The 72,089-nt window shown below is 35.8% G+C and overlaps 1 pseudogene; it reads right to left on the bottom strand.

Annotated features, from left to right (window-relative positions):
- Positions 1 to 27,333: 27,333 nt before the first annotated feature.
- Positions 27,334 to 28,107, bottom strand: LOC149218614 (putative inactive receptor kinase At1g27190 pseudogene; annotated as a pseudogene).
- Between the last annotated feature and the right edge of the window lie 43,982 nt (positions 28,108 to 72,089).

The raw sequence follows: 72,089 nt of genomic DNA, 5'->3' as shown, positions 1-72,089 counted from the left end.
GCGCAGAGGAACCCTCTGCCGACAGTTTAAAACAAAGAAACATAGGTTTGCAACAGAGCCGCACCATAAACTTGGAAGGGGCACACCTGTCGTGAGGCCGGGAGCGCCATAGCCTCAAAGGAGGACCCCTGTAGCCGCATCGAACCAGAGCCGGAAGCTGCTGGATATACAAACCATAACAAGCAATTGTGAGTATCACCTCATAAGAAAACACATGCAATAATTTGGAAGCAAGAGACCAAAGCGAAAACGGAGCAAAGGAAGCACATCAGAAAAGAGCCGGTGGTCACTCACTGTTTCTTACCTCGGCAGTTTCGACAGAATATGTATGCTAAGCAGAGCAGATGCTCGGCGTCAGAATGCTCGCTCGACGGAGGTATGAGCATTGGCGCAAGAAGAACTTTCCATGGCACGCAGGCTAGAACCAGTGATGCAGAGAATGAACAGAAGTCGCCGAGCTGCGAGAAATAATGAGAACAGTCGAGAGCGCCGAGCTGCGAAAATAATGAGAATAATCGAGAAAAGTAAACATATACTTCATTACCTTGGGAGGACACCTGGAGGCGTCTCTGCCCTCGGATGCCATCCGGCCATCCTCGCCTTTGAATAAGGCGGCAAGGGTTAGCCGGAGACCTAAATGCAACCCATCTCCCTTCATGTGATCAGTCCAGCAGTATGAATGCTGCGTACATCCGTTGCTGCGGTGCATGCCGGTGGCCATTCTCGGGTTGCTAAATTGGCAATGCCGAGGAACATACGGAAGCTTGCCATAATGTTAATCAAACATACCAAATATTCAATCAACCATCCTTAGTCCTCGTCGGTCCTAAGGGTGCAAGTCATGAGAGCTCAATAATACATTAACCATAATAGCCGATAGCCAAAGATTGCACTATATACATGTATTCGCATTCATTACATAATCATGTGAGTAAACTATGTACTAATCCATGTGTAAAATAAGACAACGGTGTAAATATTCACTGCATAGCCATATGTGCGAATCATATATATATTCATGTCCATGCGTAACCATGTCAACGGCAATTACTTCGTATATAATGTTTGTATGATGTTATGTAATAATTTATATCTCCATGTGAAATCAAGTCTAGGGATGGAAGATGTATTTAGAGAGGCCATGACGCATACGTTTATGGATAAAAAAAAAAAAAAAATTATTTTAGACACAGGTATGTGACAAAAAATGTTAAAAACTTTATGAAATTTTTGCAAATAGAGTAATGAAGTGTATGAAAAGGTGAGCAATAATAAGTTTTCTCAAACTTCTTACTAATCATCTTTCTAATAGCCAATATGTTTCAAACATTTAATTTTTCATTTCATAAAGTCATTTTGAGAAGATAAAAGTTTTGAAAGATATATATATTATGATGAATTTGTTTTCATTTTGAATCATCCTCCAAGTTCATAAGAGGAAAACTTTCACAAAACTATAAAAAGCATAGTGGAAAAATCGCAAATATTGTTTTTTCATTTATAATAAAAACATATAAACTAATTATTAAAAAAATTGAGTAAATCAAAATAAAAAAGACACAATAACAAGAAAGTATATTATGATGAATGTGTCTTCATTTTGAATGATCATGACACAATAACAAGAAAGTATATTATGATGAATGTGTCTTCATTTTGAATCATCATGGAAGTTAATGAGAAGAAAATTTTCATAAAACTATAAAAATCATAGTGGAAAAATCTCAAATATTGTTTTTCACTTATAATAAAAACATTTAAACTGATTGTTAAAAAAGAAAAATAAAAAAAACACAATAAATCTCAAATATTATTTTTTACTTATAATAAAAACATTGTTAAAAAAGTTAAGTAAATTAAAATAAAAAAAAACACAATAACAAAAAAATATTATTTACAAAGAGTTATTAAACCCACTTTTATATATATATATATATATATATATATATATTAAAATATAAGTTGATAGTTTTACTATATTTAGGTTCATATAACTATCACTCTATTTTTTAGTTTACTTTTTTTTATAAATCTTATTAAAATTTTAAAGAATGAACCAGGTAATAGCTAAATATATTGGCATGGATGTTTAAAGAACCTTACAAGGATATGGTCAAATAAATTAACATAATTTCATGGTAGTAGCCATCACAAAAATTATATATCAACTATATGCAATTATTGCATTTTTTAATTTACAAATTTTTTTATGACATGAAACCTTTATTTATTATTATTATTTTTTTTAATAGAGCATATTTAACATGTATGATAGACCTACAACTTAAAAATAGTTATTCAATGTGATTGTATTTTCTTTAATATTTCATAATTGTTGTATTTTTTTTAATTTACACGAGTTACCATTATTTATGGGTTCCTTATGTGTTTTTTTAATAGGTTCAAATATTTAAAACATTTGATTCAAAATGGATTCATTATGGGTTGTGACTATATGCTAGAGTGTTGAAGGATAATTAAACAATTTGTAAGTAGTTATACTTTAATTTTTTCATTTGATTATAAATGCAACACCAAAAAAACAAAAATTATTAATGTTTATGTTTTGTCATGTTATAAAAAAATTACGATGAACCAGGTATAGAGTGGAGAGCTAATGATGTACTAAGAAATGGTATATATCATGGTTTCAAAAAAGTATAAGTATTGTTTATGAAATGTTTATTGCTATATGATGAATGCAAAAGTTAATCTAGTTAACAAAATATTCCAAATAATCCAAGTACAATGTTTCTTACAAGTGATAAAGAAATGAGGTATGTAAGCATCTTGATTATTGAATAGTACAACTGTATTAAAAATATTAATGTGCTTGATATAGCCAAAGGTTTCATAAATATAACAAAAAAAAATATTGCAACAAAAAAACTATTGCAACATGAATAATGTCTTACTAATGCACACATTTACCTGATTAACCATTTTGGATCTTCTTTAAAGAGGTCAATCTCAAATATTTCATCATTGACATGAGAGGAGTATCCACAACCTGTTTCTGTTTGGTTATTTACGGTAGTTGCCAAAGCCAAACTCTCTCTTTTTGGTTATTTAGGGTAGTTGCCAAATAATGCATTGTAGAGATAGCCAAGATCTCTATCCTTAGTAATTATTGACCTGAAGATCCTAATTTGGCCTTTTGGTTAAACATCCATATGTATTTGCACTCGTAACCCTTATGTTTGAAGTACAAGCCTACTTGAATGGTTGGAATTTATCCACACCCTACTTGAATATGCCAACTTTATTTTGGATTCAAGATTCTTGCAATTGATATACCTCTCTTGGGTTTCATTCAGATCCATTTACATTGTTCCACCAATTCAAACTCTAGCAAATATTTGCATCATTTTGTTTCTTATCACTCTCTGGAGAGGATCACAGTGACCTGTATCAAATGATTTTGGATAGATTATAAGAAGATCAAGTTGAAGCCAAAATATGCCTATTTTGAATTCAAGTATGTTGAAAATAGGTGCAACAATCACTATATATAATAAAATGAAATTAATGATTTTCATTTTCCAAAATAGCAAACATATCCCATTTCCATATTTGGTGCAATTTTCTATGTGGAGGGAAATCTAAAATCATATGATTGGAATCTTCATTTCTATATTGGGTGTAACTATCTCTTGATTGATTGGTATTTATAATGAAATTCATAAAAATGTACAACAATCACTATATATAGTAAATGATTCCAAATATATATGCGGAAGAAGGGTATAAATGTAAAATCATATGATTGAAATCTTCATTTCCGTATTGGGTTTAAGGATCTCTTCATTGATTTTCATTTATAATGAAATTTAAAAAAAAAATACAATAATGGTTTTCACTTTCCAAGATATCAAACATCTCATATTACTCTATAATAATTAATAGAATATTTATGCAATAAATTTATAAAATTATGATTATAATTAATAGAATATTCTTGCAATAAATTTATAGAAATATGATTACAACGTTCTAACCACTAAAATCCAAAACAATATTCATTGTACACCATAAAAGACCAATTTTAAATATTAAGAGACAATCTATGTTGGAAATCTTATAGAATCTCTTAATTTGACATAATGTAAGTGATTTCTCCTTATCTTCTAGTTTTGAATGGCATTTTGTTTACTCATTTTTATCTTCAATAATTTTTTATATGCAACAATTCTTAATGAATAGAATATTTATGCAATAATTTTATAAAATTATGATAACAATTAATAGAATATTCTTGCAATAAATTTATTGACTGACATTTATAATGAAATTAAGGAAATGTGCAACAATCACTATATATAATAAAATTAATGATTTTTATTTTCCACAATATCAAGCAATATACCCTTTCCATCTTGGGTGGAATTCTCTATGTGGAAGAAGGGTATAAATGTAAAATCATATTATTAGAATCATAATTTCCATATTGGGTGTAACTAGCTCTTGATTGATTGAAAAATATAATGAAATTCATAAAAAGGTACAACAATCGCTATATATAGTAAATGATTTCCACTTTCCAAAATATCAAATTACTATTTTTTATATGTTACGATTCTTCTTGAATTTATGCAATTTATGCCTTACGACAGTTTCTTTGCAACATATGATACAATTGCTACAATAGCTAGTTAGTAAATAGATGAATTAGTTACCTATACCATCTTTATTGTAGGTACACAATAATACATAAATGTAGAAATAAATTAAATCCTAAAAAACTATGTAAAATAAGTCATATCACAGAAACAATTTAATTTAACACTACAATTTATTTATCACCATTTTATAGAAAATAATGATAAATAATTTTATAATATTCATAGGTTATCAATGAGGATAATGAGAAAAACTAATGCAGATGTGTTAATTTTGTTGTAATCGATCATTAGTGCCGATAGTTTAGGTTGACTTGGTTAAATTAAATCAACTAACTTATGAATTTTTTAGATTGTCTAACCCGCCATCTTACCATTACTGTCAAATTTTAATTTGTTACTAAGATAGCATTTTGTGTCGTCTAGTAACCTATTACCAATTGAATCAAGCATTGACATACCAATTGAATCAAGCATTGGCATTAGTGGTTTAACACATGAGAGATTAGAGTGTGGTAGCATACGAAGGTATTGTCTATAATGAGAATAACGACTAGAGGCACACAAAGGTAGTGTGAACGATTGTGTGGACGTTCTATTAGTAAAACTTGAGAATCTTTTTAGTTCGACTAGTAGATTATAGAATGTACATTAACGATTTATTTTTCTATCTAGATGTTAATGGTATTCATTCATTATAATGAGAATTTTAAGCCTTTATCATATATATAACTTTCTTTTATCATGTATATAACTAATTAAAGATGAAAAAAATCCATGGCATTATAATTGTTGAAGTATGAATTATTATATTCATTCATTATTATGAGAATTTTAAGCCTTTATCATATATATAACTTTCTTTTATCATATATATAACTAATTAAAGATGAAAAAAATCCATGGCATTATACAAAAGTGAATAAATATTTTTTTATAATTATTGAAGTATGAATTATTAAATCTATGTAGAGAATTAACTTTCTTATCAAAATTATGAAAAATTGGGCATCCTAGTTTCCCATATTTGCCATGTTTCTAAATGATGATATTATTAGATTAAAATGTATTTCCTAAGCTCCTAATACTAGGAAATGAACCTAGAAAGGTCCTCAAGGGAAATGGGTACTATGATTACTCATAAAGTTACATACTAAACAAAATAGTCCTAAAACTACTAAAAAGAGTAGATATTTGTTAGGGTAGATATAGTGAAAACATACACTAGGAAAGTCATGGTCTATTTGGGTGGTATATTATAAAAGTTTTTTACTTGGATGTATGAAATTTATAAATTATTTTACAATTTCATAATGGGTCCATACTAAAACAACAAATTATGATGGTTTTACTATATTCCCTATAACTATGCAAACATAAATAAAGGAGAATCAGTCTTTTTTTGGTAAGAGAAAAAGACGAGACCTATAAAAGCACATGAAGATTATTTCTTTCTCAAGATATATGAAGAGGAGTAGGAAATTTCATCATTTAATAACACTTTTACATTTATGAAGATTGTACCTCCAGGCTCCAAGCATGATTATAAATTTAACCATCTTTATATTCTTCTAAATTTCTGATTATTATAATAGTTTCTCATGCTTTCTGAAACTCAATATCAATTTTCACCATAGCATCCCTAAGCATCATATTCCCATTCTTATACCTATATGATTTATAAGTCGTGATCACTAATACAACCATCAAAATAGTAAAAACATTCTTCAACTATTAAGTATAAAAGAAACTACCTTATTCTAAGAGATAAATTAATTTATATTCATGGATTTAAAGTTTTCTATATAAGCGAAAAAAATTAAATATATAAACAATTATGAATTTTAAAAATATTTAAAATTCTAAAGGGAAAAAAATTACGATAATTGTCAATTTTGAAAAGAAATCTCTTATATAAAAAAATCACAACTCCCAAATTAAATACATAAACAATTCTGACCTTTCAAAATGCGTACGATTCTAAAGAAAAGAAATTACGATAATTGTGAATTTTGAAAAGAAATATCTCTTGTATAAAAAAATCACAACTCCCTCCTCACTTTTCAGACGAGACTCCAATATCTTACTCCAAGTTTTTACCTTGCTAATAAAAGACAGCACATTACATTTTCACCCTATCACATCCAAAAGGTCCTATTATTCCCAGAGAACTCCTAAGTTTCAATAACTTCTACGAAAGGAGTAAAAATAAGAAATCCTTCCGATAAGATATTTTGTAGATCTGATAATTCGAATGTGAATTGAAACCCTAAGGAAGATAGAATTTTCTGAATTTTCACCGTAAGGAAGATAAATGTTTAACTGGGTTTTGGCCTAATCTAGACACCTATCTACAAAAACTTCATGAAATTTAAATAACATTTTAATGATAAAACATGATGTGCTTTTCATGATCACTCTCATCCGATGTGCTTTTCATGATCACTCTCATCCTTCTATAAAATGTAGATACAATTTTCTAAATAATAATTATTTAATATTCCTATTATTCATCCAATTTATATCTATTTTTCCCTCATTTCTTCTCCAAGGTATAACTCACATGCTTATGCGCATACATGTGAAATCCACCTTTTAATTAAATATATATATTTAAATAAGTGTGGGTTATACAATTAGTTAAAATGCTCCTATTGTACGTTTAAGTTTAATTTTATATATTTTCTTATTTTATAAAATAAAGAAAGGACAAATTTTATCATATTTATTTAAATGAGTGCACCTATATCAACATAATTATTCTATTTAATTACATAAATGTGGCTTTCAAGGGTTTATTTTGGGAAATGGAATCACAACCAATACCACGAGTAAGACCATAGTCACTCGATCCACGGTACAAAAAATGAAGAAACTAATATTTTATAGGTATTCTTTTTCACTCCAACTCATTTACATTTGGTGAGTGACTCATAATCTAGTAAGGGATATAGGCTTCATGCCTTTATTGTGCAACCCTCATTTTATTGCCATGGGTGTGATCAAAATACCATACAAACATGTGAGGACATATCCACTCAAATGTAGACTATGGAGGTAGTTGATAATAGGTGGGAAAATAATCCAACCTTCCTTATGGAACACATCTTAAATCCACATCATAAAATCACTACCTATATGTAGGCTTAATTGTTAAGGCTAACACTAGATCCTACACATCTAGGAGCACAACATTGGAGAACACTATCAAAATAATAAAGCCATGTTATATATATATATATATATATATATATATATATATATATATATCATGGAAAACATTTCGAGACATCCATCCATCCTATTGATCACATATTCAATCCATCTTCATTGAACTTCTTTTGGATTCCATGGACAATTAGGTCCTACCTATCATACGTAATAGATCGTCATACAACAAGCCAACGATGCATATCATGCAATAATGAATCAATTTCACATGTCAATATATTTCATAAAATTTCATTGATAAAGCTTCACATCAAGATCAATATAAATCAATATTGAAGGTTATGACACTTGTTACATAGAAATGAATCCCAATAGATTTCATCTTGTTTTTACAATGAAACAAAATATAACTTAGCATGTTTACAACTGATGTATAATCAACCCATCATATCGAAATGTTATTTCCTACAATAGCACCATAGTGGAGTGGAAATTACAACCGTGGCCACTACCTTGATGCAATAAGATTTTTATTGCACTAGTGCCATCTCAGTACAATATCGCCATGATTCTTGGCTGACAAATTGAATCTCTTTTGGTGAATTAATAATTTGCAAGCTTATATTTACATGAATCCATCCACAATATGTGTAAAAATCTAAAGTAAAATTATAATAGAAAATGATTAAATGCTTTATGATAACCAATTGAAATAAATAACATAAAGCCACAATTACTCCAATTGGAAAATAAAATGTATGAGCTATTGGATGTGTATTCCTAATATGATGTAGAGGTAAATATGAACAAAAAATTTATATTTTTATTTAGGTTATTATGATTCTAATAAATGGAAATAAATGAGGTTATTTGAGATAAACTAGCCTAGATCCATCTTAACATTGGATCTATCAAGCACAGAGGGGAATCAAATATCTCAAAGTGCAAACCTCTTTTTTGATTGCAAGACTTGAGGAAAGGTTTGCACCTCAAGATATCTGATCCCCTTCAGTGCTTCATATATCTAGGGTGAAGATGGATATAGGTTGGTTATATAATACTATATAATATCTATATTTGTACCTATGTGTATATTTCTTATTCCCTCTTTCTATCTCACGCACCGAAAATACACACTCTCTCTCCATATCTATCTATCTCTCTCTCCCTCCCTCTTCCTCTCCCTCTATCTCTCTTCCCCTTCTCTCCCTCTCTCTCTCCACTTATCTCTCTTTTCTCTCCTGCTCTCCTCTATCCCTTACTCTCTCTCCATATCTCTCTTATCACTCCCTCTCTCTCTCTACCTTTCTCTCTCAATGTCTTTCTTCTTCCCCCGCTCTCTCCCCTACAATTCCATCTCTCTCTCTCTCTCTCTCTCTCTCTCTCTCTCTCTCTCTCTCTCTCTCTCTCTCTCCCCCCTCGTTATTGATTCATATATCTATTTCTTACACTCTGTCCCTTTCTCTCCCACCTCCCTATGTCTCTCCCCCCATCACTGTCTCTCTCTCTCTTCCCTCCAACTCTATCATTGTCTCCCTCCCTCTCTCTTTCTCTCCGCTCACTTAACAACTGAAAGCTCATCCCATGATTTTATCTATTAAAACATGATTAAAACCACCCCCTCTTCTTATAAATAAGGTGTCACAACACTGAAAAAGGGTTTCAAAATCTAAAAGAAAGTCTATTATTTCTGTGAGAACTGTATCACTTAGTCACATAGATCTTGCAGAATATTACATCATTGGTGTTGATTCTTCCTCTGAAGTATTACAATGTGTTATTTCTTAGTTTCATTCATCTTGTATGTTTTCCTCTTTTCAATTCATGCAATAATATATACTTTGATATTTGAGACTTGTCTACAGATTCATCTGCATTAAAAGGTTAATTCATATGCCTGTGTGAGGGGTTGAAATCATATTTTCAAGCTATATTTCATGAAGCATATTACTCAACTTATTTTTTTTCCATTACATCTTCCTCTAACTCAGTAGTTATAGTAAATCTCATGGTTTCAGGCTCTATGTTTTATATATAGAGTTCTCGATGCTTTGAGCTTTATATCTTGAGTTGTCCTTTTGATTTGACCTCTCTCATTTATCTTATAAAGCTTATTAAAATTATAAATCTTTGAAGTGATCGTCCTCCACTATTTATGTTATATTTCTAGGAACTATGTCTGTGTAGAAAAGCTAAAACATATGGCTTGTATCTTTGGATGAAAGAACCAACTCTCTGATATATATATATATGTATAGAATATGGGTGATGTCTCCTCTTGCTTGAGAATCATTTGAGGCACAATCATTTAGATGTACCCATGCATTGGTCTTGTAAGCAATCCAAGGTTGTCTCTGGGAGCGACAACATAGTGTTAGACTTTGGTCTTGGGAATAACCCATGAGTTGTGGGTGAGCCTTAGAATATTTAAGCACCCAAAGCAATAAACAGAAAGAACGGCTCAACAAACATATTCCATTGCATAATCAACCATGATAAAATATGAACAACCATAATAACCATAGCCAATCATATTCTATCATAGTCAACTATGGTTAGATTTGGACAACCATGTTCATTTATAGTTAATTGTATGTTGACCATAGTAAATTCCTCAACCATAACTTGAATATATTTACCTATAGCCAACCATGGTCTGTTAATCATCTCCATGCACGTCAATTGTCAACTAGTCCAAGGTGACACAGTTGTTTCGATTGAGGTTGAGGGGTATATAGGTGCACAAGAAGTCAGAGTCTTAGTTTCACCTCTGGTGTTGCTCCACTACCAATAGGCCTAGACAGTACCCTGGTGGAGTCACATAGGAACAAGCATGGCTCCACTACCAGCAAGCCTGGTCAATACCCCGACAGAGCTACTTACATCACCTCCTTGTGCATGAAGCCTTTCTCTTCTTTCACCTTATTCATTTTTCATTTCGAATTTTTGACTTCTCATTTTTTCATTTTCCATTGTGCATAGCACTTATTCATTTCATGGGTGGAAGTGAGATCCCAACTTATTGAGAGCAGAAGAGGTTGTTCCAACAGAGAAGTAGTTTATGGTATCCATGGCGTGCCTGTTAAGGTTCCCCCCTTACCTTACTCTACTTGACTGAGCTGACAAGGGTTAGCCCAAAAACAATCGACTAGAGAAGGGGACACTAGTTAGAGTGCAAGCGTCGTGTTTACATGAAGGTTCACTTCAAATAGTACATATTTTCCTTCAACGTATCATGGACTAAAAGTAACAAGCTCATCATACAAGAGGCAATATGATAGATAACCAAGTATTGATAGTTGTACAAGCCCTCTTATACTTTACCCAACTCGTTTCAAGAGTCATAGATGGTTTCATGCAAAACTAACCTATGAATGGAACAAGTGAAAGAACTAACAATCAATAAAGAAAAGCAAGATCAGAAGAAAAAATGAAAGCGAAGCAAGTAAACAAACAAGAAAGCAAACAAACAGACAAACAAAGAACATAAGAAAACAAACATGCAAACAACAACTGAAAGCAAACACTATTCCTACTCCTACACTAATGGTACATGGGCCTGATCACATGAAGTGATACTTCCAATGCAACCAGTGGCGCATTGGCAGACCCATGTTGGTGAAGGCTTAGTTCGCGAGAAATCCAGTTGTGCGAACCAGCAAGAAAGAAAGATATAACAATGAAGACAACCACACTTCATGATTCAAGGTGCCCACAGGACATAAGCGAGTGCATGTGCATGTCGGGTAGTCCGCGAACCTATCATGGTGTTGTGTGACACTATGTGCAAATTTGAGGCATAACCACAATATTGACTGTGACATACAAGCAAACGAAATAAACAAAGATAACTTGCGTCGCGCACGAGTGCTCGCAATGTAAGACTCCACCAATGCATGAGAAATGGGATCATGTAGTTCAAGTGGAGGAAGTAAAATATGTGTTAGATTGATATTCAGTGCATACAAATGAGTGATGAGGAACCTTGAGTGTTTGAACAATTTCCTGATCAGAAGTGAAGCCAACCTCAGGACAGGGAGGGCCTGATATAACCATCAACTCGGGCTAAAGTGCCTCGACGGTTTGTGGGTTTTGACTTCATTGACAGATGGATCTTTGTAGGGAAGTGGCTTAGATGGATTAACAATGAGTGAATCAACATCATGATGAGATGATGAGGGTAAGAGATCACGACAACCAAGATCAGAAAATTCAGGATGTTGGTCGGCATCCTCATGATTTGATGAATCACATTGAGAGGTAGATGAGAAGGAAGGATGTTCACCCTCTACATTTCTAGATAGAGTAGATGAAGGATCAAGTGGATTTTCAATGAGTAACTTATCCTCTCCATTGTCGAATGATGGACTAACATTCGGTGAGTCCTGCAAGTGATCAATAATGGGTGCATCCGTGGATGAAGAGACACATGCAAAATCATGAATGGCAGGTTCACTAAAGAGGTTAGGAAAGAACGGAGGGGGCTCAGATAGAAGGGAGTCATCCTTCACTGAGGGTTGATGTTCAAGCTCCTACTCATACTCTTCATGAATGACAACGCATGTTGGTTGTGAAACACCGACTCCGTCAGTGGGTTGTTCCTCATTCACAAAAAGTGGAGAATCCGGAATGGATGAACACAAGACAACATCATCCAGAGGAACACCTCAGTGCGAAGACAGAGGTCAAAGAAAAGAATGCAGATGAAATCTCGAAGGAATCACAACCAAATCTGTGCTGAAATCAAGTGGAGTGATGTTGGGAGAGTGTGAAGGATGAACAGGTGTGTGAGCATGATCCTCAACATCACTGGGTAGTGGTGGAGCTTCTGAATGAGAGGGAGATAGACAGTTAATTGAGACAGTGCCTGCTCCCACATGAGATTGCATAGTTCCATCAATGAAGAATGTTGAGTGAGGCTTGATCTCAAGCTTCCTCTTGGGATGGGTAGATTTCTTAAGGAAATATTCAAACCGGTCCCAAAGATAAGCAAACTTCATCTGGCTCTTTGCAGCTTGAATCCGCAAGTCACTGAAGTGCTTCCGAAAATCAATAATGGATTCATGTAGAGCCCTCCGTTTCTGTAATAGTTTCCGATCAAGATATTCTGGATCAAAATGATAGAATGTGTCTTCAATGAGATCACAGAAGTGCTCAAATGAGTGCATGGTGTCAGCCAGTAGGCTAAGAACCCAACGAAATGGATATTCGGGAAGTGTTTATGCAAGCAATGAACCGACTTGTTTGTCAGAAAACTCATCTTCCTCATAAATCATGAAAATAAATTTATATCAGTGCTCAGGCCAAGCCACTTCGCCTTCACCATCATACATGTGAGTGGACAAGAGATTGAAAATCTTCCCTGAGATGTAGACATCTTTATGATTCGAAAAACACCTCGGGGGAAGAAGAGTGCAAGATTATATGAAAGATATGCAAAGGTTTAAAACTGGATAAGAGGACAAAACTTGTCATTCAGGCCCTCCTTCTAGCACCAGAAATGTTGACGGTGCTGGACCTGCCAACATGTCAAGGGGATCTCCCTGGTAAGAAGTCACAATTAGACCTCAAAATGTTTGATGTAGGAGTCCCAACAGTGGGTCGTAAGGTAATGCCTTGACTACGGTGTTGCACAGGGGCAAGTAGAATAACTATGTCAGCAAAAAGGGTGTGACTGATGTAGTGAGCCAAGGAAGGTGTATGACAGGTTCCAACACTTCGAAAGGGGAAGGAGGTGAAGGTGAGTTCTAGGTTGAAAGGGATTAGTCCCAACTCAGCTAGGAACACACAACACAAAGGACATGCATAGCTTCCGATGGAGCAGTCCACTCAAATGTGGCAGTCACATCATACAAGGTAAGATAACACGTACAACACTCGCAGATCAGTCTGAGACGAGTGTGACGGTTTTTACCACAAGGTTCATGTGAAAGGTTTGTCTGATGTCCAGTAGAGCAGTCGACACAGACAGTGACAACATTAACAACATATGCAACACATGAACAACAAGATTCATATAATTGCATGTGAATCAGTTCATACACAAGTAAGTAAGTTAAACATCACATATCATTAAAGCAATCAAGGAAGTACAACTACAATAACAACATATTGATGAAAATGTGTTGGCTCTTATTATATAAAGAAGTGTATGTCACAATCATACAATACATCCATGTAAACCTGCTAGCCCCAATAGCGGAACATTGCAGCCACATCTGCCTGCTCCTCCAAAGAGATGTACTAGCTCCATGCAATGGAGAAGCCAATGAGAATTACAATACTATCCAAGCCTTCTTCAAAATAGTCTTAGTAGAAGCTTGGATGACTAAAAAACCTGTACAATGAGTTATAAGGGACTATTTATAGCAAAGGGTGAGTTGACCTTTGACATTCCCCTTTTTGACAGTTCAACTACCCTCATGACTCTTCACCTACTCTATGACTGTTACATCCACTATTGACACTTGAGCTACACTTGGCATGACTTAACATTATAATGCACATGTACTCATGTGAGACAACATGACTTGAGTAAGCCTTGCAAGACATCAATGACACTTGGTCTACTGTGGTGAGACCAACTCTTTGACATGCTTGTGATGGTGAAGGTGGTGAGCTGATGCCAAGCTTGGTCATCCGCGATGGTGTGTATGCAGCTCATGGTGACATTTTGCTGAAGGGAACTCTTGCCTCTATTGCAACCAATGCATTGGTTCAGCCCCTTCATCCAACTCGTCTTCTAACATATGCATGGTATTCTTGGGTATGGTTGGTGGTTATGTGCATCAACTGGCTGAAGTACATGTTCAACTCCAGTTGGACATGCTTCTTTTATTCGCCTTCGTGAGTGTGCTGAATGGGTTGGGTTGCATGCATGCACACAATGACATGCATGTTGTTGAATCCCTTACATGCAATCAACAACCCTTCTCACCATGTTTGCTCCATGTTAGCTACTGGGATGGATCTTTAACTTGTACGAGCGCAGTTTCATCTGTGAGTGCATGTTGCGCCCACTGTTGTTCCTGATCTTGCTGCAACTCATTCGTTTGTATGTGCAGCTTCATGTTCTTCCTTGAGTTGCTACTTCGACACATGCAACTTCTTCTTCATTCCATTCTGCCTTCGTGCAATATACATCCACTCCGTCAGTTCATAGTCGGAGTCTCCAAGGTTTCTTTCATCATCAATAGACCTGCTTGAGCTTACAACCTTGTTCAGCCTTTGTGTTGTCAACAACCCTCCTCTTGCATTAGTTGCATTTGGTATGTTGCCTTCAGCTACTATTCATGATGATGCTCATTTTGATGCTGATGATGTCATAACTTGATGTCCTTGTCTATGAACAACTTGATGTCTTTGTGGATAGGCAAGTCTGTGGAGACTTGATCGACTGCATCCCCAAGTGTGCTCTGAATAGTTTTTTCATCTCTACTCTCTTGGGAACCATTGTACCTATACTGCTGAGAGGTATATGAACACCTGGGATACCTGGAGACATGGAAATACTCATGGCAAGAAATTTATCAGTCAAAAATGAAAATGAACATGAGAACTGACTTGTGACATACCTTAGTGCATGATCATCAATGTTACGTAATTTCGGCCGAGAGGTCAGGAGACCGACCGCCAAGACTACACAAGGCACAATCTAGGCTGCCAAGAGACTGACTGACTACTCGAACTGCGCAATGCATAGTCCATTCTGGTTGCTAACTATCGGGATTGCATAATAAGAAATTCCAACTGGGAAGCACTGCTAGTGTAGGGACAAATTTGTGTAATTTATTGGGCCAAGCAGCCATTGTCCTCTAGAAATGCACAAAACAATCTTGGAGGCTAGTGTTGGGTAGGACTTCACAAATCTGAAGAGGAAGGTGAGCCTTCCTTTCCCAGATTGTGCAATGTAGCCTTGGTGAAGGGAGAGCTCGGGCCAAGGTTGGCCCGACTCGTCGACAAGAAAGTTAAAGCAAGTAAGTCAGTGAATGCATGGAAAAACTAAGTGATAGACAAAGTGATTAACAATGCATCGAAAACATGAATGAAATATTCAGCAAACAGATCAACATGTATATGGGTGAGGCAGTTCGCGGGTTGGGTGAACGTCCGTGCAAAATAGTTTCATGCATGCAAGAGCAGTGAGATAGCAATGAAAATTGAAACAGAGCTAGGACAAGCTAGTATACATGTAAACAATAGGAAGCATTCAAAGAAATCAAGCAAACAATACTCCTACAAGTGAAAACACAAAAAGGGACATAAATGCCACACAAGGCATGGGAAGCGGGCTTACCCCAAAACAGTTGAGTTTAATGTGTCGACTGCTCCCTGATGTCATATGGGATGTCAGAGCTACAATATTGATGTGAGGAATGAGCTCTGAAGCATCTGGTTGATGATTTTTGATAACATCGAGGTTGTGACACGCATGCCACATATATAGGGGAATCGACACTTAGTGGGAGGTTTGAGAATTTCTCCTTGCATGTAACCTCCAATTGCCAAACATAGATCCCTAGAACAAGGGATGCCTGAGCATGCTAGCTTGGGAGAAGAAACCCATGCATGCAATTTTGTTTTTCTCAGTCTCGAAGGAAACTTGTCAACTTAGTTGCACATGCAAGAGACTGCTCAACTGCTAGAGAAAAATGTGCATTTCTGGCTAGGAGCTAGGTTGGTTGCCTAGGATATTTCCGCAACTTATGGGTAGAGCAGCTGAATGCTACCTAGATTTGCACAAATCCTAGACTGAAAAACCTACTACTAGGAAAATTTTTGTGAATCTTGCTGAGAGGGTTGGCTAGGAGGATTTCACAATTCTGGAGCCCAGCAGGCTGTCAGAGAGGATTGCGCAATTCCTGGAGGGAAGGTTGGTTTCCCTCCAGAAATGCACAATTTTCAAGGGGAAGCTGCTCAACCTACAACTGGAACAAGTCTGGGTGAGTAGCTTATGAGGAGAATGGATCAACTGTGATCGACAAGCTGCCTTTGTGCAAGAAAGAAACTGAAGCTTATGAACTTGATGAAGGAAGGCAAGCTGCTATGAAGGTTGGAAGGGAGGCTAAGGAAAAATTTTGGAGGGTGGTTGTAACCACTACAATACAAGGATTTTGAGTGGAATTTGGTACTCAAATACAATGGTTTCCCACACAGGTTAATCCCAGACAAGATAGAGTTCCTAGACATCTACTCTCTCAGCACAACGTACTGATATGCTATCAAGATCAAGTAGAAATTTAAACAGAAGAAGCGAGAGTTTGGATCTGTGAATATGAAGAAAGGAAAAGGCTTCCCCAAACCGTAGAACCAAGGAGAAAGCCAAGATGGTGTGACCTAAGACAACCCGTCGAAGCTGCAAGAAAAGAACAACACCATGAAGTCAAAGAAGGAAATTCCAAGTACAAGCAGTGAAATGATCAACATCGGGTGCCACACAAGTTTCAAGTGGGCAACAAAGTCTGGTTGCATCTACAAAAAGAACACCTTAGAAGAGCCCATCAGAAGCTCAGACCACTCCAATATAGTCCTTACACCATTACCAAGGTTATGAGAAACAATGCTTTGGAGCACAACATTCCCCCATTCCTTGGCTTGCACCGAGTGTTCAATGTGGACCGCCCTTGACCAAGCTTCCCACCATTACTAGACACATTAGAGATTGCAGAACAACTCACTAGGGACCAAGTTCAACAGAAGTTTCCTCGTCAACTCACTAGGGACCAAGTATGAGGTACTCAATGCAATGGAGACCATTGCTTCCTGGGGGCGGTGAATGATCCAGGTGGATTTTGGTGGCCACTCGCCTTTCCCACTTGGACCCCCACAACTATCTCTTTCATTTATTCAGTTTCCTTAATTGTAGCACAATTCACTATTTTTGGCAGTTTTTCGGGCCCAGAACTTTTGGAGCCGTTTTGAGGCCCTAAACAACGTTTTTTGGGGAAAACGAGGACCAAAATAGGTACTAAATCAATGTTGGCCACTCGAAAGTTGTATTCCTCGGATAGATCTTTCTAACGAGGTATTAAGTGCCTCAAATGGATATCGTAGCCAAAGTTACGACCCCAGGAAGTTTATGTACCAATTTACCCAAACAGGGCCCACAGTTTCACGCTTCATCTCCTAGGGTTAGGTTTTTGGATGTTTAGGATTCTTCATTGTTTCTAAACAATAAATAGGCCTTCGAGCCCCACTGTAACATAGTTCAGAGCCATCTAGCCGCCACATCTCTTCTCAGAGATAAGCTACCATAGCCCGATCTTGTCTTACTTCCATTCTGTTTGTAAGCATATTTCAATACTTGATATTAATGAACTGAAGTGTTATTTCTACTGCATCTTTGCATTTATGGTTATTCTCTAATTTGTTGTGTTCCTATTTAAATCCGGATCACTTGTTCTTTTGAAGTGTGCCTTTTCACTCAGTGTTTGAAGTGTGCTCAGGCTTGGGAGGGTGTAGTTCTCTCAACAATTGCTACTTCTTCATCTGGAATGTGCTTTTCACTAAGTGAGGCTGTAAAAGGCTAGGTCACTTTTCCTAGGAAGGAAAAATGTATGATGAGAGGGATGAGACCTTAGAAAAGACTTAGTGTATAAGTATGGTAGGAATAGATATGTCAATGAGGCTTATGAGTAAGTTTCACTCACCACCTATTAAGAGGGTTAATTCCTTTACAACTTGCACTGAGAAAGAAGGCCAAGAAGAGTTTCCAAAATTGTTAAGTGTGTGACCAACATAGTAGGAGAAATAAATGCATACTAACATGAGTCAAACATGGAAAACACATATAAATTCCATCGATACAAGCCAATGGAATGTACATGACTCATGAATGTCAATGACACCTTGAAATGATAGAAAAGCGACACTTATTTCTAAGTGCGACAGTTTGAACGACACATTACGACACTTAGAACACAAGTTATGATAAAAGGTGAAAACTATGACAACATGGTGCGCTAAGTTGTAGGAATGTGTTTTCCACATATTCTAATGATATATAGTATGATATAATGAATAATAGTGTTCTAGAACTACTTTTGGTGATATGTAAAGGCGTGACACATGCATGAGTGAAAAAAACAAAAGTGACACCTGCGATAGGAGGAAAGCATGAAGACGACACTTGCAAAATGCGAACAACCTTGAAAGAAACACATGTCAGATTGATGATAACGTGAACATAAAAACTCATTAAAGTGGAAGCAAGGAAAAGAAACAATCATGGATGTGAAAGCCACACTTGTGAAAGCGAAGGTGCACCAAAAGCAAAAGTTGGGAAAACTCACCAAAATAGAAGTACAAATGCAACCAAAGTGAGGGAGACTGTCAATGAAAGTGTGCACTGATTGTCAACATGGGTTGAACATCGCACAAGCATTGTCTTGATGGATGGTGCTATGCCTATTTGAGCTTGCGTAAGGAAAGCACAATGAGCATGTGTGAGAAAGTGAATTTGACAGGTAAACATATTGCAAACATCAATTGACCATGGAATGATAGATATTAGGATCCTCAGTAGGCTCCAAAATTCAATTGTCGGAAAACAAATTGTGGGGTGTTCATCGCAACATAAAAACAAGGGTAGGAAATGTAGGGTTGTTAAGGTTAGTTAATGTCAATGTAAATTAACAAACATACCAAAAAAACAACCAATATGTGCACAACAAATGGGTCTTCACAATTTTCAGCCATGTTAGGTACTCAAGTACAAAAAAAAATATGGGTCCCAATATTTAATAACTATGTTAGATAGTTAGGTACAAAACGAATTATTTAAAAAAAATATATGATAAGGGTGACATCAAGAGGGAAAACCTACTTGGAAGAAACAACAGCCTCCGCCAACCTTTTAAGAATGCATACTTTGTCTACTTTGCAAACTCCGTGAAGAAGGATAATGTTGTTGATTGAAATTACACCATGGATATGTCTTTAGATATATCCTATACCATCATGTGATAGTTTTTTGGATACTACTTGATTCTTGTCCTTTATTACAATGGTAGTGAGTGCTCATGGAATACTAAGAAACTAAGATATAGTTCTATGTATCTTGGAACTATCATCCACTATCTTACTAACTACCTATAAAGGATAATGTGGCCTCTATGATCACAATCTAGATGTAGAATAAGTTGATCATGCACATATAAATACAATTTTGAAATATGATTAGAAATGTAATTTGAAGAGTGTGTAAAACATCTCAAATATTTACTTTAGGAAGAGGTAGAAAATCTATAGTAGGTTCCACCTAGAGTGGATGCAAGGGGATTTCATTGAACTTTTCATCTATTATTTATCTACATTATTCACATGCATGCATTAGGAGGGAAACATAATATGATTTAGGAATGAAATGAGAGAAGAAATACATCGTGATCTTCCTCAATAACGACAACTTGAAAACCGTCTATTATCTATGAAATCATCATTGAATTTTGAGTGGAATCAACTGAGTCGGATGAATTAGAAAGTGTAATCTAGTTTATTGAGAGGATATTCATGTAGAGTTTGGAACATGCAAAACATTATAAAATATTCCATAACCAAGTTTCACACATGCTTCTTCAAATATTCTTATTGGTGTTTTGTCTCCCAACATCATAACATGTCTAGTACAATGTAGAGAGGAAGAAAACAATTTCCTTGATCAAGACATATTATTAAATTAAAATCAATATACATCCATATATCATATGTTCAATCATAGTATTCAAAACATGACCCTTACCTTGATCCTCTAGTGCTTTCCTTTAGACTTTGTCTTGACATTGGTCATATGCAATATGTGAAGTTATTTTTTTGAAATTCTTGCACCATAGGATTTATTTGTCTTCAACATAAAATAAATATATAGATGAAATACTCTATTATATTAGGTGCCATTAGGCGAATTTTGAGGTCTAAAATGGGCCTCATACTGAAAATGATCAAATAAGAGTTAAAATAATAAAATTAGATTTATGATTTTTTTGGAGAAAAGGAAAGGAAACTACCTTTTTTTTAATTGTACTTTTAGCATATCTCCTTGTAGCTCTACTAAAATGTCAAGTGTATACACTAGTTGGAAGCATAATTAAATTCTACATCCAATCAATACCCACTCTACATATTTATGAGTAGACCGACATTAGAAAAGAATTAACATACATGAAAAAATTATGTTTCAACACAATTTTTCCATGTATTTAATTTTTTTCAATGTGGGTCTACTCAGAAGTATACAGAGTGTGTACTCATTGGATGTGAAATTTAATTCCATATCCAATAGGTGTCTACACTTGACATTTCAGTAAACCTACAATGAGATAAGTTAAAAATACAATTAAGAAAAATAGTTTCTTCTTTTCCCTCATAAATATTCTCACCCGAGGATGAAATCATCATCTTGAATCCTTTTGGTTCTTTTAAAGCTATTTTTTATAGGAAATGTTTTGTTTTGAGGCCCATTTTTAACCTCAAAATTTCCCTAATGAGTTTGTCTTCTCCCTCTTAGGGTTTCCCTTTTTTTGGTTCTAAGCCTACTTATGGGATTCCATGTTATTTCCATCCATATGATCAAGATCCCTTTATTTTAATTATTCTCACTGCTATAATATTGCATTGCAAGTGCATGGACCTTGGATATATTAATACCCCTTATTTGAATGAGCCTTTCCTTCTCAAGGATGAGTGAATATACCAAATAATTCATAGAGAAAATCTTCCAATATTTACCCATGAAAAGTCTAGTACTATGGGGAGAAGAAGAAAACACCAAATACTGGAGTCCTAGCTTTGAAATAATTTAGAGGATAAGCTGCTCCATTTTTTTTATCATTTCCATAAGATTTTACTAGTTGAGGAACAACCTTGAACATGGAGAATGAGTCCTATAGGTTCTCAACATATCTTTTCATCAAGGCTATGAGCTCATTCTTGAGTTAATGTCCTATAAACTCATCTAACTTGCTATAAAAATCATCCAGGATAGTTTATTCTTTGTTAGGAGTTGTACAAACATCAAGATCAAAGTGTGAGTCTAGGGAAATGGACAAGTATATGATCCCATTAGATTTATTTATTATATTGAAGTAATATTCCTTCTATATGGCTGATTTTTTTTCAATTTAGTCCCCATAGTGATTCTATATAGTCTCTTATTGTACATTAAAAGTAAGATCTTGGATTCCACACAAAGTAGTTAAATGGAGTAAGGATAACACATTATAGTATGATTTGATCCATCCTTTTTTGTTTCTTAATCATTTTGAACCTACAATAATATGATTATATTTCTCAAAAACTCCTTAGGCACTCTAATACCATGTTAAGTCTAAATAAAAAGCACAAGAACTAGTTGTGACAAAATCTACACTAGAATGTGCAAGACAAAAGAGAGGAGAGGTTTAAATAAAACTCAAACAGATTAAGTAAATGAAAGACCAATTTAATCTAAATCCTATTATAATTCTTTAATTTATTATTATTAAATAACACTCTTATAGAGAGAATCAATGTACGCAAACTGTAGTCCCTTGTGCATGGACAATTAGTAGAAAATATAGTCTCCATCATTTCTATTTAACTAAATTTGAAGATAGAGTTAGCTAAGGATAGGATGAGACATAAATATGTGATTATTTACGAAGTAACTCACACATGCAACTCCTAACTTATAACTAAAAAGATGCTCTAATATTAAGACCAAAATTCAAAGGATAAGATTTCCTAGGATAAAGGGATAAGTTGATATGGTTTGGATAAGATTGTCCTTAGAAATTGGAATTTTGCACTTATTGATGGGGTGCATAGTTAAAAGGAAGTGCACATTAATGGTAATAAATAGCCATTTCAGTAACAATTCTTTGCCCATTCACTACTATGATTCATCCTACACGGAAACCGCTACTAAAAATACACACATTATAAATAAAAGCTCCTAAAAATATAAGGATCACCTTAATGGTAGGAAGTGTAGGGAAGGCTAGGTAAGGTAATGTGCATGTTGACCAACAAAGAAAATGTAGCAATGTTTCCACAGAAACCTCTACCAATTATTGCTTAACTTTTACTTAGCTAAAATTCAAAATCATTTGTGTTAGAGCATAGAATACAATTTCTTGCACCCTATTATCTAGTCCTTGCAAGTCCTAGTTACTAGATCATTGATATAGTTTGAGTTCAAAAGAGGAATCATAGTGACACTATGGTAGTTGTACTTTGACTACATCAATCTGAGCATCCAACTCAAACTTTATCAATGATTTAGTAATTAGAACATGCAAAGACAAAATAAAGGCGCACAACAAAGTGTATCCTACAAATAGCATAATGATTACTATTTAGGTAGGCGTTGCAATATTATACCATCAATGATTTGCATTGTTGTCCACACTAAGTTATGGAGCATTATTGGCAATATCTATATTTTGTGCTGTAAAATGAACCAAAACTCCAAATAATAGAAAACTATTGTACGGATATTTGTATTGTGTAAAGATAGAAGTTAAACAAATAGCATAGTAACATTGTTTGAAATCGATAAAAAAAATTTGGATGCTTTTCACAACTATACATTTAAATTAAAAAAAATTCATGCACACATAGTGATGTAATATATATAAAATAACGAATTAGTGTAATGGTGTAATATGGATAGTAATATTGAAAGGAATTATTATAAATAAATTACCCTATCAAATATTAAGTGAACACCTTAACGTAAATTTGAAAATGTTTTTATGTGTCTTTGTAATTGCAATGTAAAAAAATTAACATAACACGGAAAGTATAGGGAAAGTATATGCATGATATAAGAATAAAGACCTCTCAAAGGAGAAAATCTAGAAGTATATGTAGTGCATATTTAAACAAGTAACATGATTAATAGGTCATCATCTAAAGATGAGGAACGTAGCATTTATTTTAAAGGTGAGGAACCTAGCATTTATTTTCAAGAATTTATAAAATTAAGTGATGCTTTGACTTAGTCAGATTCGATCATTGACATGATTAATCATAATGTTTTTATCTAATCAACTTCATCACCCTTTTACGTTGTGTATTACAGTTCAAATGCATGTTGTTAATATTATTACAGGTTAACTTCATATTAAAATAGCATAGAGAGTTAGATAATATATAGGGTAATTCCATATTGAGTCAAAGTTACACATATAATGTCGACATTGGTCGAAATGGTTAAACAAACCATAGGTTAATAAGTAAAGAAGTTAAACTATATATCATAATTTCTCCACCTAACTTTTTTTATGCTGGTCACAAATATTATTTGTTCTGGTGACGAATGTAAAACTATAAAATCAAGGGCAAGTACGTTATAAACGATAAAACCAAGTCAACATCAATGATCAATTTATAACGTGTCTTCCTCCATTATCAACCCCAATACCAACCATTAAGATTTCTTTTCTATTTTTATAAGTATTCTATGAGCAGAAATAATTTTGTATAAAATCATATAGATTTAAATGAAACCAAAATATTGTTTACTGGAATATGTATCTATAGGTGATTTACTGGAATATGTATTCATATATTTCTCTAAGTTACTTTATATACTTAATCTGTTGATTTATTCATCCACTTTTTTTTTTTCCCATTTTTATCAATTTTTTAAAATTTTAATTTTATCTATAAAATAAGTTTTATAAAATTAAATTTTATTATATATTTAATATTTTTTATTTTAAGAATATTAGTGAACTTGTAGTCCTTTCACATAACTTTTACTTCTTTGTTATGATTATTTTCTTATTAAACTTTATATCTAAATTAAATACATTATATTTATAGATGGAGCATATACGTTAAAAATATTATTTTTATTATAAATATAGTTGGTTATGCTTTGAACAAAATATAAAGATAAAAGCTCATCAATTGATTATGCTGTTAACGTAATTTTCATTAATGCTATCATTGGCCTGGATATGACGAAAAGCGTGAGTGAGAAGCATTCACATCATGAGGAAAGTACTCACATCATGAGGAAAATATGTATCCTTATGAAAACCATCTTGGCCAGGAATGGCTGGGTAAAATTTAAATCATTTATATGATTGATCAGTTATTTTATGAGTTTTATTTTTATTTTATCACAGGTATATGAAAAATAGAGGATTTCATATTTTGTTCTATCAACCACCCAACACAATTTAAATAACTTACTTGAATATTTTAAAAAATTTATTGATTTACTATTAGTTTATATTAAAATTTCGATTTAAATTTTATTAAAAAGTTTTTAAAAAGGATCGGCTAAATGTTCTTAATTTACATTGATATTTAATAAAGATTATTACGCCGTAAGGCGTCTCCATTTGAAATGAATTACCCTAGCCGTCGCGGTGTCCTATTATTCACCGTAGGTTTGTGGTGTTAGACGATCAAACAAAACTTGATCGTTGATCAAAAATTAAAACGGTTCATGAAACTGAAACGGTTCATGAGTTTTCGCCCTCAGATGTGCCTCGTGGCTCGCAGTGGATGAGATTGTCGTCTCGAGTGATTCGAAGGTGATTATTGATTGGGCGATGGGGAAGTTCTCCCTGAGTGCGTTGTTTGGTGATTCTCAGATCCCCTGCATGAAGGATTGTTTCCACTTTGTTTCTTTCAACTATGTATATCGGGAACAGAATACCCCATATAATTGGATCTCTAATTGTGGAGTTTCTGCTCTGCCTGGGCTGATACATTTTGAGTGCCTGGAGAAGGGTGCTATAATAGGTTTAGGGGCTTTCCCCTTTGCATGATGTTCCCTTGATCAATTTTCCTGGGAGGCGTTGCTGGACCTTATCTCCGATCCCTGTGATTCGCCCGCAGGCTTATTTCGAGCTGTTTGGAGATCTCCCCACTCTCGCAGAGGGATTGCTCTGTTTTTTTCGCTACAGGTGTTTCTGTGATTTATTTTTTATCCCTATCATACATCGAGGCAGATCTGTGGATTTCTGGAAAATGTAACAGCATATATTTTTAATATAACGCTTGTTGTTTTTTATCTCCGAAAAGAAATGTACTCCTCTCCATTTTTTTTTTTAAATAAAAGCTATTAACCGTTGCTGCCATCCTACGATTCAATCCGCTATTTGTCACTGTGATATTCTTTTTTCTAAATAAAAAGTATTAACTGTTGCTATCATCCTACAGGCTACGATTCAATCCACTGTTTGCAATTGTGATCTAGCAGTTGAGATTGCAGAGCAGCTTTCAAGGTTCAAAGAATTCCGTAATCAATTAATTGGTGTTTCTTGTTTCGAAGTTAGAAGGCTGGGCAGCAGGGATGGAACTTGGAGGGTAAATGTTTTGTTACATTAAGTATAATTCAAAAAATTACAAAATTGTGGAGATCCTCTTTTGAAAATGTATAAAAACCATCCAATTTGATAAGCGGATTTATTTTAAAATTGTAATCTTAAGAAATAACTTTCATCTTCCAGTACCGTAGTTGTGTAAGCCTGAACATATTATTATATGGTTCTTGGTATTATTTCCTTAACCAATATCTCAAAAATAACGGAATTATATTTTAACGGAATGGTTGTTGTAATTGCTACACAATCTAGATCTCTAAATCGACGTGCACAGTTGCAGATTTGTTAAGCGGTCGTGTACGGTTTTACCTTATTATGAAACTTACAAATTCATTTTGAGGGGATCTACATAAAGTAATTAATTAATTCAAGGTGCACATTTCAGTTGTTTCTTTTTTTTATCATGAATTTGTTTTTCCAAAGGTAAGGAGCGCCTTCCGTTTATGTTCATAAACGGATTTTCTAGAAATTCAACATTTATCATAATATAATATAATATAATAATTGTAAATAAAATTATATATATATATATATATATATATATATATATATATATATATATATAATTAAAAAATAATTAAATAAATTTTATACATTCTTTTATTGATAATTACGCTACGGCGTGCCTTCCGTTTATGTTCATAAACGGATTTTCTAGAAATTCAACATTTATCATAATATAATATAATATAATATAATATAATATAATAATTGTAAATAAAATTATATATATATATATATATATATATAATTAAAAAATAATTAAATAAATTTTATATATTCTTTTATTGATAATTACGCCGTAAGGCGTCTCCATTTGAAATGAATTACCCTAGCCGTCGCGGTGTCCTATTATTCACCGTAGATTTGTGGTGTTAGATGATCAAACAAAACTTGATCGTTGATCAAAAATTAAAACGGTTCATGAAACTGAAACGGTTCATGAATTTTCGCCCTCGCCGTTCACCCTAAGATCTGGTAATTGCCTATTTCCTTTTGCACCACCAACGCCGAACAGAGCAACAATGATAAGAAGAATGATGTCGAAAATTTTTGCATCAACATCGATCTTGAATGCATGGTTTGTCTTGATCAATTCATGGATGGTGATAAATGCCATGTGTTACCAAAATGTAGCCATTGTTTCCATGTTCCCTGTGCAGATGTTTGGCTCTCCCAGCGCTCCATATGCCCCATTTGCAGAGGCAATGTTGAAATTATTAATGTTGATCAACACCCATGTGGGCCAATGCATCCATCTCGCACTTGAAATCTTTTTCAGTCTGTGCTGAACATGGCCGGAGTCTTTTTACTGCCAGCAAAGATTGATCTGGCAGTTTGCCTTTGTAGATTATACCTTTCCTTCCCTGCAAAACGATATTGTCTTCGCTGAAGTTGCCAGTGACCGCCACAAGATCAGCCAATCTCATCTTCCTGATGGGCATCTCGAATGAGCAAACTTTAACAGATCTCCGAGCTCGGACATATTTCTGCCAATCGTTGGGCTCATTGGTACTTGGCGGTGGGATTTTGACAGATCTTCTGCTTTTTGCTTCAGAAATCATCCAATGAAGACCAAGTAAAATCCAGACAATTAACACTATGCCAAATAGAAGAAAAGCCGCAACAACCATGGGATTGTTCGGTGCTGTGCACGTCTTTGAAAGTGGAGGCCCACATAACCCAGGGTTACCCTGAAAATTAGAGGCAGAAAAGTTGTGAGTGAATGAAGGTATATTTCCAGTAAGCTTGTTGTTTGCTACATTGAAGTCCTTGAGACGGTCGATCCGTGTCAATTGCCAGGGAATTTCCCCTGTAAGTTGATTTCCATTCAGGCGGAGGATATTGAGGTATGTGCAATTATGAACCTCAGCAGGAATAGGTTCCATAAACTTGTTCTGGGAGAGATCAATGGTTACCAGAAAAGGAAGCCATTGGCAGAGCTCCTTGGGAATGGTACCCGTAAGACTGTTTTGAGAGAGATCCAAGCTCATCATACTCTTGCAGTTCCGTACTCCAGATGGAAACTCACCTTGAACCCCAACTCTTGAAGCGAAATTGACTTCACTTTGTTATCATCATCATGCCAACAAGTAATTCCTAGAAAATTGCAAATAAACCCATTTTTAGTGTTCTGGAAGTTCCAGGTGCGGAGGTTCCCTTGAGGGTCCTTCAATTCCTTGTAAGTAGTCTGGAGACACTGTACATCGTTTCCTGGAGAAATGGTCTCGGACGAACTGAGGCATATGAGTTGGAGAATGAGTAGCATGAGTCGTAGCAAGCCCAAACACCCAAAAATTGTCATGGCTTAATCAGTGCTCTCCTGTCGTTTCAAACACAATCCTGTACCTGCCTAATCTCAACAAATGGCCGTTGCTCACCCAGCTCAAACAGGATTGCTGGTATCCAAGTGCAAGCATGAATCGCTTGCCCCATTTGCAGAGGCAGTGTTGAAATTAATAATGTTGATCAACACCCATCGACCGAAAAGCCTCAGAATTCAGTGGAGATTAACCCTGCAGAAGAACAGGCACTTGGGCCTCAGTTAGATATTATGGGTAATATTAATTCTGATTCTCACGCGGATAATGTCGTCATTGAGATTCCTTTATAGAATAGATAGTTCATAATTTCTCACGCGGATAATGTCGTCATTGAGATTCCTTTATAGAATAGATAGTTCATAATTTTTCTTGAAATTTTGTTGCGGATTGTATTGGTTTTTCTGTGTAGTGAATTGAGTTGTGTAAGATTTGTATTCACAATTTTGTAATCCAATGTACTCCTGTCATATTTTTCTTTTGAAGATAATATTGCATCGATGTAGAATAAAACCATTTATTCTTGAGCAGGGTAGTCATAATTCTTACATGTGAAATTTCATTTTGGATTGCTTTTGCCTTCCAAGGTAATATGGGATATATGTGAAATAGAACTACTTATTCTTTAACAAGGTAATCATAGTTTTTACATGTGAAATTCTGCTTCCTTTATTAATTCTAGGCCTGTAGGTTTGAAGCAGCCCTTTTATTTTTATTTTGTCCATATATGAATTATTGGATTAGCGTCTGGCATTTTTGAATTTGATATTTTGTGCCAGCATTACGCTTGGCATACATCAATGCTTACATTCCATTTTTCCAAAATTGGGACTCTGGGACTCTGAATTTGACATTTTCTGTGAGCATTTTGGGTGGCATATATAAACGCTGAAAGCCTATTTTCCCCAAAGTTGGAGCTATTGGCCATGTATAAATGTTAGTAATCATCTAATATTTAGTATGGTGAATGTGGTTTAATGTCTTGCGGAGGCTATTTCATCAGTTTCAGGATAATTTATGCATTAACACAATTTCATGTAAATTTGTTATGGGATAAAGTAGATGTTCCTAAACTGCAGGAGACATGATCATGTAAATACTCAGCAATATTTTGTGCCTATATCTCAAGTTAATCTAAGAATGTTGCCATGAATAGCTATGTGGAATGCTACCTCTATCTGAGGAGAGGTAATATTTTATTTGGCTAAGGGCCCAAACATCGATTGGGAGGGATGCCCTGGCCACCTTCAAACCAGACTGTTAAAACTACTATAAATTGGATATGGAAATTGAAGTTGACACTCAGTGGAATTAGCTGGCATAGTTGGATCACAAATCCATGGCCAAATTGTCAATGTATCCCTGGGATGATTCTGAAATGTCAAACCTTCAATGAAAAAGAAAGCTGAATTCTCAATCCATTCTAACTTCTACCAAACGCCTCTTCTCACTGTATGAAATACCAAGATTCATCTCTTATGATATTCTAAGCGTCAAGATGTTTCTTAACAATAGCTACTATCATTGCATCAGGGAAAAAAATTGGACACTGTGATGCATACATAATAAAACACAATCTTTGTTCCAAAGAACCAAAACTTAATATAAAAAATAGAGTTTGTTCCCACCTTTGTTGCTATCTAACCATTACTCCAACTCATTAACTATCATTTTCCCACCCTTATTGCAAGCTTCCGATGGCAAATCCATGGCGATTGCTACGTCTTCTCCACTGCATCATAGTCTTGGTTTGTCTTGATCAATTCAAGGATGGTGATAAATGTCTTGTGTTACCAAAATGTAGCCATTGTTTCCATGTTCCCTGTGCAGATGTTTGGCTCTCCCAGCGCTCCATATGCCTCATTTGCAGAGGCAGTGTTGAAATTATTAATGTTGATCAACACCCATCGACCGAAAAGCCTCAGAATTCAGTGGAGATTAACCCTGCAGAATAACAGGCACTTGGGCCTCAGTTAGATATTATGGGTAATATTAATTCTGATTCTCACGCGGATAATTTCGTCATTGAGATTCCTTTATAGAATAGATAGTTCATAATTTCTCACGCGGATAATGTCGTCATTGAGATTCCTTTATAGAATAGATAGTTCATAATTTTTCTTGAAATTTTGTTGCGGATTGTATTGGTTTTTCTGTGTAGTGAATTGAGTTGTGTAAGATTTGTATTCACAATTTTGTAATCCAATGTACTCCTGTCATATTTTTCTTTTGAAGATAATATTGCATCGATGTAGAATAAAACCATTTATTCTTGAGCAGGGTAGTCATAATTTTTACATGTGAAATTTCATTTTGGATTGCTTTTGCCTTCCAAGGTAATATGGGATATATTTGTAATAGAACTACTTATTCTTTGACAAGGTAATCATAGTTTTTACATGTGAAATTCTGCTTCCTTTATTAATTCTAGGCCTGTAGGTTTGAAGCAGCACTTTTATTTTTATTTTGTCCATATATGAATTATTGGATTAGCGTCTGGCATTTGTGAATTTGATATTTTGTGCCAGCATTACGCTTGGCATACATCAATGCTTACATTCCATTTTTCCAAAATTGGGACTCTGGGACTCTGAATTTGACATTTTCTGTGAGCATTTTGGGGGGCATATATAAACGCTGAAAGCCTATTTTCCCCAAAGTTGGAGCTGTTGGCCATGTATAAATGTTAGTAATCATCTAATACTTAGTATGGTGAAGGTGGTTTAATGTCTTGCGGAGGCTATTTCATCAGTTTCAGGATAATTTATGCATTAACACAATTTCATGTAAATTTGTTATGGGATAAAGTAGATGTTCCTAAACTGCAGGAGACATGATCATGTAAATACTCAGCAATATTTTGTGCCTATATCTCAAGTTAATCTAAGAATGTTGCCATGAACAGCTATGTGGAATGCTACCTCTATCTGAGGAGAGGTAATATTTTATTTGGCTAAGGGCCCAAACATCGATTGGGAGGGATGCCCTGGCCACCTTCAAACCAGACTGTTAAAACTACTAGAAATTGGATTTGGAAATTGAAGTTGACACTCAGTGGAATTAGCTGGCATAGTTGGATCACAAATCCATGGCCAAATTGTCAATGTATCCCTGGGATGATTCTGAAATGTCAAACCTTCAATGAAAAAGAAAGCTGAATTCTCAGTCCGTTCTAACTTCTACCAAACGCCTCTTCTCACTGTATGAAATACCAAGATTCATCTCTTATGATATTCAAAGCGTCAAGATGTTTCTTAACAATAGCTACTATCATTGCATCAGGAAAAAAATTGGACACTGTGATGCATACATAATAAAACACAATCTTTGTTCCAAAGAACCAAAACTTAATATAAAAAATAGAGTTTGTTCCCACCTTTGTTGCTATCTAACCATTACTCCAACTCATTAACTATCATTTTCCCACCCTTATTGCAAGCTCCATCTATTTTAAAGGCAAGAAATGGAATGGTTTTTTTGTTAGTTGGATTACCAAAAGAAATGGGTTAGTTAAGATAGCTTATAAATGCAGGCACAAGTTCTGAGGCTCTCATGGTGTTATTTCAATATATTGGCCATGTTCAAGTTTTGAATAGATCTGTCCTGAAAAATATCTCAAAGAAAATCGATTGCAATTTCATTGTAAAATCCAAAATTTGAAAAAAGAGGAATTCACATGAGCAAGTGACTCGATGAGTTGCTGCAATTAATACAAAAGTATTCTTTCTTCAACACCCTATGGAATGTAGGCACATAGAAAGAATGCAGGGGTATCAACAAAAATGGAAGAAACATACGAGTAATACCACCTAAGTCACAACCTTGGACCCTGATTTCTTCAAGCGAGGAATATAGGGCCGATTCTAAATCCCTTTTCACTCGACCATTAGATTTAGTGGTTTTAATCGTACAAACCAAAGTTTCGAGTGAAATTCCAAAGAGACTGTAACCAGCATTTTGTGAATGCATTATTTTTTATGGGGGAAATCGAAGGAAACAACTACAAGTATCCATTCTTTCAGAGTAGGTCAATGCAAGAAGTGTCTAGCTTTGTCCCTTTAGTTGTGGCCAAGATTGAAAATGCACTGTAGAAATTTATTACTGCGGGCAGAGCAAAGAAGATTTTAGTACAAAAGAACTTGCCCATTGGCTACTCACCGTCGTATTTAACACTATACACTCCATCTGGAGAACCAATGGACAACATAGGGTGCATTCTGAGGTTTAACAATTTATCCAAAACTGGGAATGATGTTCTATAAGCCCGAGTGAAAAAACTTAAAGCACAATATCCACAAGTTAAATTTGTTTTTGCAGACTTTCACGGGGCAACCCTCAAAATTTTGAACTCCATAGAATTTTGGGCCGTAGAATAATGTGTTACAGGCTTGTTGTGGAATGGGTGGTTGATATAATTACAATTTGAGCGTAACATGCGACGCTGTAGGAGCATCTGTGTGTACAAATCCTGGACAAAATTTCAACTGGGATGGGATTCATTTGACTAAAGCCATTTACAGAAATATATCGAAATTGTTTCTGGGCGGAACATTCACATCGCATAGTCCTCAGACTCTCTACACAATGGGAACTACACAATTGTAGACACCACTGTGAACTGATCGATGGATCATAAAGTACAGAAATATCAATAATACATTCTATTAATAATTACGCCGTAGCGTTTCCCTTTGAAATGAATTACCCCAGCCGTCGCCATGTCCTATTATTTACCGTGGATTTGTGGTGTTAGACGATCAAACAAAGCTTGATCGTTGATCCAAAATTAAAACGGTTCATGAAACTGAAACTGTTCATGAATTTTCGCCCTCGTCGTTCACCCTAAGATTTGGTATTTTTGAGTCTGATTTTTACGCTGTAGCGTTTTCCTTTGAAATGAATTACCCCAGCTGTCGCCGTGTCCTATTATTCACTGTGGATTTGTGGTGTTAGACGATCAAAAAAAGCTTGATCGTTGATCCAAAATTAAAACGGTTCATGAAACTGAAACGGTTCATGAATTTTCGCCCTCGCCATTCACCCTAAGATCTGGTCTTTTTGAGTCTGATTCCCAGAAATTGCCTATTTCCTTTTGCACCACCAACGCCGAACAGAGTAGCAATGATAAGAAGAATGATGTCGAAAATATTTGCATCAACATCGATCTTGAATGCATGGTTTGTCTTGATCAATTCAAGGATGGTGATAAATGCCTTGTGTTACCAAAATGTAGCCATTGTTTCCATGTTCCCTGCGCAGATGTTTGGCTCTCCCAGCGCTACATATGCCCCATTTGCACAGGCAGTGTTGAAATTATTAATATCGATCAAACACCCATCGACCGAAAAGCCTCAAAATTCAGTGGAGTTTAACCCTGCAGAAGAACAGGCACTTGGGCCTCAGTTAGATGTTATGGGTAATATTAATTTTGATTCTCATGGATAATGTCGTCATTGAGATTCCTTTATAGAATAGATAGTTCATAATTTTTCTTGAAATTTTGTTGCGGATAGTATTGGTTTTTCTGTGTAGTGAATTGAGTTGTGTAGGATTTGTATTCACAATTTTGTAATCCAATGTACTCCTGTCATACTTTTCTTTTGAAGATAATATTGCATCGATGTAGAATAAAACCATTAATTCTGGAGCAGGGTAGTCATAATTTTTACATGTGAAATTTCATTTTGGATTGCTTTTGCCTTCCAAGGTAATATGGGATATATGTGAAATAGAACTACTTATTCTTTAACAAGGTAATCATAGTTTTTACATGTGAAATTCTACTTCCTTTATTGATTCTAGGCCTGTAGGTTTGAAGCAGCCCTTTTATTTTGTCCATATATGAATTATTGGATTAGTGTGAATTTGATATTTTGTGCCAGCATTACGCTGGGCATACATCAATGCTTACATTCCATTTTTCCAAAATCCACTTTTCCAAAATTGGGACTCTGGGACTCTGAATTTGACATTTTCTGTGAGCATTTTGGGTGGCATATATAAATGTTGAAAGCCTATTTCCCCCAAAGTTAGAGCCGTTGGCCATGCATAAATGTTACTAATCATCTAGTAATTAGTATGGTAAAGGTGGTTTAATGTCTTGCGGAGGCTATTTCATCAGTTTCAGGATAATTTATGCATTAACACAATTTCATGTAAATTTGTTATGGGATAGAGTAGATGTTCCTAAAATGTAGGAGACATGATCATGTATATACTCAGCAATATTTTGCGCCTATATCTCAAGTTAATCTAAGAATGTTGCCAAGGAAACGCCGTAAGGCATAAATTAAGGAGCAATGGCGACATAGGAATAGAAAAATCTAAATAAGGTGCAAAATGTGCATAAATTGAGGAGCAATAGTGACATAGGAATATGCAAATCTAAATAAGATGCAGAAATGTGCATAAATAGAAGAGCAATGGCGACATAGGGATAGGAAAATCTAAAAAAGATGCAGAAGTGTAACAATCAACATATGGGGACATTTGTTCCCACGTCACACCTCATCTAATAAAAGCTCTATCACGATGGTGCACATGCAAGCCTTTACAACTTGTACCGAATTTCAATTCAGGATTGCGTTGACAACGAAGAGCCACCTAGAAAAATTCTTTGTTTCTGTTTGAGTTAAAAATGTTTTCATGGTGTACACCCAGTTTGGATACCAGCTGTCGAGAAGAGCACCTTTCATTGTATTTTCCTTCATTTCCAGTATAACGAGAATCACCACTGGAATTCACATGGAAAAAAAATTCAGTCTCTATCAACGCCATTAAATGCAATACACATATTAGATATAGGTGCACAATCTCTATCTTCTCATGTTGGCAGAAGCAGTAAAAATGATTTCAATTAATCTAATCCAATCTAGCACAAAATTAACCTGCATGGCATCCATCAAGATCATGGATTGGATAAATTTGCAAGTATGGTTCCTCCCATATTATGCTATTTCCCGCTATTTCATGACCCTTCACAGTTTAAAAAATTGATAGCTTCTGAAAATTGTAATATTAGCAGCCAATCAAATTTGAAATGAATTAATACAATCAAACAGAATATGTAGCCCACATTCTGTCCAAATACGATTTCCAGGCTCTAGATTCATAAACCAAAGAAATTTTCCAGTCCAAAGGAGGCTCAGAAATTTGCCGATCCAAAGGAGGCTCTTTGAAAATGCTTCGATTAACCTTGTAAGAATGTTGATATACATTTGTTATTGCATTAAAAATGGCTGATTCGAACATGTGAATCCTCACTTTGGGGGTCATCATGTCTCTTACATATGCAAATGGCAACTGATCCAGAGGATCGAAGAAATCTAATTCATTGAATAACAGGAAAGAAAATAGCTTCATTGAAAGGGTGTGCTTTCTCAATATCATTGCAGTATCAGCCACATCTGTAATGCCAACAACAACCCACAAAATCGAAAAATCAGTTACAGAGAGAACCAACCTCAAAACAAATCTCAGATGCTATCCCACTAAAACTTCACCATAATTGAGCAAAGTTGAGTTCTCATACCACTTCTTGACGGAAGATTTTCAGAGCTCCAAGGTTGCAAGCCATTGGCACAGTAACTGTCCATTTGATACCTCACAGCTTCTTTGCTCCAATTTCTCCATATGACTTTAAAAACGGCTTCCTCCATGGTATGAGTATTGTAGGGATGCTTTCAGATAGCAATATCAACGTTGTGAGTTACATGGAGATTTTCCAAAATTTACAAAAGATCAAGAACAAGTTGTAGCTTGGCATCCTTCCAAATGTTGTAAACACAGTTTGAGAAAAGCCTGTGGGAAAGATAATTGGGTATGCGGCCATTCATTACAGATTCCTTGTATGGAAACTCCCTGACCAAAACAATGTGCCAAATTCCAATTCTATGAGACTCATTGGGCTTGATCTGGTATCTCGCAAGAAGTGTGAGAGTTGCATTGTCCATAAACATGAAGAAACAAATGTTTTCTATTGTGATTTTCTTAACATTCTTGGGTTTATTAATCTTTCATAGGCTCCAAATATAGTTGAAATTACCAAACCCCCCTTGCACTGTTCCATGACCTTCTTGTCTTCTTCAGACACAAGGAACCCTCGGGTACGATAATTGGCAAAACCACAAGGAAAATCAATCCCTTCAGAATAATTGAAATACCTTTTTCTTTCCTTCACATCCAGATTTCCACTGAAGGTCACTAGACCTGAAGTTGAATTGGGATTTTCAGTTCCTTTCATGTACGGTAGCCGAGGTCAAGAACAAGTTGTAGCTTGGCATCCTTCCAAATGTTGTAAACACAGTTTGAGAAAATCCTGTGGGAAATATAATTGGGTATGCGGCCATTCATTACAGATTCCTTGTATGGAAACTCCCTGACCAAAACAATGTGCCACATTCCAATTCTATGAGACTCATTGGGCTTGATCTGGTATCTGGCAAGAAGTGTGAGAGTTTCATTGTCCATAAACATGAAGAAACAAATGTTTTCTATTGTGATTTTCTTAACATTCTTGGGTTTATTAATCTTTCATAGGATCCAAATATAGTTGAAATTACCACACCCCCCTTGCACTGTTCCATGACCTTCTTGTCTTCTTCAGACACAAGGAACCCTCGGGTACGGTAATTGGCAAAACCACAAGGCAAATCAATCCCTTCATAATAATTGAAATACCTTTTTCTTTCCTTCACATCCAGATTTCCACTGAAGGTCACTGGACCTGAAGTTGAATTGGGGTTTTCAGTTCCTTTCATGTACGATAGCCGAAACATATGAGTAATACCACCTAAGTCACAACCTTGGACCCTGATTTCTTCAAGCGAGGAATATAGGGCCGATTCTAAATCCCTTTTCACTCGACCATTAGATTTAGTGGTTTTAATCGTACAAACCAAAGCTTCGAGTGAACTTCAAAAGAGACTGTAACTAGCATTTTGTGAATGCATTATTTTTTATGGGGGAAATCGAAGGAAACAACTACAAGTATCCATTCTTTCAGAGTAGGTCAATGCAAGAAGTGTCTAGCTTTGTCCCTTTAGTTGTGGCCAAGATTGAAAATGCACTGTAGAAATTTATTACTGTGGGCAGAGCAAAGAAGATTTTAGTACAAAAGAACTTGCCCATTGGCTACTCACCGTCGTATTTAACACTATACACTCCATCTGGAGAACCAATGGACAACATAGGGTGCATTCTGAGGTTTAACAATTTATCCAAAACTGGGAATGATGTTCTATAAGCCCGAGTGAAAAAACTTAAAGCACAATATCCACAAGTTAAATTTGTTTTTGCAGACTTTCACAGGGCAACCCTCAAAATTTTGAACTCCATAGAATTTTGGGCCGTAGAATAATGTGTTATAGGCTTGTTGTGGAATGGGTAGTTGATATAATTACAATTTGAGCGTAACATGCGACGCTGTAGGAGCATCTGTGTGTACAAATCCTGGACAAAATTTCAACTGGGATGGGATTCATTTGACTAAAGCCATTTACAGAAATATATCGAAATTGTTTCTGGGCGGAACATTCACATCGCATAGTCCTCAGACTCTCTACACAATGGGAACTACACAATTGTAGACACCACTGTGAACTGACCGATGGATAATAAAGTACAGAAATATCAATAATACATTCTATTAATAATTACGCTGTAGCGTTTCCCTTTGAAATGAATTACCCCAGCCGTCGCCATGTCCTATTAGTTACCGCGGATTTGTGGTGTTAGACGATCAAACAAAGCTTGATCGTTGATCCAAAATTAAAACGGTTCATGAAACTGAAACTGTTCATGAATTTTCACCCTCGTCGTTCACCCTAAGATTTGGTATTTTTGAGTCTGATTTTTACGCTGTAGCGTTTTCCTTTGAAATGAATTACCCCAGCTGTCGCCGTGTCCTATTATTCACTGTGGATTTGTGGTGTTAGACAATCAAAAAAAGCTTGATCGTTGATCCAAAATTAAAACGGTTCGTGAAACTGAAACGGTTCATGAATTTTCGCCCTCGCCATTCACCCTAAGATCTGGTCTTTTTGAGTCTGATTCCCAGAAATTGCCTATTTCCTTTTGCACCACCAACGCCGAACAGAGCAGCAATGATAAGAAGAATGATGTCGAAAATATTTGCGTCAACATCGATCTTGAATGCATGGTTTGTCTTGATCAATTCAAGGATGGTGATAAATGCCTTGTGTTACCAAAATGTAGCCATTGTTTCCATGTTCCCTGCGCAGATGTTTGGCTCTCCCAGCGCTACATATGCCCCATTTGCACAGGCAGTGTTGAAATTATTAATATCGATCAAACACCCATCGACCGAAAAGCCTCAAAATTCAGTGGAGTTTAACCCTGCAGAAGAACAGGCACTTGGGCCTCAGTTAGATGTTATGGGTAATATTAATTTTGATTCTCACGGATAATGTCGTCATTGAGATTCCTTTATAGAATAGATAGTTCATAATTTTTCTTGAAATTTTGTTGCGGATAGTATTGGTTTTTCTGTGTAGTGAATTGAGTTGTGTAGGATTTGTATTCACAATTTTGTAATCTAATGTACTCCTGTCATACTTTTCTTTTGAAGATAATATTGCATCGATGTAGAATAAAACCATTAATTTTGGAGCAGGGTAGTCATAATTTTTACATGTGAAATTTCATTTTGGATTGCTTTTGCCTTCCAAGGTAATATGGGATATATCTGAAATAGAACTACTTATTCTTTAACAAGGTAATCATAGTTTTTACATGTGAAATTCTGCTTCCTTTATTGATTCTAGGCCTGTAGGTTTGAAGCAGCCCTTTTATTTTGTCCATATATGAATTATTGGATTAGTGTGAATTTGATATTTTGTGCCAGCATTACGCTGGGCATACATCAATGCTTACATTCCATTTTTCCAAAATCCATTTTTCCAAAATTGGGACTCTGGGACTCTGAATTTGACATTTTCTGTGAGCATTCTGGGTGGCATATATAAATGTTGAAAGCCTATTTCCCCCAAAGTTGGAGCCGTTGGCCATGTATAAATGTTACTAATCATCTAGTAATTAGTATGGTGAAGGTGGTTTAATGTCTTGCGGAGGCTATTTCATCAGTTTCAGGATAATTTATGCATTAACACAATTTCATGTAAATTTGTTATGGGATAGAGTAGATGTTCCTAAAATGTAGGAGACATGATCATGTATATACTCAGCAATATTTTGCGCCTATATCTCAAGTTAATCTAAGAATGTTGCCAAGGAAACGCCGTAAGGCATAAATTAAGGAGCAATGGCGACATATGAATAGAAAAATCTAAATAAGGTGCAAAATGTGCATAAATTGAGGAGCAATAGTGACATAGGAATATGCAAATCTAAATAAGATGCAGAAATGTGCATAAATAGAAGAGAAATGGCGACATAGGGATAGGAAAATCTAAAAAAGATGCAGAAATGTAACAATCAACATATGGGGACATTTGTTCCCACGTCACACCTCATCTAATAAAAGCTCTATCACGATGGTGCACATGCAAGCCTTTACAACTTGTACCAAATTTCAATTCAGGATTGCGTTGACAACAAAGAGGCACCTAGAAAAATTCTTTGTTTCTGTTTGAGTTAAAAATGTTTTCATGGTGTACACCCAGTTTGGATACCAGCTATCGAGAAGAGCACGTTTTATTGTATTTTCCTTCATTTCCAGTATAACGAGAATCACCACTGGAATTCACATGGAAAAAAAATTCAGTCTCTATCAACGCCATTAAATGCAATACACATATTAGATATAGGTGCACAATCTCTATCTTCTCATGTTGGCAGAAGCAGTAAAAATGATTTCAATTAATCTAATCCAATCTAGCACAAAATTAACCCGCATGGCATCCATCAACATCATGGATTGGATAAATTTGCAAGTATGGTTCCTCCCATATTATGCTATTTCCCGCTATTTCATGACCCTTCACAGTTTAAAAAATTGATAGCTTCTGAAAATTGTAATATTAGCAGCCAATCAAATTTGAAATGAATTAATATAATCAAACAGAATAATATAAGCAGCCAATCAAATTTGAAATGAATTAATACAATCAAACAGAATATGTAGCCCACATTCTGTCCAAATACGATTTCCAGGCTCTAGATTCATAAACCAAAGAAATTTTCCGGTCCAAAGGAGGCTCAGAAATTTGCCGATCCAAAGGAGGCTCTTTGAAAATGCTTCGATTGACCTTGTAAGAATGTTGATATACATTTGTTATTGCATTAAAAATGGCTGATTCGAACATGTGAATCCTCGCTTTGGGGGTCATCATGTCTCTTACATATGCAAATGGCAACTGATCCAGAGGATCGAAGAAATCTAATTCATTGAATAACAGGCAAGAAAATAGCTTCATTGAAAGGGTGTGCTTTCTCAATATCAGTGCAGTATCAACCACATCTGTAATGCCAACAACAACCCACAAAATCAAAAAATCAGTTACAGAGAGAACCAACCTCAAAACAAATCTCAGATGCTATCCCACTAAAACTTCACCATCATTGAGCAAAGTTGAGTTCTCATACCACTTCTTGACGGAAGATTTTCAGAGCTCCAAGGTTGCAAGCCATTGGCACAGTAACTGTCCATTTGATACCTCACAGCTTCTTTGCTCCAATTTATCCATATGACTTTAAAAACGGCTTCCTCCATGGTATGAGTATTGTAGGGATGCTTTCAGATAGCAATATCAACGTTGTGAGTTACATGGAGATTTTCCAAAATTTACAAAAGATCAAGAACAAGTTGTAGCTTGGCATCCTTCCAAATGTTGTAAACACAGTTTGAGAAAAGCCTGTGGGAAAGATAATTGGGTATGCGGCCATTCATTACAGATTCCTTGTATGGAAACTCCCTGACCAAAACAATGTGCCAAATTCCAATTCTATGAGACTCATTGGGCTTGATCTGGTATCTCACAAGAAGTGTGAGAGTTGCATTGTCCATAAACATGAAGAAACAAATGTTTTCTATTGTGATTTTCTTAACATTCTTGGGTTTATTAATCTTTCATAGGCTCCAAATATAGTTGAAATTACCACACCCCCCTTGCACTGTTCCATGACCTTCTTGTCTTCTTCAGACACAAGGAACCCTCGGGTACGATAATTGGCAAAACCACAAGGAAAATCAATCCCTTCAGAATAATTGAAATACCTTTTTCTTTCCTTCACATCCAGATTTCCACTGAAGGTCACTAGACCTGAAGTTGAATTGGGATTTTCAGTTCCTTTCATGTACGGTAGCCGAGGTCAAGAACAAGTTGTAGCTTGGCATCCTTCCAAATGTTGTAAACACAGTTTGAGAAAAGCCTGTGGGAAATATAATTGGGTATGCGGCCATTCATTACAGATTCCTTGTATGGAAACTCCCTGACCAAAACAATGTGCCACATTCCAATTCTATGAGACTCATTGGGCTTGATCTGGTATATGGCAAGAAGTGTGAGAGTTTCATTGTCCATAAACATGAAGAAACAAATGTTTTCTATTGTGATTTTCTTAACATTCTTGGGTTTATTAATCTTTCATAGGATCCAAATATAGTTGAAATTACCACACCCCCCTTGCACTGTTCCATGACCTTCTTGTCTTCTTCAGACACAAGGAACCCTCGGGTACGGTAATTGGCAAAACCACAAGGCAAATCAATCCCTTCATAATAATTGAAATACCTTTTTCTTTCTTTCACATCCAGATTTCCACTGAAGGTCACTGGACCTGAAGTTGAATTGGGGTTTTCAGTTCCTTTCATGTACGATAGCCAAAACATATGAGTAATACCACCTAAGTCACAACCTTGGACCCTGATTTCTTCAAGCGAGGAATATAGGGCCGATTCTAAATCCCTTTTCACTCGACCATTAGATTTAGTGGTTTTAATCGTACAAACCAAAGCTTTGAGTGAACTTCAAAAGAGACTGTAACTAGCATTTTGTGAATGCATTATTTTTTATGGGGGAAATCGAAGGAAACAACTACAAGTATCCATTCTTTCAGAGTAGGTCAATGCAAGAAGTGTCTAGCTTTGTCCCTTTAGTTGTGGCCAAGATTGAAAATGCACTGTAGAAATTTATTACTGTGGGCAGAGCAAAGAAGATTTTAGTACAAAAGAACTTGCCCATTGGCTACTCACCGTCGTATTTAACACTATACACTCCATCTGGAGAACCAATGGACAACATAGGGTGCATTCTGAGGTTTAACAATTTATCAAAAACTGGGAATGATGTTCTATAAGCCCGAGTGAAAAAACTTAAAGCACAATATCCACAAGTTAAATTTGCTTTTGCAGACTTTCACGGGGCAACCCTCAAAATTTTGAACTCCATAGAATTTTGGGCCGTAGAATAATGTGTTACAGGCTTGTTGTGGAATGGGTAGTTGATATAATTACAATTTGAGCGTAACATGCGACGCTGTAGGAGCATCTGTGTGTACAAATCCTGGACAAAATTTCAACTGGGATGGGATTCATTTGACTAAAGCCATTTACAGAAATATATCGAAATCGTTTCTGGGCGGAACATTCACATCGCATAGTCCTCAGACTCTCTACACAATGGGAACTACACAATTGTAGACACCACTGTGAACTGACCGATGGATAATAAAGTACAGAAATATCAATAATACATTCTATTAATAATTACGCCGTAGCGTTTCCCTTTGAAATGAATTACCCCAGCCGTCGCCATGTCCTATTATTTACCGTGGATTTGTGGTGTTAGACGATCAAACAAAGCTTGATCGTTGATCCAAAATTAAAACGGTTCATGAAACTGAAACTGTTCATGAATTTTCGCCCTCGTCGTTCACCCTAAGATTTGGTATTTTTGAGTCTGATTTTTACGCTGTAGCGTTTTCCTTTGAAATGAATTACCCCAACTGTCGCCGTGTCCTATTATTCACTGTGGATTTGTGGTGTTAGACGATCAAAAAAAGCTTGATCGTTGATCCAAAATTAAAACGGTTCGTGAAACTGAAACGGTTCATGAATTTTCGCCCTCGCCATTCACCCTAACATCTGGTCTTTTTGAGTCTGATTCCCAGAAATTGCCTATTTCCTTTTGCACCACCAACGCCGAACAGAGCAGCAATGATAAGAAGAATGATGTCGAAAATATTTGCATCAACATCGATCTTGAATGCATGGTTTGTCTTGATCAATTCAAGGATGGTGATAAATGCCTTGTGTTACCAAAATGTAGCCATTGTTTCCATGTTCCCTGCGCAGATGTTTGGCTCTCCCAGCACTACATATGCCCCATTTGCACAGGCAGTGTTGAAATTATTAATATCGATCAAACACCCATCGACCGAAAAGCCTCAAAATTCAGTGGAGATTAACCCTGCAGAAGAACAGGCACTTGGGCCTCAGTTAGATGTTATGGGTAATATTAATTTTGATTCTCACGGATAATGTCGTCATTGAGATTCCTTTATAGAATAGATAGTTCATAATTTTTCTTGAAATTTTGTTGCGGATAGTATTGGTTTTTCTGTGTAGTGAATTGAGTTGTGTAGGATTTGTATTCACAATTTTGTAATCCAATGTACTCCTGTCATACTTTTCTTTTGAAGATAATATTGCATCGATGTAGAATAAAACCATTAATTCTGGAGCAGGGTAGTCATAATTTTTACATGTGAAATTTCATTTTGGATTGCTTTTGCCTTCCAAGGTAATATGGGATATATGTGAAATAGAACTACTTATTCTTTAACAAGGTAATCATAGTTTTTACATGTGAAATTCTGCTTCCTTTATTGATTCTAGGCCTGTAGGTTTGAAGCAGCCCTTTTATTTTGTCCATATATGAATTATTGGATTAGTGTGAATTTGATATTTTGTGCCAGCATTATGCTGGGCATACATCAATGCTTACATTCCATTTTTCCAAAATCCACTTTTCCAAAATTGGGACTCTGGGACTCTGAATTTGACATTTTCTGTGAGCATTTTGGGTGGCATATATAAATGTTGAAAGCCTATTTTCCCCAAAGTTGGAGCTGTTGGCCATGTATAAATGTTACTAATCATCTAGTAATTAGTATGGTGAAGGTGGTTTAATGTCTTGCGGAGGCTATTTCATCAGTTTCAGGATAATTTATGCATTAACACAATTTCATGTAAATTTGTTATGGGATAGAGTAGATGTTCCTAAAATGTAGGAGACATGATCATGTATATACTCAGCAATATTTTGCGCCTATATCTCAAGTTAATCTAAGAATGTTGCCAAGGAAACGCCGTAAGGCATAAATTAAGGAGCAATGGCGACATAGGAATAGAAAAATCTAAATAAGGTGCAAAATGTGCATAAATTGAGGAGCAATAGTGACATAGGAATATGCAAATCTAAATAAGATGCAGAAATGTGCATAAATAGAAGAGCAATGGTGACATAGGGATAGGAAAATCTAAAAAAGATGCAGAAATGTAACAATCAACATATGGGGACATTTGTTCCCACGTCACACCTCATCTAATAAAAGCTCTATCACGATGGTGCACATGCAAGCCTTTACAACTTGTACCAAATTTCAATTCAGGATTGCGTTGACAACGAAGAGCCACCTAGAAAAATTCTTTGTTTCTGTTTGAGTTAAAAATGCTTTCATGGTGTACACCCAGTTTGGATACCAGCTGTCCAGAAGAGCACGTTTCATTGTATTTTCCTTCATTTCCAGTATAACGAGAATCACCACTGGAATTCACATGGAAAAAAAATTCAGTCTCTATCAACGCCATTAAATGCAATACACATATTAGATATAGGTGCACAATCTCTATCTTCTCAAGTTGGCAGGAGCAGTAATAATGATTTCAATTAATCTAATCCAATCTAGCACAAAATTAACCCGCATGGCATCCATCAACATCATGGATTGGATAAATTTGCAAGTATGGTTCCTCCCATATTATGCTATTTCCCGCTATTTCATGACCCTTCACAGTTTAAAAAATTGATAGCTTCTGAAAATTGTAATATTAGCAGCCAATCAAATTTGAAATGAATTAATACAATCAAACAGAATAATATAAGCAACTAATCAAATTTGAAATGAATTAATACAATCAAACAGAATATGTAGCCCACATTCTGTCCAAATACGATTTCCAGGCTCTAGATTCATAAACCAAAGAAATTTTCTGGTCCAAAGGAGGCTCAGAAATTTGCCGATCCAAAGGAGGCTCTTTGAAAATGCTTCGATTGACCTTGTAAGAATGTTGATATAAATTTGTTATTGCATTAAAAATGGCTGATTCGAACATGTGAATCCTCACTTTGGGGGTCATCATGTCTCTTACATATGCAAATGGCAACTGATCCAGAGGATCGAAGAAATCTAATTCATTGAATAATACGCAAGAAAATAGCTTCATTGAAAGGGTGTGCTTTCTCAATATCAGTGCAGTATCAGCCACATCTGTAATGCCAACAACAACCCACAAAATCAAAAAATCAGTTACAGAGAGAACCAACCTCAAAACAAATCTCAGATGCTATCCCACTAAAACTTCACCATAATTGAGCAAAGTTGAGTTCTCATACCACTTCTTGACGGAAGATTTTCAGAGCTCCAAGGTGGCAAGCCATTGGCACAGTAACTGTCCATTTGATACCTCACAGCTTCTTTGCTCCAATTTCTCCATATGACTTTAAAAACGGCTTCCTCCATGGTATGAGTATTGTAGGGATGCTTTCAGATAGCAATATCAACGTTGTGAGTTACATGGAGATTTTCCAAAATTTACAAAAGATCAAGAACAAGCCGTAGCTTGGCATCCTTCCAAATGTTGTAAACACAGTTTGAGAAAAGCCTGTGGGAAAGATAATTGGGTATGTGGCCATTCATTACAGATTCCTTGTATGGAAACTCCCTGACCAAAACAATGTGCCAAATTCCAATTCTATGAGACTCATTGGGCTTGATCTGGTATCTCGCAAGAAGTGTGAGAGTTGCATTGTCCATAAACATGAAGAAACAAATGTTTTCTGTTGTGATTTTCTTAACATTCTTGGGTTTATTAATCTTTCATAGGCTCCAAATATAGTTGAAATTACCACACCCCCCTTGCACTGTTCCATGACCTTCTTGTCTTCTTCAGACACAAGGAACCCTCGGGTACGATAATTGGCAAAACCACAAGGAAAATCAATCCCTTCAGAATAATTGAAATACCTTTTTCTTTCCTTCACATCCAGATTTCCACTGAAGGTCACTAGACCTGAAGTTGAATTGGGATTTTCAGTTCCTTTCATGTACGGTAGCCGAGGTCAAGAACAAGTTGTAGCTTGGCATCCTTCCAAATGTTGTAAACACAGTTTGAGAAAAGCCTGTGGGAAATATAATTGGGTATGCGGCCATTCATTACAGATTCCTTGTATGGAAACTCCCTGACCAAAACAATGTGCCACATTCCAATTCTATGAGACTCATTGGGCTTGATCTGGTATCTGGCAAGAAGTGTGAGAGTTTCATTGTCCATAAACATGAAGAAACAAATGTTTTCTATTGTGATTTTCTTAACATTCTTGGGTTTATTAATCTTTCATAGGATCCAAATATAGTTGAAATTACCACACCCCCCTTGCACTGTTCCATGACCTTCTTGTCTTCTTCAGACACAAGGAACCCTCGGGTACGGTAATTGGCAAAACCACAAGGCAAATCAATCCCTTCATAATAATTGAAATACCTTTTTCTTTCCTTCACATCCAGATTTCCACTGAAGGTCACTGGACCTGAAGTTGAATTGGGGTTTTCAGTTCCTTTCATGTACGATAGCCGAAACATATGAGTAATACCACCTAAGTCACAACCTTGGACCCTGATTTCTTCAAGCGAGGAATATAGGGCCGATTCTAAATCCCTTTTCACTCGACCATTAGATTTAGTGGTTTTAATCGTACAAACCAAAGCTTCGAGTGAACTTCAAAAGAGACTGTAACCAGCATTTTGTGAATGCATTATTTTTTATGGGGGAAATCGAAGGAAACAACTACAAGTATCCATTCTTTCAGAGTAGGTCAATGCAAGAAGTGTCATCAGTTTCAGGATAATTTATGCATTAACACAATTTCATGTAAATTTGTTATGGGATAGAGTAGATGTTCCTAAACTGCAGGAGACATGATCATGTAAATACTCAGCAATATTTTGTGCCTATATCTCAAGTTAATCTAAGAATGTTGCCATGAACAACTATGTGGAATGCTACCTCTATCTGAGGAGAGGTAATATTTTATTTGGCTGAGGGCCCAAACATCGATTGGGAGGGATGCCCTCGCCACCTTCAAACCATACTGTTAAAACTACTAGAAATTGGATATGGAAATTGAAGCTGACACTCAGTGGAATTAGCTGGCATAGTTAGATCACAAATCCTTGGCCAAATTGTCAATGTATCCCTAGGATGATTCTGAAATGTCAAACCTTCAATGAAAAAGAAAGCTGAATTCTCAGTATGTTCTAACTTCTACCAGACGCCTCTGCTCACTGTATGAAATACCAAGATTCATCTCTTATGATATTCAAAGCGTCAAGATGTTTCTTAACAATAGCTACTATCATTGCATCAGGGAAATAAAAATTGGACACTGTAATGCATACATAATAAAACAAAATCTTTGTTCCAAATGAGGGAAATGCTAGTTTTAGAAAGTAAAAAATATGTTGAGATGACCAAATGGTGGAAAAATGCCTCACAGCGTTCCTCATGATGTGATACCAAAATTCTCTTCAATGCGTCTCTCTTATCTATGACTCTTCAATGTGCCTCATCCCTCAATCAATTGTGACAACTAAATACACCTTGGTCCTCCTCACACTAGATTCACAATGTTGCTTTACTTACACAATGACGTATAATACAACATGATGTGAAATGCCAAATAATACCTAACAAATGTGTATTCTCCATGATGAAGTAGCTAATTTATAGATAAAAACTTACACTTTAAAACTGTTTTATAGTTTTTTGGAAGCATCATGAAATTGACATTGAAACAGTGAGAAAACATCATCAAGAATGCAAAAATTTAGGGCCCACGAACTTGAAAGCTTGTAGGTGATTATGTCAGATTGAGAAAGCTTGAATTGGAAACTCAATTTAAAATGTTACCAAATTCCATTCCTGGGTCTCAAAGCTCGCAAGTTCTCTATTCTTCATGATGGAGTAGCAATAATATTCGTTCTTCATGATGGAGTAGCTATTTTATAGATAAAAATTAAAACTTATAAAATTGTTTTGTAATTTTTTTGGAACCATCATGAAATTGACATTGAAACAGTGAGAACACATTATCAAGAATGCAAAAATTTAGGGGCCATGAACTTGAAAGCTTGTGGGTGATTCCCGTCAGTTTGTATTGGAAACTCCATTTAAAAATGTTACCAAATTCCATTCTTGGGTCTTGAAGCTCCCAAGTTCCGTGCTCTAGTTTTTAAGGACATTTAATATCCTCATGGCTTATATTACTATTCCCTGAAGAAGGAATCTTCCATAATAATCCTCTATGCGTGTACGCATTCGTTTGAAAATATTACTATTCCCTGAAGAAGGAATCTTCCATAATAATTCTCTATGCATGTACGCATTCATTTGAAACTTTGATGTTCAATCATGTTTCCCTTGTAAAATGTTACCAAATACCAAATTCCATTCTTGGGTCTTGAAGCTCCCGAGTTTTGTGCTTTAATTTTTAAGGACATTTAATATCCTCATGGCTTATATTACGATTCCTTGAAGAAGGAATCTTCCATAATAATCCTCTATGCGTGTACACATTCGTTTGGAACTTTGATATTCAATCATGTTTCCCACACAAACGTAGACCATTTTTTTCCAATCTTATCTAAAGAGGTCACAATTTTGTTTGGATGACAAATTCCAAAATTTGACTGTGGGAGTGTTTAAATTTCTTTTGGATGGCGGAAATGGATTTAGCATCCATCATGAATGCCTGGGTACCCAAAATACTGGAGCTTGACCACTGTAATTGACATTTTTTCAAAATCAGCTAGATTTTTTCAAAATCATGCTGGAATTTTTATTGTTATCATCATGGCTCCAACAATTTTTCATGGATTTTCAAATATGGAATGACGATCATGATGTTGTTGACAATATCGTATCGTTTCTTTCACCTCTTCCATTACAATATAATAGTATTTTCTAAGAACACCATAAATAGGTAGCATATGGAAAAATTACATCTCAAAAAAAAAATGTACAAAAACATGTTCACATATACAAAAACAACAACATGGATAATCGATAACCTTTAAAAGACATTACTATTATTTACCAAATAGCCATATTCGAATACACATAACTAATCATTTCAAGTATAACTCATTATCATCCACCCTAGCTTCCAACAATGTCCATTCACATGTTGCTATTTTTCCACACACTACTATTATTTACAAAATATTCATATTCAAAATACACATAACTAATACTTTCAACTCTAACTCATTATCATCCACCCTTGTTTTCAACAATGTCCATTCACATGTCTCTATTCTCTCCCCTCTATACATGTCCCTATTCTTCCCCACTCTATGCTATTCTTCCCCACTCTATGCCTTACGACGTTTCCTTTGCAACATAAGGTGCAAATGCTAGTTAAAACATTTTTTAATTAATAAACAAAATCACACAATTCTCCTCATATTCATTCTTATTTGAATAATTCTTATTTATATTATTCAAATAGATATTAAATTTTCATTATTTTTTAATCAAAATTTATAAGCCAAAATATATAAACTACATAAGGTAATAGAGGATTTTAAAACTTAAAAAACAAGATATGAGGCCGTTGAGGTATGCTTTCTCAAACTTTTATCAAGCCAAACTATATAAATAGAGACTTTCAAGGACAAAATAATATTAATTAATTCATAACATTTTTTGTTTTTTTACACCATTGCATAGAACAAATTAAACTATATATTTATATGATAGATGTTATTACGTATAAGATATAGATTTATAGTACAAATTTGATAAAATAGATATTTACAGAGTGTATAGATACACCATTGCATAGAACAAATTAAACTATATATTTATATAATAGATATTATTACGTATAAGATATAGATTTATTTAATTTTTTTACATGGTCATATAGTACAAATTTGATAAAATAGATATTTACCTAATGTATAGATAGGATATAAGTTATTTTGTATAGTATATAGATTTATTATTTTCGTTGTGTTAAGTTGTGGATTTTTTTATTGGAAGTAATGTTTTCATGTGTTTTAGGTTATTGTGGGTTGCTATTTTGAGCCTTTATGTGTCAATTTAGAAGAAATTATTTTCTTATGTGTAAGTTGTAATAGTTATCTAGATATATAATAGTGATTAATATATATATTATAAATATGTAACCATTAAAATCAATAAAATACAGTAATTATAATAATGTCGTAAGGCGTTTCCCTCTGAAATGAACTTCCCTAAAATCTACTTGTCATCCCTATGTGCCGTTAGATTATGTGTTAGACGATTAGAGGATTGTTAATCGTTCGATCAAGGGAAGGTAGTTGAGTGGTTGGAACTGTTCACGATATTTCAAACAATTGCAAAACAGTTGTGGTTTACTGACTCGGGTTCCTACTCCATGTTTCCAGCACCATATGAACACTAAAGGTTCTCTGAAGGTTCTCTGGACATCGAGGGTCATTTGGTCGACCTCTCATCTATTATCTCTTCAAAGTATTCACCCTCGCCGAAATGCTGCTAGATCGGAGCCTGAAAGATTTGCCTAGGGTACCCTTTTCGTCTTCTCCGCTCTTGCTTCCCATGCTACCCTGATAGACCTCTAAAACGAGCTCCATCGAATCTGTGGGGGAAATTTCATCCATGGCTTTCCTGAATGTAGAAATGAGATCCGGATCAAATAAGGCCAGAGATGAATCCTTTGACCACGACTGCTGCATCCAAATGAATTTCGTGATTGAATCTGTAGGAGTCGAGGGCGAATCTGCCCCAGAGGAATAAAAGTCGTTGAGAAATCCATTGCCGTAGTCAAAATTTTTCTTCAGATTCGTGTTGGGTGTTGTTGAAGACGCCTGCGAATTTTCGTCTGCAATTTTTACACCAGGGGTAACCTTGTGCCATATAGAGACCTAACAACTGAACTCTGTTGAAGCATTTCGACATGATTTTGTAGCTTTGTGCATGGGTCTGAGGATTTTTTTTCTTTTGATGACTTACTGGATGAGATTGAGGGATTTATTTGTATAATCGGTTGATTTTAAAGATGTATTTGGAAGATAATTGTTGTTATTTAAGCATTTTAGTAACAAAGCAGATCCTCCTATTTATCTAGTTACTTTTCTTTGGCTCTCGACGGCTTATGAATTTGCAGTTTTAGTCTTTTAGATTGCCAATTAAACCCTCGTTTACAGCAAATGCATATTATAGCCGCTAATCTGTGTTTCTTTTGAACTTGATATTGATAAAGCATTTCTGCAGACACTTTAGAATACTCTTTGCGGACAAGTTTGATCGATTTACGGATCATTGACACAGAATCAATCACTGAAAATACAGATCTTTGGCATATTTAAAATTCTGATTAGCTCTATTCTCTTGTCATTATAAAGTATATTCTAGGAATGAAACCCTGAAGCCAGAAATGTTATCAAGGCTTGATTTGCTCTCTTCAAATCCTGCTCGATCATTATATACGGTATCTTTCAAGAATATTTGAGTTTGTTTGCATAATGAATACATTATTCTTTGGCAAAGTCCACTTGTATAATGAATACATTATTCTTTGGCAAAGTCCACTTGTATAATGAATACATTATTCTTTGGCAAAGTCCTTTTAAATGAGCAATTTTTCTCTTCTTCCTTATTTATCTATCTAGGAGGAATTCTTCATTGAAATTTAGGCGTATTTGCACATCATTCTCCTGATGAATTTTGGATCGTCTACCTGAAGATTGTTCTTCGTTTTGCATTTTTTGTTCTTTGATTTATTCCCAACAGCATTTATGTTTTACGGATAAACTGAAACAGGAAGATTTTATTAACTCATTTGATAGCTTTCTTCTACCATATTTTTCCCACTCAAGATCTATCCAGTAATTTTTGTGCCTCTGTTATTTTTCAGAATTTATGTTCAAGTATGATAATGTCCATAGTCAGTGGAAGCATCATGAAGTCAAGGTCAAAGACTCGAAAATTTTACTCTTTGGAGAAAAATCTGTTGCTATATTCGGTTTCAGGTAAAACACTTGTTTATGGAGATCAATGAGAGTTTCGTAGGTCAGTTACTGCTTGAGCTTAGGCATGAACAGAGTGTGAGTGCTAACATTGTCTATTTGTTCTCATTTGTCTAACTATTCACATTTTGGTTTGAAAACTATAGAAATCCTGAGGAACTACCATGGGGCGAGGTTGGCGCAGAGTATGTGGTTGAATCCACATGTGTCTTCACCGACAAAGAGAAAGCAGCTCCTCACTTGAAGGTTTGAATATTACCATTCCACAATTCAATTATAATTGATTTTTTCCTTCAAAATTTATCTGACATGCTACTAATTGAAAATACAATGTACCTAAAAGTTGATAAATGATATTTGAGGTAACTAAGGAGTTGTCACATGTAATGCCGCTCCCTCCCTACAGGAGCAAGGAGATTTGGCAATAGCATGTCCGCTTTGGCTCTTTCTCAATTTATAAAATTGACACTCTTGACTGATATCAGCATAACCAACCCTATTCTAAGTTGAAACTTATTTCAAATTGAGCAGTCACCTCATGAAAGGTTACCTTAAAATTGCTCCATAGTTGTGACTATTCGAAATTGACGAGGTGATTAAAAATTTGTTAGTTTGACAATGAATTATGTAATTTTGGGTAAAATGTAACTAGTCAGTTCTATACTGAAATGTTAGTTATGTAATGGAGGTGGCTGGTATAAAACTGGTGAATGCCCGAGAAATGTAATCGTGGAGAATCATTGTTGAATTAATAAATTCCAATCCCTTGCCCCGTGGATGTTTCCTTGACACCCTGTCAAGGTTTTACCACGTAAATCCTGTGTGTCTATTTGTGTGTTTGGTTTCCAGTTAGTTATGGTGTTTTCTTGGTCAATATATAACTGAATGTGTGTAATTCTTTCCTATTATTTCTCCTATTCTACCGGAGGCCGTGAAGACCAGACTCTAGTGTTGTCTGCGTGCTGGAGTGTCAATCCCTGGCCCACTCATCTGCTTGCATGAGGAGCACGTATAAGAAAGGAAGGGTGGCCTGCGTGAAGACCAGAACGCCACTACCCTCTGCGTGCTGGAGCAGAGATAGCCGGAACTGTGGTGCTGTTGCATACCAGAGATCGAGGAAGGCGTACTGCGTGCTGGTGAATATTGCCTCTGTGTGCTAGAGCCGTTTGCTCCCTGCATTGCTGTAAAAGTGGCCCATTCTCAGCGTGCTAGTCACCTACGTGTGAAGAAGCCACTATCCTCTGCGTGCTGGACAAAAGATAGCTTGCCGTTATTTTTTTTAATGCAGAGGTTGCATGAGAGCCTGCCTGAGGCTAGTTTTTTGAATACAGAGCCTGCGTGAAGATCCAGGTAACTTTTTTCTTGAAAGAAATTGTCTCAGAAGTTTTTTTCAGAAAGTTGTGAAAATTAAGTTTTTTTTTATTCTGAAAATAAAGGGTGGATGTGGATGTGAGTAGATTGAAGGAAATATTTCATTTAAATTGAAGAAAAATAAAGGGTTTCTTCCATTAAATTGGTGAAAGGAAATAGAGGATTTTGAAATAAAAATCTGTTGAATTGGGGAATTATTTATTGAGGAAGAAAAACAAAAACAATATATATAAATCCTAGAAACACTGAAACCCTAGGAAGGAGGAAAAATGGCCAAAATGTCGAATGCAAAATTCGAGTTGGAGAAATTCACCAAAAAGAGCAATTTTGCTCTTTGGAAACTGAAGGTTAGGGATCTGCTTGTGCAACAAGGGTTGCACAAAGCATTGGATGGGGCAACTAAGAAACCTACAACCATGACTACTTCTGACTCGGAGGACTTGGATGCCCGAGTTCTCAGTACCATCCGGTTATGCCTAGCAGATGAAGTTCTCTTCAATATTGTTGAAGAGACTACAGCTTCAGGATTGTGGGAAAAATTTGAAAAACTCTATATGACAAAGTCATTAAGAAATTTTTTTTATCTAAAAAGACAGTTATACAGAATTCAAATGAAAGAAGGTTCAAACGTTGTAGAACATTTGAATGTTTTTAATACACTTATATGTCAATTAACAAATATGGAAGTTAAAATACAGGAAGAAGATAAAACCATAACATCGTTGTGTTCTCTCCCTGAATCATGGGATCACTTCATAACTTCAATCAGCTTGAGCACGATTGATTCTTTGAAGTTTGAATCAGTCGTGGGAGCTCTCCTGTCTACAGAAGTATGAAGGAAATCCAGTACTGAAACAGCTGCATCAGAAGCCATGGTAGCTAGAGGACGCTCAAAGGAAAGAGGAGAAAAACCAAGGGGGTCTTCCAGATCAAAATCAAAGGGAAAGAAGTGTAAGGAAAAATGTTGGAACTGTAATAAAATTGGACACTTGAAGAAAGACTGTTGGAAATGGAAGGAATCCGAAAACCAGAAGAAGGAAGCGAATCAGGCCGATTCAGGTATGATAGACAAAGTTTTATCTACTGAAGAATTATGTATGATAGATGAAACTTCACCTGAATGTAATGTCTCTCAGGGTTTAGATATTTGGCTATTAGACTTTGGTGCTTCACATCACATGTGCCCACATAGAAATTGGTTTACTTCGTATAAAAATGTAAACGGTAGTTATGTGTTTATGGGTAACAATGTGTCATGTCAGGCTGTTGGGATGAGAGATATCAGGATTAAGATGTATGATAAGACAGTTAGAACATTAACTAGTGTTATACATGTACCTGATTTGAAGAAAAATTTGATTTCTTTGGGAGTGTTGGATTCAAATGGTTATAAGTTTACAAGTCAGGATGGCGTCTTGAAAGTCTTTAAAGGATCCCTTATGGTTATGAAGGCAGAAAAGGTCGGAAGTCTTTACAAGTTAAAAGGGAGTACTCAGGTCAGTGAAGCAAAAGTTGCGTCAGAAAAGGAAGAAGTAGGTACTCATCTATGGCATCAGCAATTGGGTCATATGACCGAGAAAGTTCTTCAGATTCTGATGAAGCATAAATCTCTTCCCGATCTGAAATCCTTGAAGTTAGATTTCTGTAAACATTGTGTGTATGGAAAACAATGTACACAAAGATTTGAAGTTGGAAATCATAATAGTAAAGATGTTTTAGACTATATTCATTCTGATCTATGGGGACCATCCCATGTTGTTTCATATGGAGGTGCACTGTACTTTTTAACGTTTATTTATGATTACTCCCATAAATTTTGGGTCTATATGCTAAAAAGGAAAGTTGATGTATTAAATGTCTTTAAACAATTTAAAGTGATGGTAGAGAAAAGAACAGGCAAATCTATTAAATGTTTAAGAACTAACAATGGTGGTGAGTTCACTTCAGTTGAATTTGAACAATACTGTAAGGATGAGGGATTATTAGACACAAAGCTGTTGTTTATACTCCTCAGCAAAATGGTGTTGCTGAGTGTATGAATCAGACTCTTATGGAAAGAGCCAGAAGCATGATCAACAATGCTAACTTGCAAAAGGAGTTGTGGGTAGAAGCAGTATCTACTGCTTTTTATTTAGTTAACAGATCACCTTCAATAGCAATTGATTGTAAAATTCCTGGAGAAGTTTGGATAGGTCAGTCTTGTGACTATTCACATTTGAGAATATTTGTTTGTGATGCTTATTCTCTTATTCCGAAAAATCAGTGTTCAAAATTAGATCCAGAGTCGAAATGTTATGTCTTTGTTGGGTATGACTATGCAGTGAAAGGATATAGGTTGTGGGATCCTACATTGCGGAAGATAGTCATTAGTAGAGATGTAACATTTGATGAATCCTCTCTTTTAAAATCAAATGTTGAAAGAATTGAATAGGAACAGTTACCGCCAAATCAACGAGTTCAATTGGAAACTAGACCTTTTAGTGACAGTCGAAAGGAAGGAGAGACTTCTGGAGAAAAAGGTGTTGAAGACATAAAGGAAGTCGTTGAATCTTCTGAACCAGTGCAAGTTTCTGAACCAGTTTAGCAACCAGTCACTCTAAGAAGGTCTACAAGGGAAAGGAAAACTCCCAAAAGGTATGAAGATTTTGCTTCAACTTTTGCTTTGATTACTGAAGATGGGGAACCTTCTTGTTATCAGGAAGCAGTAGATGATACAGATAGTGAAAAATGGCAAATGACTATGGAAGAAGAAATGGACTCCTTAGCCAAGAACAATACCTGGGATCTTGTAGAGCTTCCTGAAGGGAGAAGTGTTGTTGGATGCAAATGGATCTTCAAGTTGAAATGGAAATTTGATGGAAGTATCGAAAGGTATAAGGCGAGACTGGTAGCAAAAGGGTATTATCAGGTTGAAGGTATATACTTTCATGAGATTTTTTCTCGAGTTGTAAAACTTGTTTCAATTTGTACTGTGTTGGCACTAACTGCATTACTTAATCTTGAGTTAGAATAGTGAGATGTTAAAACAGCTTTTCTACATGGTGATTTGAATGAAGAGATATATATGGAACAACCAGAAGGTTTTGTATAAGGCCGCAGCAGAAGATTAGTTTGCAAGCTCAGGAAATCATTGTATGGTCTGAGGCAGTCTCCCAGACAATGGTACAAGGAGTTTGATTCCTTCATGGTGAGCCAGAAATTTATAAGAAGTGAGTATGATCATTGTGTATACTTCAAAAGTTTCAATGACATATTTATTATCTTAGCTTTGTATGTTGACGATATGCTTATTGCAAGCAAAAGAATGGAAGAGATCAACAGGTTAAAGGCTCATCTCTCTAGGACGTTTGATATGAAGGATCTTGGAGCGGCAAACCATATCTTGGGCATGGAGATACACAGAGATAGGGAAAATGGTAAGCTTTGGTTATCACAGTAGAAGTATGTGGAGAAAGTACTTGAAAAGTTCTCTATGAACAATGTGAAACCTGTTAATGTTCCACTAGCTTCCCATTTTAAGCTTTCTTCGGTTTTGAGTCCTAGAGCTGATGAAGAAAAGCAATATATGTCTCATGTACCATATGAAAACGATGTAGGTAACTTAATGTATGCGATGGTATCTACAAGACCTGACATTTCACATGCAGTTGGAGTTGTCAGCAGGTTCATGGCAAATCTAGGTGAAGAACATTGGCAAGCAGTGAAATGGGTGCTTCGATATCTAAGAGGCACAAGTGACCATTGCATCATCCTTAATGGTAGTGAACGATCAGTTTGCCGATATGTAGATGTTGACTATGCACGTGATTTGGACAAAAGAAGATCTACTACAGGTTATGTCTTTACTCTTGCAGGTGGAGCAATTAGTTGGATGTCAAAGCTTCAAGAAAGAGTTGCTTTTTCCACTACCGAAGCTGAATACATAGCTGCTTCAGATGCCAGTAAAGAAGCAATCTGGTTAAAGGGTCTGCTCGATGAAATTGGAAGAATGCAGGAGGAAGTGAATGTACTTTATGACAGTCAAAGTGTTATTCACTTCGCTACAAACCCTGCGTATCACAACAAAACCAAGCACACTGATGTAAGGTATCATCTTCTGAGACATGTGATCGATGGCGGAAAAGTAGCTCTTCAAAAGGTCCATACGCAAGAGAATTGTGCAGACATATTCACAAAGCTAGTTACAGTAGAGAAGATGTGGTGGTGTTTAGCTTCTCTTGGCTTGCACAAAATATGATGAATGGGCATCGGCAAGGGATTAGGAAAATTGTTGTCAAGGTGGAGTTTATTAGTTTGAAAATGAATTATGTAATTTTGGGTAAAATGTAACTAGTCAGTTCTATACCAAAATGTTAGTTATGTAACAGAGGTGGCTGGTATAAAACTAGTGAATGCTCGAGAAATGTAACCGTGGAGAACCATTTTTGAATTAATAAATTCCAATCCCTTGCCCCGCGGATGTTTCCTTGACACCCTGTCGAGGTTTTACCACATAAATATTGTGTGTCTATTTGTGTGTTTGGTTTCCAGTTAGTTATGGTGTTTTCTTGGTCAATATATAACTGAATGTGTGTGATTCTTTCCTATTATTTCTCCTATTCTACCAACAAAAATAACATGTTTGTTTTTAGTTTCTTTGGAGAACAATCTATTCTATGAGTTTTTTTTGGTGCATGAAAAAATATTTGAAAGGCTATTAACATATCTAATTTTGTAAATTTCAAATGGTATAAAGTGCAACAATGGAAATTACAATTTGAACTCCCTATAATAAAAAGTTTTTGTTGATTTCTAACAGGCAACTGCTAAAGAAGTTGTTATCTCAACTCCAAGCAAGGATGCGCCTATTTTTGTTGTTGGGGTTAATGAGCACCAATACAAATCTGATTTGAACATTGTTTCAAATGCAAGCTCTACTACTAACTGCTTGGCTCCCTTGGCTAAGGTTTGCAATGATATTTTTACTGAATTATCACAGTTTTCATTGTATAGGTGTATTTATATGAGAAAAATTACATATTGTTGGGGAGGAACTATATGTTAAAAGAGAACAAAAACACACTGTTTTCTCTGGTAGGTAATCAATGACAAGTTTGGCATTGTTGAAGGTCTCATGACAATTGTCCATTCCATCACAGGTACACTTACTATGATCTAGTATTATGCCCTTTCATTTTATTGATACAAGGCGTCTGCAAGCTACATTGACTTATGTTTCTGTATGTAAACCACATCACAGAAGACAGTTCATTTTGTAGCTTTGTGCATGGGTCTGAGGATTTTTTTTCTTTTGATGACTTACTGGATGAGATTGGGGGATTTATTTGTATAATTGGTTGATTTTAAAGATGTATTTGGAAGATAATTGCTATTATTTAATCATTTTAGTAACAAAGCAGATCCTCCTATTTATCTAGTTACTTTTCTTTGGCTCTCGACAGCTTATGAATTTGTAGTTTTAGTCTTTTAGATTGCCGATTAAACCCTCATTTATAGCAAATGCATATTATAGCCGCTAATTTGTGTTTCTTTTGAACTTGATATTGATAAAGCGTTTCTGCAGACACTTCAGAATACTCTTTGTGGACAAATTTGATCGATTTACAGATCATTGACATAGAATCAATCACTAAAAATACAGATCTTTGGCATTAAAATTCTGATTAGCTCTATTCATAAACATGATAAGACCTTTATCTCTGACAAAGTTTTTTCTAAATTAATAGGTCGCTAACATTTGTCAACAAAATCTGTGAGCATTCAAGTTGTCTGTAAATTTCAGATATTAGTGAGAAGCAACAAGAATTGAAGCTTTGGTAAATCTCAAGACTTCCAAAGCTGACGCTGCAACCAAAAATCTTAAGGTATGGGGAGTGTGCTTATAAATATTGGTACACATTTAAGAATATTTCTATAATTCTGGATGTTTACAACATTTAGAAAAAGTGAATAGATATGTTGATATTTAGGTCATTGACTTAATGCACATACTATATGAATAATGGATTTCTGCACATTATGCCTTACGGCATTTCCTTTGCAACATTTGGTGCAAATGCTAATTTATATGGTGTATAATGACTCTCACAAACTTTTCTATGCTTTCTAACATGGTCTGTGACCCTGTGCTAACATGCTTGATTCCCTAATTCCCTTACAGGAAGGCCAAAAAGATGTGAGAGAACCTTGGCTTTTATTGTTCTGCACATAAATTAGTATAAGCCTCTCTGGGTTCATTTCCGTTGTGGACTTTGTGTGTCCTTGCGTAGATTTGCGTGATAGACTTGTGTGCAACGAACAACTAGTGCCAGAGTCATCGTCTATTCGCATCTCTTCAAGAATACAATCTGTTAGACGGAAGCTCCGCTGATCTCTGCCGACGTCCGGGAAGTGAAACAGTTCAAGTGTGGAGAAACGGGCCAGATTTATCATGTGTTGTTGACAGATAATAACTGACACAAAAATTGATGTTAAGGACGCCGCTAGCTAGATATCGAGAACACAATGACTTGTTTTTTCAGACTGAACAAGTTGGTGCACCATATAGATTAATGACACATTGTGTGAGCTTGTTTGGAGTGACTTCCAAGTTCCCACCATATCAATGTTCTGCAAGGTGAACGAATAAATCCGTGTCTCAGACCGCACGAGAGAAAGTCATGTTGTGCCGTTCCAAAGTCAAATACGCAACCCACCTCACCATTCGAAACTGAACCATGAATTTCGCGACGGATCTCTCATGAAGGATATGACAGGCTATAGAATTTTCGGTTTTGATAATAATTATGGGATTCATTGCAATGTCCTCAGACATGTTCTTAGTCCTCGCATATACTTCCTTTGGTGATGTTAGTTCTACCCAAGATTCATTGGTAGATCGTTCAGGAAGGACAAATTGAGTGGTTATTATTAATGTATCTAAAAAAAGAGAGGGGTTGGTGTAGAAATTTTTTTTTACGGTGCAATTTTATTAAGTTGTATTATATTATTATATTGGGTAAAAATTAAATGATGTAAAACCACAACGAACAGATCAATTATTTAACAAATTAATGTGACTTGTCATGTTTCGGGAGTGTTAGTATGGGTTATTTTACACAAGGTCAAGTTGTAGAATTGTTTACTAAAAACATTCTGTATCCAAATTGCTATCCTAGATAACTCGTAAATATAGCAGAAAACTATATATTCAATAGATTGTGGATTGTGGCAGGATGCTTCAATATTGAGGTTGATCGGTTGCATTGTAGGAGGTTGAGAAGCGCCAGTTCTGCAAAGCAAGTCAGCGATAGCCTAAGTGGTTATGTCTTAAATGGATCAAGTGGGAAGCTCAAAAGAGTGGTGAGGAAAAGAGTGGAAACAGTGAGATTTCAAAGTAGATATGATTGTTAGTGATGACCATATCAGATAAATTTTACAAAGATTCATTTATTGTGTAATGTGTGTTTTCTATATTTGTTAAATGTAAGCATTAAGGGAGGGTATTGGAAGTCATGCTTCCATGTGTTTTCGATTGTTATGAGTTGTCATTGTGAGTCCCCAAGTGTCAATCTAGAAGTAGTTGTTTTCGTATGTGTGAGTTATAATAACTATCTAGATGTGTCGTAGTCACTCATCTATATATTATAAATATGTAACCATTAAGATCAATAAAATACACTGTGTGTGATTTGATCTATATATTATAAATGTGTAGCCATTGAGATCAATAAAATATATTGAGTATAATTTGTGTGATGTAGAATAGCTCTTCCAAACTCTTCTATTTTTTTAACATTTTTATATTAAAACAAAAACTTTATTTAATTCAATTACTTAAATGATTGTTTTTTCATAATAATTTTTATTTATAATATTTTAATATAAATTATGTGTGTTTTATATATAAAAAAACTTTAAATATTTATTAAGATATTTTTAATCACATAAAAATAAATTTTATTATAAAAGCTATTATTTTTTGTTATTCAATTAAATATGGGATAGATAGATTCATTCTATAAAATTTACATGACTACCGAACTAGAATGCTCATTAACAATGTGCATCGATTAGGATTTTTTAATTTTTAAGCAAGAAAACCTGACATAGACTAAATTTATTAATACGAATATGTACTTTGGAAGAACATTTCATGGAAGTTCTTAGGGATATTATATAAATGTATTGATTTGGTTGTATACAATTGTAGATATTGTAGTTGCTGTAGAAACCTTATTTATTCGAAGGAAGTTAATCAAACACTTGTTTCTAGATTTCCATTAATTTCATGTTAACATGCATTCAATTCAAATCCATATCCGGTTTATATTGAAAATCATATTAATGTATCCCACTCAAATTCCAAAAAATAAAGCGCTTGAGTTTATATTTAAATTTTTAATAAACATACAATCAATGAATATGATAAAGTTTTTTTAAAATTATATATATATTTATATATATATATATATATATATATATATATATATTATAATCTTTATTTTCAAAATAAAAAAAACTAAAAAATACCATAATTATCATCTTCTTACAATAAAAGAATTAAAAAACACCTTAATGATCATTTTCTTACTCATAGTCATTTTCATGTAGATGATAGTGAAGCTTACATTAAAAATAAACTATTCCCCTCAATATCATTCAGAAATATCATATCCTAACAATAAAGTTTCATTTCGAAAAGAATATATCCAAAATCAATTAAATATATAATGATTTTTTTTATATTAGATTTTAAAATATATTTTTTAACATTTTCTTTATTCAAAATTTCTCAAAAACAGATATTTTATTTGTGATTGTGCCTTTTCATAAATATTATATTCACTTTCAGTAACATTAATGTTTTTGAACACTTATTTGCGAAGAATATATTGATAAGAGGAATTTACTGATGAACTTGTTTGAAATTAAATTTTTAAAAGGGGTTAATTCATTTAAAAGTTGAAAACGAAATATATAGTTTTATAATTTATTCTGTTAAGAGGGGATTTACTAAACGATTTACAGTTTACTATGGGTAGATAGTATCTTTTCACATTCATATGTCGGCTAAATTTAAAGAAGAAAAGTAATGAATAGAAAATTAAAAGTAACATAAAATATTATGCCGGTAAATATTCAAACATGCGATCAATTAATAATGAAAAGTTAAAAGTTAAAGTTAATTTTTTATATTTTAATTTTTTTTTAACTTGTGGATATGATTTGATAACAATATGTCATGATTCTTAACTATGGATATTCACTGTGACTTTATAGTGGATATTATTAACATGTAAATAGGCTATGTTACAATACCATGGCTTATCAATATCACATGCCAAAAAAATATAACTTGTTTCACAATCAAAATATTTTATTTTAATTTATTTTTATAAAGTTTTTAAATTAAATCTAAAAGGAAAAAGATTATCACCACTTTTGAGATATATCTAAACCCTCTATCCTCACAAGTACTTTAAAACATATTGTAGAAATTAAATCAAGATTTCAATCAAATTAAAAATGGGAATAGTTTTATATTTAAAGATGTGAGATATATAATATATAAATAATATTACTAAGAACGAACATAGATCCATCTTAACTGATGATTCAAGCAACAAGAGAAAAGAAATTGACTAACAATAATAGAATAAAGGTATTGCATGATTGTTTTAAGTTTGTCATTGTTGTATTTTCTTTTACATGATTCACCCAAAATATAGGATTATTATTTTACACCGAATTGACTTTTTTTAATTTAGATATTTTCTTAAACACAATATCATCGAATCAAATTGAAGAGAGAGAGGGGGGAGGGAGGGAGGGCGAGAGAGAGGGGGGGAGATAGTGACAATGGTGGCGAGAGAGAGAGAGAGAGAGAGAGAGAGAGATGGAGATGGAGTTGGAGTTGGAGGGGGAGAGAGAGAAATGAATGAACAAAGACATAGAGAGATAGATTTAGAAAAATAGAGGGAGCGACAAGGGAGAGATGGGGAGAGAGAGAAGGCGAGAGAAGTGAGATAGTGACAAATTTAGAGGGAAGAGATAAAGAGTGATGGGGGAGGGGGAGAGATAGAGGGAGGTGGGAGAGAATGAAAAAGAGGGACGACTCAATAGAGAGGAGAGAGAGAGATGTAGTTGGATGAGGAGAGGCTGGGAGGGAAGAAAAAATACATGAAGGGAGAAAGGTGGAGAGTGAGAGGGAGTGATAAGTGAGAGATGGAGAGAGAGTGAGGGAGAGAGGAGACCGGGAGGGAAGAGGGAAAGGAGCACAAGAGGGAGAGAGAGAGAGACTATGTTTGGGGGTGAGATAGAGAGATGGAATAAGAAAGAGGCACCTAGATACAAATATAGATATTAATAATATTATATAAGCAACCTAGATTCATCTTAACCCCGGATCCATCAAGCGTTGAGAGCGATCAAATATCTCAAGGTGCAAACATTTCCTCAGTTTTTGCACTCAAAAAATTAATTTTCACCTCAAGGTATTTGATCCTTGTGGATGCTTAATAGATCCAAAGTTAAGATAGATGTAAACTGGTATATATACAACAACAATTGTGAAAAATCTATTTATAAGATATTTAAAAAGAATGCAATGATAAGTTAAAAAACCTTGACAGGGAAAGTATTGATATTAATCTGGCAATATATGTGTGTGTGTGTGTGTGTGTGTTGGGGGGAGGGGTTGAATATGAAGAAACAATAACAATTAATAAATTAATATATTATTTTGTATTGGATGTACCACCTCTGTGCACTAACCTTGTGGTTATGTTCATCGTCATCCAATGTTCAATGAACCATCTAATGAAATCATATTTTAACTCTAAATATTATATTTTCTATCATATTATTATATTATATGGTCTCTTATATTATTATGTCATTTGTAATGAGACGTAATAGTATATATTCCTTTCTTTTATATTATTATCATGAAAATTTTATAAATTAAGTAAAATATTAAAATTATAAATAAATAAATTATTAGTATGATTATGCCGTAAGGCATTCTTCTTTGAGAAAAACTTCCCCAACTGCCACTATGTACAAGTTTGTAGCACTAGATTGAATGTTAGATGCTAGAAAAATCTTTGATTGTTGGATCCCACAACATAACTATCAAAATTCCTTGCCATTACACTACTACCAAGTTAGTCGTTTGGCAACCATTCGGGAATGGTTGGTATTTTGTTTGAGTAACTGTTCTGGAATGATTGGATTTTGGTTTGAGTCTCCTAAATGCGGCGATGGTTGCCTTCTATGTTGGTTGAGAATGAGAGACATTGTTTTAGAAGTCGTTTCATTGACAAGAGCAAGAGACATTATTTTAGGATTTTTTTCATCAAAATTGCAACTAGATGAGCAAAATAAATTGTGATTTTCAAGCCTTCTGGCTAATGTAATTTTTCACCCAACATTTCTGTGCCCATGCCCATGCCTATGCCTGAGACGAGCATATTAACTCCATCTTGTTCTTCGCTGCTATCATGCTCCATTGACAGCCATGAGAGTTCATCCATGGTCTCTTATCTACAGTATCCCACCATGTTTAGAGGTGATCAAAACAATATACCATAGGATACCCATCAATTTTCTATGTCCACCGCAGAATTCACAAGTGGGTTGTGTCCTTACTTGCAACCGTTGCAATGACCATCTTCTTCTGGGGTTTTTATTGGTTGCCTTGGTCTTGAGACTTCATTATCACAACTTACCATTCAATGTCCACCTCTATTCCCACAAACCAGATAGGCCAGTTGTTTCCCTATTGTTCCTTGAGCAGGGAAAATGATGATGAGCGCATTTGACATATGGAGACTGTCAAGAAAAACACTGAGCCAACCCATGGTTGAGGTTCAATATAGATTGAAGAGAATACTAGCAATCTTGAGGAATATTCATGCAGAATATTGGGACAAATTTCAATGTCTGTGAGTGAAATACCACTAAGAGGAATGGTTTCTAATTGTCAGGTTCATCATCTGATTTCTGAGTATAGGAAGAGAGAGAAATTGAAGGAGAGATTTGATGCATTACTTCCATTCATCCCTCCTGGCGCAAGGTTACGTTCCATGAAAATTAATCTTTTTGTTGTAATGAAATGAAGTTTTATTTCCATCCACTGACCTTTGGATTTAATCTCTACAGGTATTGAAAATATATGAAATATACAAAAGTTCTTCTCTTGGATTTAAGTTAGCAGTAGATACAAAAAAATATATTTGTTATTGTTAATATATTTGCAGAAGGATAAGGCTTCCATATTGGGGTATATGAGAGACTATAAAACTAGTCACAAATCACAAATGGAAGAACTTAAAGAGAGATATAAATAATTGGAATTAGAATTCAAGAAGCTCCTACTTGCTCAATCTCAGGAGGGTGCAACCACCAGCAGAGCCATACAACAGTCTTAGGAGGTTGGAACCACTAGCAAAAGCCTCTAACAATAGGGCTCCATAGGTAGTGAGGGCGGTGACAACTTGGTGATAGTTGAATTATCAAAGATTGGAGGCAGTATTGCTACCACTTCTTTTGATGAAATGATAAATATACTAGTGGTGGTCGACAACCCTAGAAATCTTATTGATTTTATGTATTCTCTGCTACGGAGTCTAATAGAAATGATGGTTCCCCTTGTTTCCATGGCCACATCAACAAAACATAATGAACAAGTTCCATAACACTTAAGATATTAAATAACTGCCACCATCAAATTACAAGATCATGTAAGAAATATATATAACTCCATTTCCATTCTAGTTCCATTAGAGAAATATAGTTGTATTTAAGTCTTCATCATATTTATATTGTTATTAATATTTGTGATTGGTCAAGAAATTTGTAGGACATGGAGCAGGTAAGGATAGGGTTGGTGAGTAAGGCAAGGGAACATGGCGGGCCACCGCCGCCGTAGGAAGGTTAGGTATGGTCAATGGTTTGGAAATTTGGACTCTCGACGTCCAAATGGATCTAATTTCATCTCAAATAATTATTCAAAGTCTGCCTCTTGGATGGATGAGCGCATTCAATTTGAATAATAACATCATTGTAGTTTAATGGTTTTAACGATTCTGTGAGGGAAGTACATCAGAAACAGTTTTGACATATGAATTAAATATTGTCTCGTGATACAAATAGATTGCATACAATGATTGTAAGTTCCAGGAATGGAATTAATTTGTTGTCATTAGGTAGTTAAAAATTTGTGTTCTTTGAAACTGTGAAGATGGGTCGGGATGTGTGAGCCAAGCTGACAATAGGAATGAGAGAAAAATGTTACAATGGGAGGCAATTTCCTTAGTCTCTATATGAGTGTTGGCTTGTTGGGGCCTAACCTAGGTGCTAGAACCAGGTTTCCGCACCCTGGAGATATCTGATGGTTTCAGGAGGTCCGCGGTTCGACCCTGCATGGACGTCGCTATGCGCACTTACCTATTCCTCACAGCCTAGGATGTTGCCTTTGCGCAACCCTACTTGGGGGCCAAACAGATTTATTACCCAAGTCCTTACTAGTAATCCAATATTAGTTTATTAACTTAGCTTATTTGTAGGTTTTCATTATACTTAACAAGATTCACCATTCATACATGTGTGCGCAGTAATGAAACAATATATTTGCAAATGATATCAAAAATATAATAACTCAGAACAGATACACAGAATTGGTAACAAAAACTTTCTTTATTAATCTCTTCCATGAATACAGACTTGACTCCACCCTGCGCACTAAGTTGTAGGGGTCCACGCACTCAGCTACGGACTCTACTATGCCTCTACACACTTAGCTGCAGAGCCTTCTCCTACTCTACAACCCAAATACACACTTCGCACTGTGACTCAATCACTTAGACTTTTCATTCTTCTCTTCTATTATCTATCTCTCTTTCTACACTTAGAGCCTCACTCTATTTATACAATCCCATGGTTCGTGGACCATGGGTAGGTCTATCTAGCCGACATTACATTACAAAACTAGGGCGAACAACCCTATGACTCTATTATACTTTCGCGCCCCGCACCCATAATTTGCGGAGCGTTACAATAAGATCAACTCAAAACATGGGCTTTGAGCCCTTAAACATGTCGTTGTCGGGATTCCATGCCCAAAAGACCCCCAACACAAACATCATGACTCACCCTCGAGTCACTATGTCGGTGTGGCAATCTTAGCGTAGAGTCCCTCTGACTATTCTCGAATGATACTGATATCCACAACGCATTGAGCTGCTACTTGTTGAACCTGTTGCATCCGTTCTTACCTCTATGTCCAGTGTGCTTCCCTGCATCTGCGCGTGCATCCCCTGTATGTGTTCGAGCTTTCCTTCAATATGCATCATGATTGTGAAGGCCTCGTTAATCCATGGTTGAATGCGCACTTTGAGTACTGCCTCCTTGTGTCGCGCAGCATCCACTTTCTCCTTTAGTGCCTTAGCTTACTGCATCCTCACAAGCCGCTGAGTAAGGACGATTCTCTACACAGTTCCTTGGATGTTATCGTATTGCTGTTGGAATTCTCGTGCCTCTGTCTCTAGGTGTTGGATGTTGCTGTCCTCCTGTACATTTGTGAGGACCTCAAGTGCTTATTCCAACATGCCGGTATAGTATCACACTACACCGCCAATTTCTTCCATCCCTGCTGCGATAGCGCTAGCGCATTGTTCTCTAACTTCTGGTGGAGCGGAAGGTTGCGTCTTCAACCGCAACTCGACAATATGAAGATTCAGCTCCAGCTGAACCTTTGTCATTTCTTCCCTAGCCTCATAGACTTCGCTTGCCAATCTATGGATCCGCACCTCTACCGATAGATCTGCTGGAATGGCCAGCTCCGGGACGCGTCGACAGGCATCATCTACCACCTACAGCAATTTTTGGTTCTGTGACACCAATTCGTTGCACTGCAAACTAAGTTGTTCCATGTTGATCTTTTGTTAACTAGGAAATTGGATCGTGCGGCTCTTCCTAGCCCGCAGCTCTGTCGTTATCCTATCTTGTGGATGATACAATGTCTCTTGTGGAAGGGTAGCCAAATTAAGGCCAAGGCCTTTCAACATGTTAATCGAAAACAGATCGGTCACATTCACTACGACTAGGGCCCCTTCTAGTAACACCATCGTGTTTTCCATCCGTCCATACAGTATCTGCTTTGCTGCCGAGGATCCTGCTGCGAGGTGGGTAGAAAGGGTACCGACCTAAGGGGGCCGCACCTGTAACTCCTGCAGCTACGCCCTAAGGGTCCCCAACACAGTTTGGTGCTCCTGCATAAAATCCTGAAGCGCTTCACTTATGACATTACGAACCGTCTCGCCAATGTCATGGAGATCACCTTTAGTTAACGTGATCAAGTCAATGGCCAACTTCGAGGCCTTGACCTTATTCCTTGGTCTCACTCGTTTTGTGATGTGTGGCTGCTTCAACTGTGTGGACATGGTCCCTGGGTCTATGCTCCCTTCTACTGTTTATGTTTCCTTGGTCTCCTGCCCTTGTGGGGACGTTGCTTGGCCCTCATTCGCCTTCACGGTTGTTGCCTCTGTCGCCTGTGCTGCTATTACTTCTTCTGTCGCTTCCCGCGCTGCCTTTTCCTTTGTTGTTACTGCTTCCTGCCACCTTTTTTTGGCCAATTGGGTGATGCGTAGCTTGGAATCATCCTTTTTCTTTTATGTTTCCACCTTCTCCAGTTTTGCCAGATTCTGGGTGTGCCATTCTGGAGGCCATGTCTCTAAGATAGTGAAGATGGCGTCGTCAGTGCCTATAAATGAGAGCTTCGTCCACTACTTCATTGTACCCTTCCGTGCCCTGATGTAGACATTATGCATGTTGGATTTAAACTCTACAAAATTGTTCAGACTATTGTACACTGTAGGTGACAGGTGCATTTTGTCTAGTTCTATGTGGACCTTTTCCTTATATTTCGGATTCAAGTGGTAAGACCTCTGCTTAATCGGCTTCACGTAAAGTTTTAGGGTGATCTTCATCATTCCTAAGTCACCAATGATCCCTTTTAAATCCATCATTTTGGTCAGGAATAAGCCTTGGTATTCGTGAAGTAACTCAGCGACCTTATCCACCGTGGCATCATCCCAACAATCTCCAAGCGTTACATACTTTGGTTATGCCTCCATTCCAATGTTTACCTGTTTCATTTTTAGTGGCGCGGTTATGTCCGGATCCTGAATCAATGGTTCTCAAACCTCGCGATAGCCTTCCATTTTTGGAATGTTAATATTTCATGGATCCTCATCATCCTCCTTGAAATTTACATTGTAACACTCTAGCACACAGCTCAGCTATGTCGCCCATTCTAGCTGAAGCACTTCCATTGGCTCCTAGGGTATTTTGAAGATAGCTGCTTTTACTGCTTGCAGCGCATCATCAACAGTGTCCCACTGACGATATTCAAATGTGAAGGTTAGCAGGAATCCTTCGCGCAAGATATCCCATTCGCTTATGCCATGGCGGAGCTCTATTTCAGTATACCAATTCATGGGTATGACATCCAGAGTATGACAGAACAAATGCACCCATTCAAGTTGTGGCTCTTCCCTGTAGGCCTTAGTCCATTTCACGATGTGCGTACGTGGATCATCCCGTCTATCATACTTGTTTGCTAGTTGCATCTGTAGTTTCCCAAATCATAGGCGCATCATCCTTCTGCATCTACACTAGTCCTCAAAGCTTTTTAGATGTTTACCCCACCAACTTGTAGGCGTAGCGTGCAGTGCCCATTTCAGAGAATCAAAACAGTGCTGTTCTGACACCTCTCTTTCAAATTTGTTCAGGAATTCATCCACCGCTGTCAACCTGTCATATATAGATAGATCCCTTACCTCTATTGTCACACAATGCAGTGATCTTACCATCATGTTGTAATTGAGTGTGGTTACCTAGTGTAACCAGTTCTACCATCGTTCTATTTCCTCATCCAAATCTGATGTGCAGGAGCTTTCACGCTCCCACAAAATCCTTCCATCCGCAGTTGGATTCACCCAATCCTGTTCTCGGGCAATTATCTTCTAGATAGAGTCTAGATAATCGTCGTTCTCGTCGTCGCGCACTGGCTCCATGTAGCGCGATCCTTTCGCAGGGTCTAAGGGTACCACTACGCGCAGTGACATTTTCTCAAAGATAATTTTGCTCTTCTTTAGATTTATCACTCCATTCATGTCAGTGGCCCAATCTATTCCCAGTAGCGTGGGATAGGGATTGTTGTCATCGACAATCTCTATCACTTCGAAATTTGCAAGCTCACTCGCACCTTCAATATCCACCGTTACTCGTTGCAATCTTCCCATCGATAGGATCCTCTGATGGTTCGCCATTTGCAATTGAATAGGGGACCATTGCAATGCGGGCCTACCCATGCACTTCCATGTTTGCTTTGGTAGTACATTCACGTCCGATCCTAGATCTAGAATTACTTGATCCATTTCATACTTCCCGACTTGCGTAGTCAATCTCATTTCTCTTCCTCTTCTTGATGTGTGCCTTCCAAGCTTCTAGACTACACGCAGTTCCCCTAATCCAACACATCTAGTGATGAGCTCTTGTAGTCCTTTCACTGCTTTGCTGCCACGCAAAAGTTTCATACATGTCTCCAGAAAGGTAATGAGCATTGAAGGATCCATCTCTGGTTCTAGTTGATCCTTACTACCTAAAATGGAGGCCTCCGTGAAACTTTTCTTAGCTTCCATGAACGTCTCCTTCACGCACTCCAAATAAAATTCAGGTTCCTTTGTGGCAGCCTTGCGAACCCACACACTTTCTTCAGGTTGCTTGCCCTTGTCCTCTCCTATTGTCATAGTGCTTCAGAGCACGATGTTTACATTTGGGTCCTCTTTGCGTGGCTCAGACGTCATCATTTGTAGGTTCTGAGTCGCGGTAGGCTGGAGTGTTCCTTTATCGCGCAACCTTGCTATCAATGTAGGGCAGTCCTCCATCTCATGATCAAACTGGGTACAATATAAACATGATGCCCTCATTGGATTTGTACA

Source organism: Pinus tabuliformis, chromosome Q (assembly GCF_031772625.1).
Source record: "Pinus tabuliformis cultivar Carrire ecotype Pingquan chromosome Q, CPIR1, whole genome shotgun sequence".
Classification (NCBI taxonomy): domain Eukaryota; kingdom Viridiplantae; phylum Streptophyta; class Pinopsida; order Pinales; family Pinaceae; genus Pinus; species Pinus tabuliformis.
Note: the sequence above shows the minus strand (reverse complement) of the source record. Positions and strands in the feature narration are given on the sequence as shown.